At 38.2% G+C, this 66570-nt stretch overlaps 7 protein-coding genes, 1 long non-coding RNA gene, 2 other non-coding genes and 3 pseudogenes across 12 annotated transcripts; 6 read left to right on the forward strand and 7 right to left on the reverse strand.

Moving 5' to 3' along the window:
- Positions 1–21027: 21027 nt before the first annotated feature.
- LOC133734570 (uncharacterized) lies at positions 21028–22182 on the reverse strand. Its single transcript, XR_009858415.1, has 2 exons — positions 22059–22182; positions 21028–21613 (listed from the first exon to the last, which is right to left on the reverse strand). It is a non-coding gene; the product is annotated as an uncharacterized LOC133734570 (long non-coding RNA).
- A 3936-nt stretch (positions 22183–26118) lies between these two features.
- LOC133731785 (shewanella-like protein phosphatase 1) lies at positions 26119–29682 on the forward strand. Of its 2 annotated transcripts, none has more exons than XM_062159190.1 (9): positions 26119–26421; positions 27086–27186; positions 27274–27387; positions 27557–27769; positions 27858–27993; positions 28081–28256; positions 28406–28497; positions 28629–28698; positions 29190–29682. In XM_062159190.1, exons 1-9 carry the CDS (start codon positions 26169–26171, stop codon positions 29274–29276), a joined length of 1242 nt encoding a protein of 413 aa, XP_062015174.1. In that variant the 5' UTR covers positions 26119–26168; the 3' UTR covers positions 29277–29682. The 2 variants fall into 2 exon arrangements, with proteins under 2 accessions (XP_062015174.1, XP_062015175.1); XM_062159191.1 differs by having other exon boundaries at positions 26120–26421; positions 28409–28497.
- A 1059-nt stretch (positions 29683–30741) lies between these two features.
- On the forward strand, positions 30742–33562 carry LOC133731786 (uncharacterized). Its single transcript, XM_062159192.1, has 10 exons — positions 30742–31047; positions 31250–31335; positions 31450–31516; positions 31639–31781; positions 32138–32186; positions 32293–32430; positions 32535–32615; positions 32715–32891; positions 32978–33064; positions 33153–33562. The coding sequence occupies exons 1-10, from the start codon at positions 30781–30783 to the stop codon at positions 33213–33215; spliced, it is 1158 nt and encodes a 385-aa protein (XP_062015176.1). The 5' UTR covers positions 30742–30780; the 3' UTR covers positions 33216–33562.
- LOC133731787 (uncharacterized) lies at positions 33462–34309 on the reverse strand. The gene is made up of 2 exons (XM_062159193.1): positions 34226–34309; positions 33462–34131 (listed from the first exon to the last, which is right to left on the reverse strand). Exons 1-2 carry the CDS (start codon positions 34257–34259, stop codon positions 33644–33646), a joined length of 522 nt encoding a protein of 173 aa, XP_062015177.1. The 5' UTR covers positions 34260–34309; the 3' UTR covers positions 33462–33643.
- Positions 34310–34390: 81 nt separating this feature from the next.
- TRNAG-GCC (transfer RNA glycine (anticodon GCC)) lies at positions 34391–34461 on the reverse strand. Its single transcript has one exon. It is a non-coding gene; the product is annotated as a tRNA-Gly (tRNA).
- Positions 34462–36326: 1865 nt separating this feature from the next.
- Positions 36327–36397, reverse strand: TRNAG-GCC (transfer RNA glycine (anticodon GCC)). Its single transcript has one exon. It is a non-coding gene; the product is annotated as a tRNA-Gly (tRNA).
- A 93-nt stretch (positions 36398–36490) lies between these two features.
- Positions 36491–39176, forward strand: LOC133731929 (probable protein phosphatase 2C 26). 2 transcript variants are annotated; one of them, XR_009856853.1, is made up of 11 exons: positions 36491–36693; positions 36824–36875; positions 37028–37107; positions 37299–37380; positions 37473–37543; positions 37658–37737; positions 37832–37929; positions 38222–38345; positions 38440–38517; positions 38612–38660; positions 38924–38945. XR_009856853.1 is itself a non-coding variant. In XM_062159377.1 (11 exons), the coding sequence occupies exons 1-11, from the start codon at positions 36551–36553 to the stop codon at positions 38974–38976; spliced, it is 915 nt and encodes a 304-aa protein (XP_062015361.1). In that variant the 5' UTR covers positions 36491–36550; the 3' UTR covers positions 38977–39176. The 2 variants fall into 2 exon arrangements, 1 of the variants encoding a protein (XP_062015361.1); XM_062159377.1 differs by having other exon boundaries at positions 38435–38517; positions 38924–39176.
- A 485-nt stretch (positions 39177–39661) lies between these two features.
- Positions 39662–42207, reverse strand: LOC133731928 (uncharacterized). The gene is made up of 2 exons (XM_062159376.1): positions 41144–42207; positions 39662–40196 (listed from the first exon to the last, which is right to left on the reverse strand). Exons 1-2 carry the CDS (start codon positions 41927–41929, stop codon positions 39978–39980), a joined length of 1005 nt encoding a protein of 334 aa, XP_062015360.1. The 5' UTR covers positions 41930–42207; the 3' UTR covers positions 39662–39977.
- A 794-nt stretch (positions 42208–43001) lies between these two features.
- On the forward strand, positions 43002–45156 carry LOC133732102 (putative pentatricopeptide repeat-containing protein At1g12700, mitochondrial). Its single transcript, XM_062159571.1, has one exon. It carries the CDS (start codon positions 43143–43145, stop codon positions 44970–44972), a length of 1830 nt encoding a protein of 609 aa, XP_062015555.1. The 5' UTR covers positions 43002–43142; the 3' UTR covers positions 44973–45156.
- Positions 45157–47078: 1922 nt separating this feature from the next.
- Positions 47079–48979, forward strand: LOC133732584 (putative pentatricopeptide repeat-containing protein At1g12700, mitochondrial; annotated as a pseudogene).
- Positions 48980–52133: 3154 nt separating this feature from the next.
- LOC133731642 (UDP-glycosyltransferase 87A1-like) lies at positions 52134–54558 on the forward strand. The gene is made up of 2 exons (XM_062159026.1): positions 52134–52715; positions 53632–54558. The coding sequence occupies exons 1-2, from the start codon at positions 52223–52225 to the stop codon at positions 54492–54494; spliced, it is 1356 nt and encodes a 451-aa protein (XP_062015010.1). The 5' UTR covers positions 52134–52222; the 3' UTR covers positions 54495–54558.
- A 7398-nt stretch (positions 54559–61956) lies between these two features.
- Positions 61957–63779, reverse strand: LOC133733345 (UDP-glycosyltransferase 87A1-like; annotated as a pseudogene).
- Positions 63780–64104: 325 nt separating this feature from the next.
- On the reverse strand, positions 64105–65862 carry LOC133733346 (UDP-glycosyltransferase 87A1-like; annotated as a pseudogene).
- Positions 65863–66570: the final 708 nt, after the last annotated feature.

Genomic DNA, 66570 nt, shown 5'->3' on the forward strand with positions numbered 1-66570 from the left:
TCTATTTTTTCGAACACAAGTACCAAATTCAATGCCGGAGAGACTGCTCCCAGCCTATCTATTCCAGAAACAGTGCTGGCATGTAGTCATTCGAGAGCTTAATGAATTATAGATGATGTCTGAGAGGATCACTAGGAAGCGGAAGTCTCGAGTTGAGGTGGAGTTTACTATATTTCTGAAAAAGTTGAAGCTGAGTTTGGCAGTGGGGAAGAAGAACCTGAACGTGGAGCTTGAAAATATGGGCTTGGTTCCGGTGGTTCAAGCTAATGCAGGTGCAGATCCTGTCAAAAGGAAGAGAGGAAGACCGATGGACAACAAGAATAAGCTCTCATATGGTGACAAGAAGAAGACTCTGAAGCCTAATTGTGCAATTGAGAAGAAGAGGACAGTGAAGAAAAATCTATTGGCAAAGCTAGACAGTTCAGATGCTAGTACAAGGTCCAACTCTATGGGGAATGGAGCTAGTTATTAGGGCTGGCTTGAAATGCTGGACCTGCAAAAACCGGTCGAAAACAGGCTGAACCGCCCCTGTCAGCGTCGACAAAAATGGTAGCCGAAGGTCCGGTTCGGTTCTGCTGTACTGTATATACGTAATCGGCTCGGTAACAGTACATCAAATTATATGTATACGGTATTACCGAACTAGCCTTATATATATACTTTTATTATTTTTTATTTATTTTTAATACTAGGTATGTTTTAAGCCGTTGATTTCTAGCATGTGTGAATGACAGCCGTTGGATCTTAGTGGAGATTAGGGTAACCTAAGGGGGTCAGTCAGATTAGGTCATTTGTGCCCGCAGCCTCTCTCTCTCGACCCTCTCTTCCTCTTAGAACCCAACCCCAATTTCTTGAATCCAGCCCCAATTGTACGAAAACTTTGGCCAATCCAATCCCAAAAACACAATCTACGCAAGATGCTAACCTCACCAACATAAGTTTCAACCCCAATATCATTTGATTTTCCAAATCCCCAAATCATTCGACCCAACCCTAGATCAGCTGCTTGTTTGAACTTCGAAGTGGTTGCTCAGAGGCTTATATGGTGTTGAAGTGGTGGTTCAGAGCACAAAAAATTAGGTGAAATCTATCTCCTTTTAGTCTTGTACTCTTGTTACTCCTTTTAGTCTAATTTATATAAAAAAAATGTAATCTGTTGTTGATTTTTTTAATTGATTGTTTGCAATTGATCATGGTTATCTAATATATATGTTAATCTTTGTTTTGGTAGGAAAGTCCTTTGAAGCTTCAACGTATTGACCATGGATTTCAATTGAGAGTTTATTAGTTTATGCAGGGCCAGAGAGGTGATCGAGGTCTTTGATTAGGTAACTAAACTTGTGTGTGCTTCGATGGGTTTTGATTCTTTCATAATGCACTATCTGATTGTGACTTTGTGTATAAGTATCTGATTATGACTTTGTGTATAAGAAGTATGTGATTATGGGTGCTAAAATTTTACTTTGCATTCAAGCAACTCTTATTACTGTGACGTTCTGTGAAAAAGTGTGTATGAATTTGGTATTGAGTATTAATTTCTTTGTGAGAGTATATGTGAATATGTATTCATGTATTGTGACATTCTGAAAATAATGGAATTAAGTATGAACTGAACATGATTGCGAATAAGTATTGTGACTTAGTGAAAGTATGTGTAGCTAAGTATGAACTGAACATGATTGCAAAAAGTCAGAAAGTATGAAATGTATCTGTTGCTTTTAATTGTATGTTGCTATTTAATCTAGTTATCATCATAGAAAACAGAATAAATGTTCCTTACATAAAACTCATCAAAACTAAACAAATTTTTTTCATTGTAGACCATGGCTTCTACAAGTAGGTCAGGAAGTCATTGTTGCTCATCCCCTTCCATAACTTCTAAAATAGTTACTGCAAGTTGTCAATCAATAGGTGTTCCCCCAAATAATAACCAAAACACTATACCACCAGTAGACAACATTACCCCTAACTCAGTTCCCATTCCAACCCCAACTGAAACACCAAATCCAGATCCTGAATCGGTGGAAGCTACTGCGGGGTTGGGGAAAAGAAAAACACAAGATAAGACCACAAAGGGTAAGAAACAGAGTCGAGTGTGGGACTGTTTCACAAGGCCTTTTCTCCCTGATGGTAAGCCTGACCTTAATAATGCACAATGCAATTACTGTAAAGCAATAGTTCCTGCCTCCAGTTCAAAGAATGGAACCAGTTCTTGCTGGTCACATGGAAGAAATTGCAAGGTTAACCCTTTATTTGAGAAACCTATCGAGAAAGGGTAGACTATATTATCTAGGGATAACATATCCGGGGCTCCACAATATCACAGATTTAATCAGGGTAGGATAGATGAGAAGCTGTACAAGATGATCATAAGGGATGAACTTCCCTTTAGGCAGGTAGAGGGTTTTGGGTTTAAAGAATTTTTGTTTGAAGCTCAGCCACAGTGGGTTCAACCAAGTTGGAAGTTAGTGGCCAAGGGAGTGTGGGAATTGTACCAATCTGAGGAGGGAAAGATGAAGTCGATATTTGCTCAGCATGCAAAGAGAGTTAGTGTAACCACTGACACTTGGACATCAATTCAGAACATTAACTACATGGCATTTCATGGACAACAACTGGAAGTTGCACAAAAGGATTATTAACTTTTGTTCAATTACCAGTCACAAAGGGGAAGATATAGGGAGGGTTCTGGAGCAATATTTGAGGGAATGGGATATCAATAGGGTGTTCACTATCACAGTGGATAATGCTAGTGCATATGACCTAGTCGTTGTATACATGAAAAGAAGGCTGAGGAACATGAACACTTTGAGCTTCGATGGGGACTTTTTGCACCTTCGATGTGCATGTCACATCATCAATTTGATAGTCAAGTATGGAATCAAAGAATTAGAGAATGAGATTGATGCAATTTTGCATTTTGTCAAGTTTATTAGGTCAAGTTCAAGTCGATTAGACAAGTTTAGGCAGTTTTTTGTCCTTGAGCACTTGAATAAGAATGCTAATGTTCCCCTAGATGTGATCACTAGGTGGAATAGCACTTATTTAATGCTTGATGCAACATTAAAATATGAGAAAATGTTTGGTAAGATGGCTGATGAAGATCTGCAGTTTCAGCATTATTTTGAGGAAAAAGATAGCAAAGGTAGGAAGAGGACAGACCCCCAGTAGAGGAAGATTGGAGAAATGCTCAAGCATTTGTGCATTTTCTCAAAAAGTTTTACGAGGCAACACTCAAATTGAGTGCTTGGAAATCAGTTACTGCAAACTTGCAGTTCAAAGAGATGATCGGCCTTCAAACAGAGATTGATAAGAAGGCAAGAGATCCCTCTGATGAGATTTTGCAGAGGGTGGCAGTGGGGATGAAAGCCAAATTCGACAAATATGGGGGTAGCTATGAAACCATGAATCAAATCATGGTGATTGCAAATGTCCTAGACCCTCGCTGGAAGCTTCAATATAAAAAAAACATTTGCAAGGGTGGGAGTCAGACCTGCCAACATTGAAATCATTACTAGGGACTTGAAGAACATTATGTTGAGAATGTATGATGAGTACAGAGGCTGTGAGGCAGGTTTAAGCCAATCAAACCAATCAAATGGTGTTGCAACAATGGAGGGGGTTGAGCTTGATGATTTAGAACATGAACAAGCTGAGATACGTGCTGATCTTATGCAAGAAAGACTTGAAAATGAACATGAAATGATATCCAACGAGGTTGACAAGTACCTTGCAGATAGATATGTCAATCCTTTAGTAAAAGGCTTTGGTGTTTCACAATGGTGGAGGGTCAACGCAGCTGCCTATCTTATTCTTTCAAAGCTTGCAAAAGATATTTTTACAATTCCTTGTTCTACTGTGGTAGGTGAGAATGCATTTAGCTTGGGAAAAAGGGTAGTTGATCCCTTTAGGAATTCACTCACTCCTCAAATGGTTGAGGCACTAGTCTGCACTAGTGATTGGTTGAGAGCTGAGCAGCCTAATTTATATTCATAACCAGCAACAGATGAGCTGTCCTTGTATAAGGATCTAGAAGAACTGCAGAAAGGTATAATCTAAACTTGTATTAGCTTACTTGCATTTTTTTTATATATTTGCATCAACTTATTTCTACATTAACTTGGCTGTTTATATTCATTTTCTGTTTTTTACTTTGAAGCAACTACTGCGCTGCATTTGGGAGGTGCAAACTCTTCTACAACAACTGCTACTTGAAGATTTGGATGCTGCAAACTATTGGTGCTGAAGATATAGCTGTTTGTTTTTTGTCAAGTGATTGAAGTCATCAAATTAGTGAATCAAAGCAGATTTTTGTTTATTTGTAGTTTCTATTATGAAGTTATGTAATATTTAAGTAGGTTTAGACTTTAAAATCAGTCACGAACATAAGATTTCTAAACTTGTATTCTTGTAATGTGGAACTGGAAAAAGGCTAAAATAGAGAAACATCAAGTCTAGAACTCACATCTCTATAAGAATGTGAGAAATAGACTTGATGAGGATATATTACTGGTGCTGAGTTGAGTAATTGATATCCATTGAATATTTGATCTGAAAAAAAGGACCTGACACAGTTTGAATGAGTAACTGGGCTGAAAATTTTCAATTTTTGTTTGGCCCATTTATTCACTTCGGTTGGGCCTTAACCGAGCCATAAACGACCGGAAACTCAGTAACTGTACATTTCGGTTACCGGTTTTGGCCGGACGGTAGTGGTACAGATTTTTGAATTACCGCCTCAATCGATATGGTAGTCGACTCAGCCTAAAAAATTCGGTTACCGTACCAGGGCCAGCCCTACTAGTTATTGTTTAAGTTATTTTTCCTAGGGTGTTAAGCCTATGTGAGGGTGAACAACTTCTTTGAGTCTTCTAAGATGTTTTTAGTTTATTGTCGGTACTGCAATTGCGTTCCAGATATGTGAGGGCTAATTGAATAATTTTTTTTACTTAGAAAGCAAGATTTTGTCTTGCTTAGAAATTAAATGAACGTCTCTTAGAACTTAATGGTTTGCACATTACCTATATAGGTTATCTCGGATTTTCTTATTGGATTTCTTATATAAGTTTTTGTAGACTATAGTTTTATGTATTGATCTAATAATATCAATTTCCATTTAAAAAAAAAATATCATGATTATATTGATCTTCTTTACAAATAGATTGAGAGAGAGAGAGAGTAATGTAATCATGATACTTTCTGCACTTCCCGCCAATTCTACGGTACATATTCCTCTTCTATCTGTGGCTAAAAATCAACTTGCTTGAACCTATAGTCCTGGGCTCTTTGATTGCCTCTGAAACGTAGAGGAATCCCTAGCCCTAGCCTTAGCTTTTGAGGGTGACTGCGACCGATTCCTATTATTGACACACGTAAATGTAAAAATGATCCGGGGGAGGGGGCCGGTATCTATCGTTCATAGATCGATCAAATCATAGATCTGAATCTCTCAATCTCAATTCAAGCCATAATACTATAATAGACCATGCATGCTTGGGAACAAAGGTCCTTTAAATCTATACCTACTGACCCATCTCGATCTCTATCATCTCTATGAGGCTAATCAGGCTATCATCTCTATATTCGATGATTTATCACGTTCTGTGTGCTAGCTTCGACTAGACATCTTGGCAGCCTTCTTATTAAAGCCCCTCTTTTTCGCTCGACCTTTTTCCCAATTCAAGTGCTTGTTCCTACATGGCTACATGTTGGCTTCTCTCACAACATTCTAGCGCACTGCTACGTACCCGTGTTTAGAGCATAGCGTTCTCCACCTTTGTCCTCCGCCCCTTGTTTATAACTTAACATCGGAGCATAGCGCAAATCATCCGGTAATGTTTACTTTGACTCACCTAGAGAAATACAAACTTCTCTAATACATAATTCTTATTAAGTCCAAATCCTAATATATATCATGACCGGTTGCGGATCCAAGATGCGAATTTAGGGTGGGCTAACTAAGACATGCTTATAAATAATTTTTTTTTTTGTTGTCAATATTGTTTTCAAGAATTTTAAGACTATAAAATAGAAATTTATTTAAATAAATACTAATAGAAAATGTTGTAACTAAAGAAAAAAATGAAATTTTATTCGCACATTCCTAAATACTTAATACACACCTCTTACTTAATACACCATGTCACCACCCATTTGATTTATTATTCTATCATTTTATTAAATACACCACTCAAACTACCTAAATTATCCTCAAATCTCAAAATTCTATATAAAATCACTATATATAAATCAATATTAAAATCTTCATGCTAAACTTTATCATAATCACAACATTCTATATATATCATAATGAATTTAAATGCGTTTAATTATCAGAATCATCATAATAATTTTAATTTTCTTTCAATTATTATCATGAGACCTGTACAATCTTAACAATTTTGTTATTCAAAATTGCTGGTAGTCAAAATTGTTGAAAAATAATCAAGAACACATGAAGAGGATCCCAACTAGGTTTATAACTACATTGTTATTATTTTCTCTCCATTAGTTATCATGAAACAACATATACAATCATAAGGATTTTGTAATGCAAAATTGCTAGTAGTCAAGCTTGTAGAAGAAGATTCCAATTAGGGTTTATATATATCATACTAGGTTTTATTTTCTTTCTATTAATTACCAAGAAACAATATGAACGATCTTAAGAATTTTGTAATGCATAATTGCTAATAATCAAGCTTGTCATGAACTCATGACAAAGATTTCAACTTGAATTTATAACAATATTAAAAGCTATTAAACATATTCCAATTATAGTTTCTTTTCTAATATGAATGTCTTTTCAGTCATTTCATTTACCCATATAATCTGATTTTAAATGTAAAAAAATTAGAATGTGTATTAAGTATTTAGGGATGTGTTAATAAAATTTCTCTAAAAATGGAGAACAAAATGAGGAAAGAAAAAAAATATGCAAGATTTGCGTTTAAGGGAATAAATTTTTAAGAAATACTAATAGAAATATTGTAACAAAAGTAAAAGAAAAGGATAAATGAAAAGGAAGAAGAAAAAACAAGGGGAAAGAGCAAAGAGAAAAAAAAAAGAAAAAGGAACAAAAGAATTTAAAAAAAGGAAGAGAAAGGGGGGAGGGAGGGGTCCGAGTCATGAGTCTTTCTCTTGGCACAACACTGAACCAACTGAACCAACATAGGTCTCACAAAACATTAGCAACTAGACTATATATACTTTTTTTTTTTTTTCTTCTTCTTTAAAAAGAGGATCAAAGGGTTTCACTCCTACCCCCATGGTGACTCGAACCCATGACTTCGTACATAGGTAGTGGGTGCTCTAACCACTGAGCTAACACCACTTCGTCTAGACTATATATATCTGATATTGAGAGAATTTTGTGTTGGGCTACAGGCCTAATAACCCTTAAAGTAGATCCATCACTAATTGCGACAAATTATGTGGAAATCGCCCTCTACGTACCCTGTTTTTATTATTCTTTTGAATTGAACAAACTTAATTAAGAGCAATTAATTGTTTTGGTCATTTGTGATTTTAAGGTAGGACTAATGAGTGATGTGATAATAATCATAATATGTATGGAAACATCTAGCTTTATCACATTTTTGAGTTATAGAGTAATGCTAGCTATCACTCATATCTGCAGCTATGAATTTGATTCGATTGGCTAGTGGGTATAGTTGCATTGTGTTCTACTTCTACCCATGAATCCCATGATAATGTGAGTAACTATTAAATAAGGGTTATTATGTCATTCACTTTGAATTGGGATATATGTGCTGGTGTTTTGTCCATTGAAGAGTTTGATTCCCACTTATATCAGTGGTGCCCATGTTATTTCCAGTCACTGCATGTAACAAACAGTGTAAGTCATTGTAACTGGGATGATCTAGACATTACTAGTGAATGTCGCAATACCCAGGGCTTTCTGCTAAACGGCGACGCTTGTCCAATCGTGTCTAGCGCTAGTCTATGCCAGGTGAGGTTATTCTGGGTTTCGCTCTCAGTGCATGGAAAGCAATTGAGAACGTCGAGTTTGGATCCTTGATTTGGATCCGGCGAGTCTGGTAGCCTTTGATCCCGGTTTGGGCTTTTGAAGGCTTGGTATAGTTAACAAGCAGCGGGCAGTTTTGATCCGGTGGGCTGTGTGGGTGGGTCCAGTCGATGGTCAAGTCTTTCTGATCAACGGTGTCAGCTCGTGGGGTGTATAGGGTGCAGATCTCATCTATGGCTTACCGGAGGAGTTGGCCTCCGAAGGCAATTGCAGCGGCAGTAATGAGAACTAAGTCGGCGGTGGTGCGGGCGGCGATGGTGGCCTGGTCCGTGGTGGTATTGCAAAGGGTGGTGGTGACCTAGACTTGGAGTTGAGCTTGGGGATCTGAGCCTGAGTCTTAGTTTGGGCTGATTGAGCCTATTTCATAGGCTTTCAAGGAGAGTGTCTTGCCACCCTCACTTATTACTTATTGATTTGTTTGGCCTGACCCAAGAGTTTGGACTTTCTTAGGAATTTTGGGTCTATCTATAGTCTTTAAGAGCCAATCTACTTTGATCATGACTTCTATATATAGGAGTTGGTAACTATCGTGAATGTGACTGACGTATTTCAAGTGACTTATGAATAAAGAGTTGCTCCTATTTTTTTTTTTTGTTAGGAAGTGGTGTTCTGTTGGTACCACAGTTGCGTGCAGGCTAATGAGAGGCTAGTCAATTATTTTATTCCCTAGAAGACATGCAGTTGTACTTTGTTTGTAAGTTCGCAACAAAAGGAGCTCAAACAAACTTATCAGATTTTATTGCCAGTTATTTTGCTTAAAGTACATGTTAGACTATACCCATAGGCTATTAATTATAATGATATCAATTTTTATTTAAAAAAAAAAAACCACAACTTGAAAACTCTCTACAAACTTCGAAACTCACCATCCCCAAAGACGAATAGCAGCAACAAGAGTCGATCTTTAAGAGCTGAAAGAGATTGACCAATACTCGACATAGACTCATCGCAACGAAATTTGCTTTCTAAAAGCAATGAGAGAGAAGAAATTTGGCTCATCTTAATATTAAAAGTGATTTTTTTATCTCTTTTCCTTGTGACATCACTCTTCGGTTATTTTTAATGGTAGAACATTATTACCGCTTTTAAATATGTTTTTTGGACTCATGTATTTTTTTCGATTGTTAAACATATTTAAAGTTAAAAAAGGTTAGGTTAAGTAACAAATTAATTAAAAAAAGTTATGGAGAAGAGAAAGTGTGTTACAGATTGGAAGAGGGTGAAAACCTGGGCAGTATGCCAATTCTTTTTATTTTTTTTTAGGAAAATTGGATGCATGGCCTGATGGGCATAATCAATAAAAATAAAAATAAAAAACCTTGTGGCCTAAAATAAAGAACTCAGTGTTGCTTCTTGGGTTTTGAATGAAACGCAACTCGTACATGTGGAACACAACTGGGCCGAACTCAATTTAACAGTTTAATCTTCTACTTTACTTCCGGCTTCCCGTTAAACTCGATGAGAGTTTCTATTGGAATCTCCAAATCTGCTCACTTGACCTCACTCTATTATGAATTATTAAATGACATATATAACCTACTATAAAATGACTATTAAGGACAATAATTATACCAAAAAAATATTATATTTATTTTATGTAGACTTTCCAATTCAATAATATTGGATTGTATTCCTTATTATTTTCCTTATGTTTAAGGAAAACTGAAAGTGGGAGAGAATTGAGTCGTGTTTTCATTGATAATGGGGGCCTCTTTATATAGAGGATTACAAGACATAGAATCAGAGTTGTACAAGGAAAGATAATCGTACAATTAATCGGATATCTATGAATATCTCCGAGAATATCTCTAATTCAAAACCCTATTACAACTAGGTCAAGTAACCTAAAGTAAGGGCCAAACACATATTTCGGATTTACTTGAACACTCCCCCTTGTGTCGCCCAAACGTGGTGCTCCTCTCGTTGCCTCATTAAAAACCTTGTCGAGTAACAAAAACCCAGTGGGGCAAAAATAACCTCGGTTGAATGGAAAAAAGAGCACAACATACCCTTCACGTTTCAAGACCATACATGTAGACATCTCCACCTGATGTCTGCATCTCCCCCTGATGACTACGGTCATGGGAGTTCGGATAACTTCCGCAAACGATGCTATCAACATGTTTCTCGAAAGTGGAATTTAAGCAATGACTTAGATAGCAAGTCTGCCACACTGTCTTCAGATCGAACCAAGTTCACTTTAATCTTGAGGAGAGTCTGTTGTTGCTGATTATGCTCGGTGTTGTCGCTTTTGATGTAGCCTTGTTTCATTTGTTCAAAACAAGCAGCATTATCCTAAATGCTCGTAGGCTCATCTGTGGTAGACTTCAAACCACAATTGTTCGAACATGCGTAATTATGGATCCAATCCATATACATTCACGAACCACATCGTGAGGAGCAATAATCTTTGCATTGTTCGAAGATATAGCGACTAGAGTTTATTCTGTAAACTTCCAAGATATCACGGTCTTTACTCATGGTGAACACTTAACTAGTTTGGGAATGACCTTTGTGTGGGTCAAAGAGATACCCAATATCAGCAAAACCTGGTGTGTGACGGGTCCGAAGTCATCATCTCTCTATAGGGATAAAGCATGCCCATATCAGTCGTACATCTCTAGTATCGAAAGATATCTTTTACACCAATCCAATGACGTCGCGTTAGCGCAGAGCTATAACTAGCTAACAAGTTCACAACATATGAGATGTCCGGTCTTGTGCATTGAGCTAAGTACAATAATGCGCTTATTGTACTTAAGTAAGACACTTCTGCTTCTAGCACATCTTCGTTATCATCCTTTGGACGAAGATGATCCTTTTTAAGATCAAGACTATGGACGATCATGGAGGTGCTTGAAGGCTTGACCTTGTCAAAATGTCTAAGCATCTATCAACACGATGCTCAAGTTTCAAACCGAGACATAATCGTGTTCTCCCAAAATCTTTCATCTCAAACTCGGATTTCAAGTGTTCAGCGGTTTCCCTTAACTCTTTAAGGGCTTCCAATGAAGATCATGTCCAACATGAACTATGATGGAATCTGAAACTTGTTATGGAAACGAGTGGGTATATCCCTTCCCAATCAAGTAGTCACTTTAGTGAGCGTTTCAACCTCTTTGTAAAACACGCTCCGTGGTCTAGAGCCACTTGACTTGGGTAAATGAAGTTCGCCATGAACCTTCATGTACATCCTTCATCTAGATCCCTATAGAGATACGTAGTGACCACATTTGTAAGTTGCATGTTCAGTTATTCGGAAACTACCAAACTGACAGGGTAGTAGAGTGCAATGACATCATACTCATTTTGGATGAGCCTATGTGAAGAAAAACTAAACCAATGACATTTACTACAAAGTATATGGCAATTGCCTATTACATCTCTTGGAAAAATAAAGACTGAAATAGAATTGACGATCGATTGATCCCAGCCAGATTTGTAGTCTTCAACCCTTCATTCTAGATCATCTTCTTGATCTTCTTGGTCCATATAGTGAGCTTCTCTTGCTTCACAATATGCTTTGTAGGCGGTGACAATTTCTTCACGAGTTCTACTAATGTGTGCCCAATGACCGGATACTCCACATCGAGAACATACATCTCTTTGCTCAGACTCCATTGATTGAGGCACTTTGAAAATGTCATTTAGATGGCTCTTAGTGTTGGTGGCGCCACTAACATGGCCAGGGGCGTTGCCTCCCTCTCTCTTTCCACGTTGACATCTTCGGTTCTGTGTTCACCTATTTTGGCGGTTACCTTCCCTAATAGAGCGATTATATGGTCCAGAACGTCCAGAAGTATCCCTAAGATTAGGGTTTCACTCTTGGCGCCCTCTCTTAGGGGCGTGACTATAATTGGATTCCGGAATATGCTCTGTTTCCACGGATCTCGAATTATAGTTCTTCACAAGGATGTTGTCATGTTTTTCAACGACATTCATAGCTCCAATAAGCTCATGAAATCTTGTGATCTGTCCTGCAGTAATATCGATTCGATAGTTCTTAGCAACCATCAATGCAGAGATGGGGAAGGTAGAGCGAGTCTTCTCAATCAACATCGCATCTGTGGTCTCTTTACCACAATTCCATTAAGGATTTAATGCGAAGTGCTTCCGAGTTGTAGTCAAGAACTGACTTGAAATCACAGAAGCGGAGGCTATGCCATCTCACTTCTAGGTCAGGAAGCAGGGAGTTACGGACGTTGCCAAATCGTTATTCGAGTGAGACCCACAGCCTTCTGGGGTCTTCTTCATTCATACACTCATATTGGAGCGAATCATCTATATGACGAGTCATTAGGATGATGACTTTCGCCTTATTTGCCTCTAAGGCTACTCTATTTGCTTCCAATGTTTGAGCTTGCTCAATAGTTAGCACATCTTGGCTAGGCTTGAGAATCGTATCCAGGATTTCATCGGCCTTGAGATGCTGGCGGACATCATGAACCCACCTGTGATATCCAGAGCCAGTTGTTCCTAAAGGAGCAAAGTCCAATTTGTTCAGGTTACTCATCCTGAAAGAGAACAAGAAAAAGGGTTAGTTTCGGAGCGGAAAAAGCTACCACGAAAACATATAAAATTTCTGAGCGTAATCGCTCCTAAGAAATTAGGAATTTCTGAGCGTAATCGCTTCCAAGAAATTCAATTCCAAGAGGTATTGGATTAGATTGAAACAATGACGTAAGTGGTCGATCATAAATTCTCTACAAACTCTAAGTTTGGAGATCTCAACAAGCTCCAAACTTGGAGTGAGCACGAACCCACACAGTTCGGCTTAATTAGGTCTCCCCTATGATGAAGAAAGGGGGGTAGAAGAAGGGAGTTTGCAAGTCCCCTAGAAAAAGAAGAGAAATTGAATAAAAACTTCAACTTTTAGTAAAAAATACATTGAAATAGGTTGCCGGAAAATTTGGCCGGAAAAAGTTGTCGGAAAAGTCGTCGGTGGTGACGTGGCACCGAACTGCTGACGTGGTCAAATCTGCTGACGTGGCTGTGGGCCCCTATGCTGACGTGGTAGTGGGCTGCTTCTATGGGCCTACGTCAGTGAGCCTCTGGGCTTGGTCTTAGGCTTCTGGGCTGCCTTCTTTTCCTTTCCCTTTTTTTTGTTTTTTCTTCTCTTTTCTGCAGGAAATTCAGTCGACCGGTTCAGTATCTTTTATGCCTGGCTTTTGAGATTTTCTTCCGGTTCCTGAATCCTGAGATCGAGATGCTACTGGTGGCAAAATTTGGTAGCAATTGGAGGTTCGGAAGGTGGTGAACTGGTGGAATATTTGCTACGGGTTGTTTGGAGCTTCCGGTGGCCGGTTCGGTAGGTTTCAGGCCGGTTTTGGTGGTTCTGCCGCCGGTTCTGGATTCCTGGGGTCGAGGGCTTCAAGTTGTGTGGCGGAGGCAGAAAAAGGTTGTATTCGGATATAAGGTTTTAGCTTCTAGAATCAGGGTTTGACTATTTGTTTCAGGGTTAGGGCTTCGTGCTGATAACGTGTTTAAGGAAAACCGAAAGTAGGAGAGAATTGAGTCGTGCTTTCATTGATAATAGGGCTCTCTTTATATAGAGGATTACAAGACATAGAATCAGAGTTGTACAAGGAAAGATAATCGTACAATTAATCGGATATCTATGAATATCTCCGAGAATATCTCTAATTCAAAACCCTATTACAACTAGGTCAAGTAACCTAAAGTTTGGACTAGACATATATTCTGGATTTACTTGAACACCTTATCTATTTTCATTTTCCAATTTCACTACATACTCATTAAAGCATTCATATATAATTAATAAGAATTAAAAATATGATTAAGATCATGTGACATGAAAATGTATGATATATATGTTGAACGCATATTGGTGAGGGAAAATAAAATAAATTCTCTTATGATTTATGACCTAAATCTAAGTCAATCCATTATATTTGCAAAAAAAACAAAAATATTTAAATAATTAATCATGTGCGAGTACAAAAAATACAGAAAAAAAATAAACATTAAAAAATGAATGATTTTTTTTTTTTTGAGAATAAAAACAAATGATTTTTTTTTTTTTGCACAGCTAAAATAGATAAAAAAAAACATAATAGTTCATGGCATTTTCTTATTGATTAGACATTAATTTTTGAAACTCAAGTTTGATTAAGAAATGTATATTTAGTTAAGATTTATAGAGTGATTAAATCATTGAAATGACTAAATTTTTTATTTTAAAGATAATACTTTGTTTGCAAATTATATGAGTGAGATTATTTGAGGAAGTTTAGTGAGGTTTAGTGAGTAAATTTAGTATTTGAAAATTTGATAAGAGGTGTAAAAAGCATAGAGGTCAAGTGAGTAAATTTGGAGGTTCCAATAGAAAAACTCAAACCCGATACTCAAATTTCTTCTTGCAAATTTCAAACTCTTAGGATACTCAAATAACATGGAGATTCATTCTAAGTTGTATATAATGAAGTTAGAAGACATTTATCTTCTTTAACTTGATTGTTTATGTGATTTTTTGTTTAGATTATTTGAGTTAGCATTTAAATTGATTATCAATCCTTAGTTGGAATGACCTCGTACTTGCACACTATACTAACGACGATTCGTGCGCTTGAGAGTTTTAATTAAAATTTTACAACAGTTCTTGAATAATTAGTTTTGAGGAGCATTCTGGAATTTAATTGTGCTTATGATTTATGATCGTGACTAATGCGAAGCTTTCTGAAAGATTTTTATGAAAGGGAAAATTTCGCAAACAGTACACCAAGTAAAGGCCACTAATAATTCTTATACACAAAGTTTCAAACCAAACATTTCGGTACACGAAATCTGAAACTCGACCCACTATCAGTACACGACGTCAATTTTTGACACCAAAATGTCCATTATGCCCTCAGTTCTTTTTTTTTTTAATAATTTTTTTTTTTCTGTTATTTTTTTTCCCTTCGTTTTTATCTCTTTCTTCTTCCTTCTTCCGGGCTCACTCCCTCACTCGATCTTTCGCCGTCGGGGATGTCTCTGTTCCCGGCAAGGCCTTCGGCTCCGGGACCTCAATCTGGCTGAGCGGGGCCCATGAGCTTCAGTTCAACAACTGCGAGAGAGCCAAAGAGGCCCAAATCCACGGGATCGAGGCCTTGATCTGCATCCCAACTTCCGACGGTGTTCTTGAAATAGGTTCCTCCGGTTTGATAAGAGAGAACTGGGGGTTGATCCAGCAAGCCAAGTCGTTGTTCGGGTCGGATCAGCCCGACCCGGAAACAAGACCGCTCGAGTTTATCAACCGGAACTTCTCCATTTTTGACATCGGCATCATTGCCGGCATGCAGGAAGAGGATCAAAGCTCGTACAATGACGACAAGAAACATGTTTTTGGTTCTAGCAAGAAGAAGAACGGAGCTCCGAACCCAAACCCGGACTTCACAGATTCCGACTGCCAGATGAAAAGAGCGCCGAAGAATGGGGCCGGAAACCCGGCCTGGGCCGAGACACGCCGCTCAACCACGTGGAGGCGGAGCTGCAGCGGCGGGAGAAGCTCACCTCGCAAGGGCGGCGTTGGAAGCGAGGGAGTGAGCGTGGAGGTGAGGAAGGTGGCGTTGGAAGCGAGGGAGTGAGCGTGGAGGTGAGGAAGAAGAAAGAGATAAAAACGAAGGAAAAAAAAATAATAGAAAAAAAAAGAATTATTAAAAATAAAAGAATTGAGGGCATAATGGACATTTTGGTGTCAAAAATTGACGTCGTGTACTGATAGTGGGTCAAGTTTTAGATTTCGTGTATCGAAATATTTGGTTTGAAACTTTGTGTATAAGAATTATTAGTGGTCTTTACTTGGTGTACTGTTTGCGAAATTTTCCCTTTACGAAAATAGGATTTTCATTGGAAATTATAATTTTCTTTAAATCTCGCAAGTTATTCTCGATTATGATTTCCTTTATGGATTGTTAAATCGCATTAGTTGATTGTGATTATTGAACAATATCTTTCGGAGATTTTCCGAGTACGATTTGGAACCGTACTCATGTTTCTCTCTCTCTTTGCGATTAATTATTATTTATTTATGCGAGTTTTTTTTGGAAGGTGTTTTACTTAACCATACTTGGGTTGTAATATTTTACTGCTAGCTAGCTCATTTCTCCTCCTCACAATATCTTGTGAGTTGTAATTGAGCATTTAGCTTGGGAGGCTATTATAAAAGCCTAGGATCGAGGCTCCAACCCAAGCTTGGGAGTCTCTTTATTGTACGGTGACCCTGCCTTCCCCATGTTCTACCTTTCTACTTAACCAACCGGGTTGGTTTGATTTTACGAGTTTTCTTCAAGAAATGTTTTATAAATGTTTGCATGCATCGATGACTTTTAAAGGAAAAAATGTGAGAAAGTATTAAAGTTTTCTTTCGATTTCATTTACTCGAATGTATGTTTTTTGTCCACTCATGCTAACGTGTTTTTCAAATACCTTTTCCTGAGCCCTTTGGTTTCAAATGCCCAGTTTGTAGACTCAATTAGTTGTGGTCGGGTGTATTTGGAGTCGAGGCATAGTCATCATAGCAGCTTCAGCATAATTGCCTTATTTTTACTTCTTATATACCTTGTGGATTAGATTTTCCCTAATTACCAATCTCATGTATAATATTGATTGTTTGAGAAGATTCAGTTATTTCCTTGTTTCTGGATGTGGAGTTGGTTGTCACTGTGGAGACCAGGTGGGCTCCTGGAGTTGTGGTTGGTCATGAACTCTTAGAAGTGTAAATTTCGTTATTCCATAGGTTCTGGGTATTCCTTTATGAGTAATTCTGTCGAATTTTCGGTAGAGTTATTCCTAAAGTGGGTCTTACAAGGCCATCTTGAATTTCAAGATGAAATCCGGGGCGAGTCCTGTTAATCACTGAACACTACAATGCCGCAGCCTGCTTCACCAAAAATTGGTCACAACCCTCAGAGTCATGGTTCATCCACAAGTCTTGCATAATCATTTTACCTTCTCATAATGAAACTCAACCTCCACTGTCACTGCAGAGGAAAAATAGAAGGACCGCGTGGCCCATAGCAGCCGCCGCACGTCCTTTGCAACCCTAAATCACTACTCACCATGTCCTCTTTGTAATTCTAACTGGTCTGCTCTCAAATAGCGACCTTCGAGGCTCCTAACAGCATCAAGGATCCCTCTATCTTCAACCATTGGCAGCAACCTCCTCACCACCACCCAGGTTAGGAAATGTAGCGGTACCGCCACTATCTCCCTTAATCCATCGTACTCTCCCAGCAACACCATTCGATCATTATAATGTCAAGGTCCACCGTGAAGAATACGGTTGCAATCTTCCCTCCATTTGAAATTGAACAAAAAACATCCATCTTTATGGGAGATGATTGACACTCTATCCTTCAGCCCCCAAACTACCGCAAGCATTCCAGGATGTCCCTTATCATCAACAGCCTTTCGGGTCAAAACCCTCCCCACCAAGTAGAAGAAAGATTTAGTGATGGACACCGAACCCATTTCCCATTTCATTAGTTAGAGCCAGCATCGCAGACAACCTCGCAGCCATCTCCTCAACAATTTATAGTTGATCGAAACGTATTAGATAAACCCTAGTCATTCCCAACCCTTAGCGAACATGCAAATGTGCAAATTGATTTTATTTGTTGTATACACAATCTTTGACTCATATTTCTTTACAGATTTTGTGAAATTTTCAAAGTGGTCGATATCTAAAGTCTAAACTCACTTCGCTAAATCGTTTTTGGATTTTTCTTTGATGACAATTCCCGTATCTAAGTCTAGGTACGGCACTTAGACCGTAGTTTTCCTTAAGACCCCGTTTGGATGGCAGAAAATCATGGTATGGAATGTGAATTAATTTTATTTTCCATTCAGATGTACCCTTCGGTTGTAATTAGAGATTGGAAAGAATATAAAAAATGAGATCTGACTGAAAATTGACTCTCTCATAAAGCCTGAATAGAATTACCTAGTCAGGGGTGATATTCTATTTCCATTTCCTACTGTCAAAGGAAAAATTACATTAATTATCCATCAAAAAAATTTATATTCCTCCACCAAAATTCCTTATAAGTTTATATCATATCTGTACTTTATTTAGTAAAAGGCGTTATTGAAAATTATAATTTTATATTTCATTCTTATGACTTACCTAACACTACATTAGGAATGGAAAATTAATTTTAGAATTTAATTTATAGTAATGTTCCAAATACCCACATGGAAATAGCAAAACATATTCCATTCCATATCAATCTGGAAAGGAAAATAAATCATTTTCCTATTTTGACATTCCTGCTAACCAAACGGGACCTAAGTGTATGATTCTCTCTAGGTACGGCAAATGTCGTATATCCTAGCATGCAGTCTATCAAAGTACGACATAAATTTAACACATAGGACTCATTACGTACTAGAAAACAAGGGAATCATGCAAACCATTACTTCAGGTACGACAATAATGTAATTTACAATTCTTAATCACAAGAAGCTAATTTGAATTATATTGCAGGTACCCCTCAAATTCATCTTCTAATTACTAGATGCAAAGCCCTAAGGTGATCAATTAAAGAACTTAACATAAAGCATAAATTCAAATAGAAATTAAGCATTTATCATATAGAAACTATAAATCCATCAATCAATCATCAACTTACATAAACAATCATGATAGGGCATCATCCTAACCCTAGAAAAAGGTTTAGCAAAAGATAACTAAGTAAAACATAGCAAAAACATAAAAAGAATGGAAAGGATAAAGAAGGAGAAGATGGATGAGTCGTCTCTGCTCCTTAGGCATCTTCAATGTGCTCCCGAGATGTCTTTCTATGTGAATTTCGTTCTCCAATTTATAGGGAAGATTCTTACTCATCTTTGGCTTCAAGTTTCCTTGTCAGACTTGGGATCAGATTCATTTCTTCATTTGGAATGGGAAAACCTTGAAATATCTTCAGTAAAAGTAGGAATAAGTTCATCATTGAATCCTTATCTGAATAAAATTCCTTGAAACATTAGGATTGACGATCTTGTGCCACGAAACTTGTGTTCTCCACGAATGTTTGTAAATTCCTGAGCAGGTTTCTTGTCTGACCTATCTTCACTCAAACAATCATAATTTTCTCTAGAAGTATTGAAATCAAGATCCATAAAATTCTATAGAAAGTAGACACCCGTAGCTTTCTAATGATATAAGGTCATTGTCTGATTCAATCTGGTAATTTCTCAGTAATTCGGAGATGTTGAATGTTCTGCACAGGCAGATTCCCAATCTCAGATTGCACATTGCCTTTCAATCCCACTTAGCTCATTTTAGCTTCTTTTCTTCTTTCTATGGAACAAACCTATAAAAACACTAAAATAACGTAAGTAAATCATAAATAAAGTGAACTAAACATAAATGTCAAGATTAAGAGGCATAGAAATATAGGAAAATATGAGCACATTAAGAACCTAAGTCGATCATGGCCGCAATCAAAATCAAAATTATTTATCGAAAACCATATTTCATGACTAAATTCACAATTTCAACTCTGAGCATGGAAATTCACTAAAGTAATTTATAAAACCAAAATATCTTATCGGAAAAACAAACCAAGGCATCAATCATAAATCAATTTCCGAAACTAAATTTCAACATGCTAAAGGAAAATGAAATAATCGTTCATAAAAGAATTGCATGCATAGTATTAAAAACAAAAGTCCACACATAGCATAAGACTAAGTCTGTCATTGAACCGAACTCTCCTCGTCTAGGGGCTACTTACGTCTTGTACAAAACAATGCTCATGAACATAAATCCAAAGTTCGGAATTAAAATTACGTAAATAGAAAACCAAACTTAACGTCATCTCCCTCAAAAAATTAAATTCTCCAGTTCTCCTTGGATTCAATCCAAACTTCACTAACCTTATCATTTCATCAATTCTAGCGTTCTAGAATGAAAACGAAGAAAATCTAACGTTCGGATTTCCATAAATCAACACCCGGAACTCCGAAATTTAGAAATTTTTAATCGATATCAAACCTTTACTAATTTAACCAAAATCATATCCACAAGTTTCATATATTAAGCTCTACTTAGTGGGCTAAACCAGAAAGCCAGAAGAGGCGGTACGCTCCCCCACATAAGGGAGGAAGGGGCGGCGCGTAGGCCTGACGTGCCACCAATCTGACCTGTGATTTGGGCTGCGAAACCTACATCAAAATCTTCCTCTCAACAATCTCATCCATTCCTAGAACTACAACAAACATTGAATCAAAGCCAAATGGCTGGAATTTACCTCGATTTGAAAAAGGAGCCGAATTCTTTCAAAGCTCTATTTTCCTTCATTTTTTTTGAATCGCACCAAGCCGTTTGGAGGGATTGATCAGTGTGAGGAGAGCTCCAAAACCCAGGTTGTCTTGTCGTCTTTGGTCACTAAAGGAGAAAGTTCCAGCCAGGTCGAGTGCGTGTCCTGCTGAAGCACCAATTACTTTGATTCTTTCTCTTTCTAGTGCAAATCAGAGCTAATGGTGGCCAAATGCTTGATTGTCGTAGAGAGGTGCGCTGAATGCAATGGTCCAATGGTCTGGGTTGGCTTAACGGCGAAGAAAGCCTTGGGTCTTTAGGTCAAGTCGGGTCTGGAATTCAGGTCACATGGGTGAGTTCGGTTTGATTCGGTTTGGTTTTAGGCCAAAACCGAGAACAGAACCGAACTAGACTTCGGTTCAGTTCGGTTCGGTTTTATATTTTTCAAACTTCAACACCGAAAATCGAACCGGACCGTTCGGTTCGGTCCGGTCCAGTTAGGTTTTTTTTTTAAAAATAAAAAATTATTTAATCAAACGGTCCGATTCGGTTTTTTTTTTAAAATAAAAACTATTTAATCAAATTTTTTTTTAAGGCCTGTTTGATGTTCCCTTCCCTTTCAATTTTAGCTAGCATTTTAGGATCCTTGCTCACCAATATACTTACAAAAATTACATTGGAAACTAGGAAATTAGAAATCAATTAGAAATCAAGGCCATTGGAGCCTTCTCAATATGGCCATTGGAGCCTTTTCAATATGGAACAAATCAAGGCCATTGGAGCCATTTCAATATGGAAAGAAAAAAGAAAAAAAAGCTAAAAACATTATCTAGAAATATATCCTCTAAACAGCTAGAAAATTTTGATAATTGGTTGTTGTTGCCTGCAAAGTGAAACGAAAATGCTTCAGCCCAAATACATTAGACGAAAAAGAAGATACTGACTTGCTTTAAGAGCTATAACAGTTTCGTACAAGATGGCTTATGAAGATTAAACAAAAAGGGCAACTCTTTCTACGTTTCTATCAAAACCCAGAACTTACTTTTTAAAAATAAAATAAAATAAGGTGAAGCAAAGTCAAGGTAGCAACTTTAATAGCAGACCAGATGCACATTGTCAACAGTTACTCTGATTAATGCCCCTCTCAGTCACAAAAACAACTCAAACCCAACAATATGAACACAAATCTGCTCCCCAGAAGGTCTGTTTTATTTTTTATTAATTGTGTGAACATGCAAGAACATACCTCTAAAGCAAACACAACATCAAAACTCCTATGCAGCTCTGCTCCTCTACTAGTTTTTCTTTGCATGATAAAAAAACACAAGGCTTGAGTTTAAGAAAAGAAAAAGTACCGGAACTAGGAATACTTACTAAATGATAGCAATCATAAATACAATTACTAACTCAGGTTTAAAAGACAATAACCTGGAAAAAAAAATGTGATTGCATTTTACATACTAGCTCTTAGTAATTAGACAAATTTATTAATATAATATGAAGTATGCTCCCGCATCATGAAGTAATTGCAGAAGCAAACCACTCATATTATTACTTAATGTGGATCAAGATGTCCAGGACATAGGGGTTGGCAATGAACTTATGGTGATGGCAAAAAGACGAGTATGCACAATCAAATAGCAAAACTACACGCCAATTCCAAATATATACAAGAAAGCCAAAACAATGTAAAATATCTGAAAAACTTCACTCTGCCCCCACAAAAACCAGTGTGTTTAACTTACTTACATGTGGTCAAAGACAAGCAACATGAGATCAGAGCTCGTGAAGAATGCCTTAAAAGTTTTGATAATACGGTACAACAATCTCATTCTCTTACTGGGTACAGAAATTGATCTCTTTTGCACATGAACTCCACAGGCTGAAAAGCATCATAAATGAATTCTCAATCTGAACAAGAATAATAAAACAAATAGTCGATTAATCCTATACCACAATAGAGCTGACCTTCAAGTGAGCAAGTGAGTGAAAATATTACCTTGAAGTTCAATTGTTTTAGAAAAATCCCACTGCAATATGAACTCTTAACCTCCTCCTCAAAACCAAACAAACATGTACAATATCTAGATTCATTGGTTTGCATGGAGTAGATATATTCTACTGGAGTACTGGGCATCAAGACTTAAATATAAAACAAAAGAAAATGAATCATTTTGAACATAAGCTCAGAGTCACAGAAGAAAAACCCCAAAATTATCAGATTCAGTATACTAGACTGTGGATCTGTTAATCAACATAAATGAACACTCATCACAGAAAATAAAATCAAACCGAGCCACTGAACATTGTGCAAGGTCCCAGGCTTCGTAACTCAAATACCATGACATCACCCATCGATTTCATTTCCTCTAATCACATCAAACATACAAAAACAATCAGTGACGAATAAACCCAAAGCAGATCTAAACATTGAATGATCAGAACCGAGATTGAAAAGATGAAAAGATGGAAAGAATCTGAGATAAGGAGTAAGACGTACAGATCGGTACTTCGGCAAGCAGTAGGAACAGACGGGCTGAAGCGAGGTCATGACGTCGTAGAGATCGGAGCAACGCAGCGGTGGCCATGGCTGCTTAGAACGGTAAAGAGAACGATGGAAGAGAGAACGACAAGAATGAGATGTTGATCGCTGTGCGAGAGATCTGATAGGTGTGCGAGTCATGTGAGAAAGAAAGAGGCTGAAGAAGTGAAGAGACCCGAGCTAAAGAGAAGTTCTCGGGAGAGACAGACTGAAGACTAGACCGAGGGAATGAGGGATTGAGTGAGTATTTATACGGCGACCATTAGGGTTTCAGAATTATAACCAAAACGACGTCGTTTTTGCTTAGTTCGGTTCGGTTCGGTTTTGAACGGTTTTTGACCCCTAAAAACGAAAACCGAACTGAACCGGTTCGGTTCAGTTCGGTTTTTTTCATTTCGGTGCTGTTTTTTAGGCTTCGGTTCGGCTTTCGGCTCGGTTTTTTTAGGTTTTCGGTTTCGCGAACCCACCCCTAATTAGAACTTGAGAATTAGGGTTTCGATTGAAATGGAAACTTACCAAAATGGAAAGTTGAAAATGTTATTTATAGTAGGTTTCCCGAAATAGTAACATGAGATTTTTAGATCATAACTTTGTCGTACGAATTTCGATTATAGTATGTCGCGTGTCCACGAACTTGGATAAACATCCTCTACAACTTTCGTGAAGGAAGTTCTTTCAAGAAGAATGAAATAAAAATTCAGCTTTTGGGTCCACTAAAAGTTTGAAACAAAGGTAAAAGTAACGATAGTTGTCGTTTACTGTCCAAATGACTAGTAAACCAGTAAATTAAGGTATGAGACGTAACAGTGATGCTAGCACCGATGTTAAGTACGGGGAATCGGGTGGGCCGTGTTGCTGGTGAGACGAATGTAGTCTAGTCATGGGTGACATCTAGGGTTTCTAACCCTAGGGAGGTTGGGTCGGCGGTGGTCCATGGAGAGATGGTGGCAGAGTTGCTTTAGCAACCCAAACGAATTTGTTGCAAATGATGGGTTTTTTGACAACTAATATGTAGGCTATTCAGGGTTGGGGTGCTGAGGCGGGACCAATGCAGGTAGAGGCGCTTCCATCTGCTTTGTTGTCTCAAATTCTTTGGATGCGTTGGGACTTTCCAGTGAAATTAGTTAGGTTAGGGAAGAGACCTATGTTTGTGGAGGTTATGGTGATTGTTGCTCTATTGGATGTGGAGGAAGACTTTGTATTCCAAATACTAAAGGTGTGGTGCATCTGTCTCCTGCAAAGAAGAAGAAAGGTTGGTCTAAAGGTGAAGAACAAAGCTAAAGTTAATGAGAATGGGCCTAGACCAAAAAAAGAAGAGGTTTCCTTAGAAGCTTAAACTTAGTGGAGATGCAGAGGTGGTGGAGGCTGTGGTAGAGGCTATGGTGGAGGAAATGGCAATGGTTTGAACTCCATTGGAGGTAGCTGGGGAGGTAGGTGTATGTCTTCTTTTGGACATGACACCTAGTTCTGCTCAAGATTGAGAATCTCGCCAACAACACCCGCATATCCAGTGCCTTTTGATTTTTTTTTTTCTGCGGACTATGTATGATAGTTTTGGATGTGCTTTATTATTTATAAAAATGTTGAATCGCTTAAGTAATAACTGTTTTGTCAATTTCATTGTGGTGGGTCATTATGTATAATATTTTTAGGGAAAAATTCATGAATAGTACTCGAAGTATGACCCACTATTAATTTCAGTACACCAAGTTCCAAAACATAAACCTTAGTACATGAGATTTCAAAATCGACCCATTATACATACACGACGTCAATGACGCTGTTAGTATCATGCCAGCTGTCATATTTCAAAGGGTAAAACGGTGTCTTCAAATTTTTTGCTCTGAGCACCCATCTATCTCTCTTATCTTATTCTGGGCACCCAACTCTCTCTCTCTCTCTCCCCATAAACCCGCCCTGGAACACGACTAGTCTACTGCTATCTAGCCTCACAGTAATGGTGACCTCCATCTCCTCAATTCTGAACCAATCTCGCCTTCATCTCTAGAAGCCATGTCATTTCGCTCTCAGGTTCCTTGATTGGAAATCGGAAGCAGCTTCCGGAATTCGATGCTACCATCAGCAGCGGACCACTACTCTGCTACAAAGGAGGAGTTGTGGCTCTAGAAGCTTCTTTCACTCTAGCTCTTCTCTTCCGAACCACTTCAACGACAGCAGCCTCTGCCACTTCGTCGCCTAGATCGCCGCTATCACTACCTCTGAAGCCGGAGAGTCGGATCAGGTCGGTGTTGAGCTTGGTCCGGAGGAAGAACTGGAGCGAAAGGGCAGACGTCGGACGGGTGAGATTTCGGGTCGTGGACCAGAAAGACAGTCCCCATGTCTCCCTTGCCGAGGACTATGATGGCTTTGAGGTTGTCGAGGTTCAGCTCCGGTGAAAAATCCGACTGTGATGGGGGGTAGGATTGAGGATAGGGGCTGTAATCGGAGGTGGTGAAAAGCGGTGTAGAAGCGTGGTGATCAGTGGTGGTGATCGGTGACAACGAAAAGAATAAGGAAAACAGATCCAGGCAGTGATGGATATGAGAGTGGCTATGAAGGAGATAAGAGGAGGAAGAAGCGAAGTCACAAAAGGCCAGGGGGTCATGATTCTAGACCAGAATCTAGTGCTTCTGATTCTTCAAGTGATGAGAAAAGACATAGGCCTCTTGAACCCATACATCTCGTCGTCAACGGTGGCGGACACGGGGGAGGAGTCGTCGGAGGCCATTGTTAGAGACTTAGAGTTTGGGGTAGCAGAGTCGGTGAGCAAGGTTGAGAGAGAGAGAGAGAGAACCCATTAACAAATGAAAAAACCAATTTTGCCCTTCATTATGTGCATAATGGCATGCGGACTGACGAAGTTATTGACGTCGTGTACCTATATTGGGTCAGGCTTCATATTTGATGTACCAAAGTTTATGTTTTGGAACTTAATGTACTGAAATTAATAGTGAGCCATACTTCGGGTACTATTTATGAATTTTTCCCATATTTTTAAATGAATTCATGTGTTATCACGAGACGATTAAACCATTATAATGATTAGGCATCCCTCGTAAAAACTCCTTGGTCTCTAGACATTTAGCATTAGAAGGCAAAAACTAGGGAAGGTGTACCACGTTGGTTTGGACACCTCGAGTGCCCAACTGCCTATTATTTTGACCGTTTGCCCACACAAGAGCAAAAAGGACCAACTAAAAATCAAATAAAAGGGAAAGAAGATATACCAACCAAACACTTGGCTGAGGAGTTTAAAGAAAAAGAAAAATCGTTTCTTTTTAAAGAAAACAGTATTTAACAAAGCAATAAGAATATGAATGGTCACTGATTCATATTCAGTAAGTAGTGCTCTGAGTCCAGCCAAGCCAACAATGGCTTCGCTTTGTCTCAACTCGTTGCCTCTGCCTCCACCTTCTCAGCCTCGCAAGCTCTTAGAGACTCCTCCTTCTTTTTCTTCTTCTACTCCTTCTTCACTGAACAGTTATGGCAAAACAGAGGCCTCCAAGCCCATAGTCGTCAGTGGAAACCCACCCACTTTTGTTTCTGCTCCCGGTCGCCGAATTGTCGCCGGTTAGTGTTCTTTGAAATCTTTGCATTTTCTTTGTGTGTTTTTTGATAGAAATGTTTTTACGTTTCTCAAAGAGAGGGTAACATTTTATTCACCGGTAAAAGAAAGCTTTGACATTTTAATGCTCAAATTTGCTACAAGTGTAGAATGCATTTGAACTTTTAAAACTGGATTCATGCCAATAATGAAGGGAGGTTTTGTCACTTTGCACATGATCAGTCCAGTATACTTAAATATTACTTCCTTATTACAACTTACGTGGTGTTTCATTCCACTCAAATGTTGCTACGTATTAAATATTCTATAAATATAAATCTAAAATCATTACATAGCTACTTCAAAGACAAAATCTTGTCATTACATGTTTTATTATTATAAGAGACAACATTTGAGTGCAAGGATAGTGTATTGGACATACAAATCAATTACTCCTTGTTTGTGCTGAAAACACCTTAGAAATGACTGTTACTTGGTATACTTGAATTGTCATTTGCTTATGCAAATGTAGCCAATCATTGAAAAGCTGAGAAATTGTTAGAATTGAATATCTAAAATGGTGAAGACATCCATGGGTGGTATGAGTGATCAACATTGTCTCTAGTATATGTTCTTCTCAGCTCATGGTTTATAGAATATTTATCCCTTTCTGTGCTTGTATACATATAGTTGGGGATCTGCATGGAGACCTTGATCAAACAAGATGTGCACTTGAGATGGCTGGTGTGTTGAGTTCTGATGGTGAAGACTTGTGGACAGGCGGGGAAACGGTAAAGTTAGAGCCTTTAATTTGGTTTTTTTTTTCTGTTATAAAGCCACCAAGTTTTGGAGAACATGAGGTTTCCCTTGCAACTTAGGTATTAGTTCAGCTTGGAGATATACTTGATCGAGGTGAGGATGAAATTGCCATTTTGTCATTGCTGCGATCCTTGGATATCCAGGCAAAAGCTGAAGGTGGAGCAGTTTTTCAGGTTTGTACAGAAAAATTGGAACTTCTGCACTGCTGGACTATTTATTAGATGCTTGAAATGTTCTAGCAAAACACCAATTTCATATTGTTCAGAGTACAGTAATTTTAAGAATTCTCTTTTCAATGAAATTCAAGGATTGAATGGTGTTCTACTCCTTGTAATTGTTTAGGTCAATGGAAATCATGAAAGCATGAATGTGGAGGGGGATTTTCGATTTGTGGACGCTGGAGGATTTGATGAGTGTATTGATTTCTTGGAATACTTGGATGACTGTAGAGATGACTGGGAAGAAGCTTTTGTTGACTGGATTGGTGTCTCTCAAAAGTTGAAAGAAGATAGGAAAATGCCCCAAAGTTATTGGGATCCATGGAATCTAGTGAGGGTACTGAAGTCCTCTACTTCAACTTTTATCCTTATGCAGCTACTATTTTAATGTTGATTTTGATGAGGTTTTTTAAATATTAGGACAGAGGCAAAAGGGTGTGATTGCCAGATCAATCCTTCTAAGACCAGGCGGTCCATTGGCGTGTGAGTTAGCGCGACATGCTGTTGTTCTTAAGGTCAATGACTGGCTCTTCTGTCATGGTGGTCTTGTTCCTCACCACGGTAAAAAATAGTACTACTGTTTGATCTAAATGTTATCTTTTGTTTCATAGAAGAAGTATTATTTATTTCTTGTTTGGATATCTGCAGTTGCATATGGCATAGAGAGAATGAATAAGGAAGTATCTCATTGGATGAGAGGACTCAGTGAGAGTGAGGACGATCCTGACATCCCTTTCATAGCCACAAGGGGATATGACAGTGTAGTTTGGAATCGTTTGTACTCGAGAGATAACTCAGATTTCGATGACTACCAGAGTAACCAGGCAAGTAATAACAGTGCTTTAATTTCCTTCCCTTGGAAATGGGAGAATTAGGACTAGTTTCTGAATGAGTTTTTCAGCTATAGTGCTGGTTCTTTCATTGACTCGTATCTTTTATCTGACTCGGTTGGCTTTGAAATCAAATTTTCTCTCAGATACACTCTATTCTTGAAAAGACACTACAAGCAGCTGGTGCTAAGGCAATGGTGGTAGGGCATACTCCTCAAACTGTAGGAGTAAACTGGTATTGGCCTATAGTCTATATTTTCTGTAGCCATATCTCTTGTTTTGTGTCAAATAGAAGTGAAGTAGATGGGAAGGGGTTTTCTCATCTTTTGTAGACTCAATTCCTATGCTTATGCATTCTCCTTGCAGTAAATACAATTGTAGCATATGGCGGATTGACGTTGGGATGTCAAGTGGAGTTCTTAATTCAAGACCAGAGGTAAGCTATGTAGATGGAGGAGATATAGAAAGTGAGCATGCGTGATTCATAAGATCATATAGTAACATCAGTATGAATCTGTTTATATTCTCTTAGTATCTCGAACTGGCCAATGAATGGAATTAGATGAGATCTCACCTATATATTAACCAGTCTAAACCATAAGGCCTCTAGAGCTCAAGCTCAATTTCTCGTTGCCTTGTAGTTTGTGTCTTTGTGACATTACAGTTCAGTTTTGTGTGTATATTTTGACTTTGTTTTCCAGGTTCTTTTAGTAAGCAGGGACAATAAATTCTCTTAGAGGATAATAAGTTTTAGTGGCTATTTTATTGAAAGATCTAATGGAATTAGACAAGATCTTTGACTTACAGTAACCAGTCGAAAGGCTAGTATTTGATCTAGAGTTTAAGGAAATTAATTTCTCATCGCCTTATAATACGAGGCATTGCAGTTGAGTTCTTTACTCTACACTTTGACCATTTGTTTTACAGGTTCTAGAAATAAGAGGCGATAAAGCAAGAGTTATCAGAAGTGAGAGGGATAGCTTCAGTGAACTCAATGTTGTTGATTATATATAGAAACAAACAGACAAGATGTTTCCATGGCTCAAATTGTTTATACAACAGAAGATTAACATTGATGACGATGAAGATTTAGCACCATTTTTGACAATCTTGGGAGCAGAAACAGAAGAGCAGAGAAGCAAAACCAGCTGTTGTATCATATCGTGTATATATATACCCGAAAGTACAAATTGTGTGCTTGTTTCAATGAAACTGACCAATTGGATTTTACAGTGATTCAATTTGATTAGCTGTTATCTGGTCTTCATCATGGAGATGTATTAGTTGTTTTCATTGTTAATACGTACGTACCTCTACTTTCAGCCTAGCTTGAAGATCATGTAACTTGATTTATTATATACACTACATAATCATTGATTATAGTTGTAAGTTATATTGCAATGACAGTTTGTTGTCTTTATAGAGTGATTTTGAATTTTTGATAGCGCTTTAAGGTTTTTAAATATTAAAACAATGGTTTCTTCTGTAGTAGGTTGCATAAACAACGAAATTGGAGATTGACATTTTTTATTTTTTTATTTTTAAATTTTTTTTTTGCCCATTGAAGAAATTTTTTAAATGAAAAAGGATAGCAGAGGGACATGAAATCAAAACCCCTTAGAAGAAATAACAAAATCAAAAGGCAACCAAAACATAAGTAAAATTAAGCAGAGTTGATGAATCAAAGATCAAGACGCATAGCGAGCGTCCAATTGTGGGTAGGGTAAGGGTCACTTGAATCTCTTTTAGACTTCAATTTTTTATTTTGTGAGTTAACGAAAGACTTGAGAAGATTCTCATCTTCCAGAGTTGCTTCACCTTTGTCAAACCATGAAGACATAAGACTTATCTCAGCATGAGCATATGTATGATGACCAAGTGGTTCTTCATTTTCTAAATACCCCAACAGAACTTAGCTTGATGAACACTAGATTCAACCAAAGTAGAATTCATATTATTAGTGCCAACAAAAGTGTTAATGCGCTCTCCATTTGTCTCTCGCTCATCTGCAACAATGCTCTCACCTTGCTGCATTTGAGCAAGAATCTCAAAACTATTACAAGTGGAAATATTGATATTGGAGATTGACATTCTTACACTACTCTGATAATTTTCAAAAGGTGTTGCCAAGTATGCAAGAAACACCCTAACTCAAAGTAGCATGAAGAAACCATTGTTTAATATTTAAGGTCAACCATTCCAACATATCCGTCCTCAAACAAATGTTATTGCTCATAATTTAACGTACTAATGCTAGTTCTAGATTTTTAATTATGGGATCCTCCTAATTTTTCATTTATTAGTACAATGCTTGTCTTAGAAAAAAAAAAAATTAGGAACGACTATAATAAATTAGAGTGACCGAAGCATAGACGCAAAATCTAAAAAAGCAGTTGGCCGGTGTACCTTGATTTTGATCCCAAAAATCTCCAACGTCTCCCTCCCACCTTTGTAAACTCCGCTATCCTGAACAACCCCCCCACCCCCGCGTATTATATCTTCCTCCCTCCCCTCTCATATGCGCACCCTTCTTAACCTGCACCACCACCCTCTTATCCTGCGCACCTCACTCGCCTCCATGTCCGCCGCCTCGCTCGCCGTCTCCCCCATTTCTCTCAACTTCTCGGGGCTCCGAAATGGCACCGCCCGCCCCGTCCTCCGGGTCCGGAACCTCGGCCGATCTAGGGTTTCCATGAGCGTCTCCGTCGGATCATCGCCGGCTGTAATCGACGACGCCTTGTTCGCCGATTACAAGCCCACCAATGCTTTCCTCTTCCCCGGCCAAGTAAGCTCCTTGCTCTACAATGTCATTGCTTTAATGCTCTGAGGATAGTTCAATTCTGAATTGCTTCCTGAAAATCTCAGTTTGATATGGAAATGTGTAATTTGGGGTATAATTGAGTAGTGCAATTTTGCTTAGCCGAAATTAGTAACTACTGCTTGGTTGTGGATTGAGCTTTGTTGTGTTTGTGTTCTGGTTAATTTAGGGTGCACAAGCACTTGGAATGGGAAAGGAAGCTCAGAGTGTACCGGCAGCTGCAGAGTTGTACAAGAAAGCAAATGATATTTTAGGGTAGGATTCGAATAGTGTTTTTGTTGATTTTTCGGCAGCCAATGTGTATTATTTTCTTTTCGGTGTTCGGAAGATAGTTTTCGGTGTTGATTTTGTGTTTCTGTTTGTTTGAAGGTTTGATCTTTTAGATCTTTGTATCAATGGACCGAAAGAGAAGCTTGATTCTACTGTTATAAGCCAGGTATGTGCTCAATTCATTGTTTGCTTCATAGGTACTGCTACATAATAGAAGTTTATGTCAAATGTTGAAGGGTAAGATTTTGTTATGATAAACATTCATTAGTGTCTACTACTAATTTGCAGCCAGCTCTTTATGTCACAAGTCTAGCTGCTGTTGAGTTGCTTCGTGCACGTGATGGAGGTCAGCAGATCATTGATTCTGTTGATGTTACATGTGGTCTAAGTTTGGGAGAATATACTGCTCTGGCATTTGCTGGTTCATTTAGGTGAGTCATTGAATCGAGCAAGATATGCTATAGTGGAAACTGTATAGAAGGCTTCCGTAAACCAAAAATGTGTATCGAATTATGTATAAGAAACTTTTCTTTAGTTCATTAACTTAATCACCTCATTTGTGCGATTCTGCACAAGAGATTAGGCATGATTTCAGTTTCTCAGATGCTGCCTTTCCATAATTATTATATAGGGAAGATGCTACCTAGGGCCTCGTTTAGGGTAGGAGACTAATGCACTAGCTGTATATATATATAGAGCAGATTTATCTGCATTTCTAAGGTCTTCTGTAGTTGTAATCTTCTCGTATTAATGTTTCCTTTGTTGTTGGTTGTGTTCCCATTGTAAGCTTCGAGGATGGGCTCAAGCTGGTTAAACTGAGGGGAGAAGCTATGCAGGTAACTTTTTAGTTGTAAAATATGCTTGTATTAGCTTAAGCTGGTTTTGATTCAAAATCCTGAAAGGATAGATTTTTACCATGCTATCTTATTTAACTTACTCCAGGAAGCTTCTGATGCTGCCAAAGGTGCCATGGTCAGTGTCATAGGGTTAGATTCAGACAAGGTTCAACAGTTGTGTGATGCAGCCAATGAAGAAGTTGATGACAAAGACAAAGTTCAAATTGCAAATTACCTATGTACTGTAAGGATTTTAAATCCTACTTAGTAAGCTTCACCAGGCAATTGATTCTTCATTGACTTTAACAACAATCTTGGCCATGACACCGCATGATTCTACTGTGTTAGGGAAACTATGCTGTATCTGGAGGTGTGAAAGGAGTGGAAGCACTAGAAGCCAAGGCAAAGTCATTCAAGGCCCGAATGACGGTATTATTTGTTATCTATTATTCAATTTAAACTCCAATGCAATTTTGTACTTGCAATAATAGAAATGACAAACCCCTGCCTACTTCCTGCTACACTCAGGTGCGTCTAGCTGTTGCTGGTGCTTTCCACACTATATTTATGGACCCAGCTGTATCAAGATTGGAAGCAAAATTGGCTGCAACACAGATTAGAACTCCAAGAATACCAGTAATCTCCAACGTTGATGCACAGCCACATTCGGACCCTGAAGTGATTAAGAAAATATTGGCTCGCCAGGTAAGCTAGTCGGAACTTTGCTCTTTCCATCACTTAAGGCTTCACGATAAAGAATATTAATTTGGACTCTCAACACCAACTTACAGGTGACTTCCCCTGTTCAATGGGAAACAACAGTCAAGACTCTCCTTTCCAAGGGGCTGAAGAAGAGTTATGAATTGGGACCTGGAAAGGTCAGAAACACTAGTACCAAAGACATGTACAATTTTAGTACACATTAAATCTCTCTATTCTCAAGTTTATATTTGGGTCATGTATCAGGTCATTGCTGGCATTGTGAAGAGAATGGATAGAGGTGCCGAAATTGAGAACATTGGAGCTTGAAAAGGCGACCCAGATGCAGATTCTTCTCCAGTTGGTATCCAATTACCATATGATACGAGTTGCTAGTGGCTAAAGTTGAGAGTATGGGCAGAAGAAGTAGCTTGTTCAGCCAACCCAAAGTTACAACATGATCTTGAGTTTTCCGGGAAGTTATATATACCATTTAGAGTTTTGTTTGGGGTTTACAGATGCTATTATCACAATGCAATAAGAGCAGAGTTCTTCTTAAATTTGTGAGCTTTGTGATTCAGTGTAGAATAGTGAAATGCATTAAAGCTTTTGTTTGTCATTTAACACTTTGAATTGCTGAAAATCTGAAATGATATTACTTTCATTGATCAACATCAGGAATCTTACGTGCAAATGCAGCAATTTGACAAGCAATTTGACAAGCAATTCAAATTGAGAAAACATGAACAAACAATGTCTTAACTCTGGGGTGACTGTCGGAGCCGGCGAAGCCGATCAATCCAGTTTTCTTCAGGGATCCGATCAGCCCAATCCGGAGCCACTCCGGCGAACGAAATCCCTCTCATCGCCTCCATAACCCTCGTCGCATTCTCCGGCGTCAACGGCGCGTGCCGGCGACTCTCGTCTTCTCTGATCGCCCTCGTGACCGCCGAATCAGAACCCCCTCCAATCACATCTTCTTCTTCTTCTTCTTCTTCGCTGCTACTGCCATTATCACCCTCGACGTCGTCGTTTAATCTCAGCGACGACACTCCCCTCTGCGCCTGGTTCACAATCACGCCGTTGGGGAGCAGCTGCGAGTGGGAAACAACGGCGTCGTTTTGGAGATGGTGATTCTCCTCGTCGTCTTCGGAATCGACGGCGGAGACTGGCTGGTAGTACTCGGCGGCGGCATCGTCGTCGTCGATGTTGGTGTCGGAATCGCTTCCGCTGTGATTCTCTACGGCTGCATAACACATGTCATCCAATCTAAATCAAAAATGAACACAGAAAGGAAATGGAGAAAACGAGAGAGAGTTTTGATGATTAAGAAGTGAGACCTTCCATGAAATCGTTAGGAGAGGTAGCGTTCATGGTTGTCAGTCTCTTTCAGAGAACCAAGTCTCAGTGTTTGGTGAAAACGTTGAAGAATAGGTTTGGAAAGCTGAGAATTTGGGATCGACGATATAAATGGAGGAAGATAAAAAAAAAGTTGAAAAAAATTATGCACCAGCCGGGAATCGAACCCGGGTCTGTACCGTGGCAGGGTACTATTCTACCACTAGACCACTGGTGCTTCTTGTGGATAAAATGGAACAAGAATCAATTGACACCAGTCCTTTTCGTGATATGTGTGTAATTTTTTTTAAAAAGGGTATTTCTTATGTTATGAATAAAATAGAGAATATTTATGTTATTAAGATTTATTATTAAGTGTACTTCTTATGTTATGCTTTGTCAGGCTTTCGCCGCAATGTCGGTGCAGGTGTCCTGGCGCTGGGATACCACTGCATGGGTGTGTGAGTTACTAACAACTAACCCGATCAAAAAAAAAAAAAAGTGTACTTATTGTTGTTTCCACCAATTGAATGATAAAGCAGCTACTAAAAATATGTACATTTAGAGCAGCTGTATTCAAAATTTACTCATTTATGAGTCAATTAAAATTTTGTAAATTTCATATACAAAATGATGGGTTTCCTAATCAAACTTTAGAAATATAAGAGAAAGTCATTTTTTTTTTTAAAGAGAGAAAAAAAGAAATTTCATTCAATCACAAAAAGCATACATTTAAGGGAGGAGAGGGGAGAGGGGAGAGGGGAGAGGGGGCACATAGACCAAAACCCCAAAGAGAAGGTAGTTACGTGTACCATGAGCTAATAGGAACCGCAATATGCCCATTTCCAAGGCTATTTATACCAGATATACCAGAGATTCTCAGTAAAATCCCATAATTAATAGCATCAGAGACAATGTCCTCTTCTACACCGTGTCTCAAAAATACTAAGACTACGTGCATGGATCGCATGTCTACATGTTGAGAACAAGAGTAAAATGAACATAAATCTAATCGTCCACGCAAATGACACCATAATCATGGCTCCACAACATGACCGAGATCGCACCGCACAAATTTCACTTTTTTCTTTAATATTTTCCTTAATTCCAAAACTTTCAAAATTATTAAAATTACCTCGGCTGTCTGAAAAATAACCACGAACTCGTCGTGTCACATACTTTCTTATTGGACCCTTAGATTGAAGATTCTGCCTGGTAAAAATTTTCAAAAAATAATTTTGAGCATCTTGATAACTATCAAGATCATAAATTAAATCTCTAATATTTTTATTTTTATTCCTTAAATATTTTTGGGGCTCACAAAAACAAACTATTCAAAAAATTTAGAAATAAAAGTAGAATATATAACTTGACGTTGCTTATGTTAGTTGGTGTAATCATATAAGTAACGAGGCTGAATGATGGATTTCTTATTTAATGACTTTAGAAATATAAGTAGAAGTCATAACTTGACACTGCATACGCTAGTTGTTGCAATTATACGAGCTAATCAAACAAAAAGAGTTGAAACCTATTCAAAAACTTCAGAAATATAAGTAGAAGCCATATAACTTGACACTACGCTAGTTGGTGCAATTATACAAGCAACCAACGAGGAGCCAAGCAACGAGACATAGTTATGAGTTTCTTATTCAATGACTTTAAAAATTGAAATATAGATGGAAACCATATATAACTTGACGTTGCATACGCTAGTTGGTACAATTATACGAGCAATGAGCTTATCAAATAAAAAGAGTTGAAAACAACCTATTCAAAAACTTTAGAAATAGAAGTAGAATATAGAATTTGATGTTGCATACGTTAATTGGTGCGAATGACAAGCAACGAGGATGAATGATGGATTTCTTATTTAATGATTTTAGACATATAAGTAGAAGCCATGACTTGATGCTGCAAATGCTAGTTGATGCAATTATACGAGTTAATCAAATAAAAAGAGTTGAAAACAATCTATTCAAAAACTTCAGAAATATAGAAAATATAAGTTGACATTACGCTAGTTGGTACGATTATATGAATAAAAACAATTATAGAGGAGCTAGCTAAATAAAAAAAAAAAAAAAAAAACTTAAAAATAAATGCACCAGCCGGGAATCGAACCCGGGTCTGTACCGTGGCAGGGTACTATTCTACCACTAGACCACTGGTGCTACTTGTAAGTGAAGCGCTAAAATCAAGATAATGAAGTCTCCAACTAAATACAGATTGTCAGGCTACTTTGAACCACTCATTTGGGCTGTGCACGCTTGCCTAGAGCTACTAGGCTGCTAGAGAGAGGGAGAGAAGGAGTGGAAGCGGGAAAAATGGCAGTTCCCATTTTCAGGGCGTCAGTTCCCAAGTCTCACCCACTCATTCACTCCCTTTTTTCTACTTCATTTACTGATGAAACTTCAAAGAAGAGAAGGATGTTAGTCTCTTGTGCTCCATCAGCAACCAAGCCAGTTCGGTGAGCCAATCTTCAATCCTCATTCCTCAAGCCCATGTCTTTGTTTCCATTCATTATATTATTGTTGTCAAAGTCTTGTAACTTAACCATTTGAGCTTGGAATTAATAAAATTGTGTGGCGTATTTGTAGGGAAGAGCTGTCTTTCTGTGTTGGAACCCATCTTATTCCACACCCCAGCAAGGTAGTTCACAGTTGCAAAGCTTCATTCTTTATATGCCCACCATGTATATTTGTTCCCTATTTGTGTTGGGGGCTTGAGTTTTTTTTTTTTTGTTAGAGTTTCTAGTCTTTATTAAGGCTTTTGTGTATTTACAAGAGTTGGTATTTGGAAAGGTTGAAAAAGGAGGAGAAGATGCTTTCTTTGTGAGCACCTACAATGGGGGAGTTATTGCTGTTGCTGATGGTGTCTCTGGGTATGAATTTCAGGTTCTCAATTTGAAAAAGAACGAAAATGAATGATATGTACATTTTTGGTTGATGACTTGCAAGAAATGAAATGGAAATTGGGTTGGTTTATGAATTAGTAATAGAAGAATTATATGCATAGGTCAGTGGTTAAGTTCCAAAGTTTGTGATTTCTCCTTTTTTTTTTTGGGTTTGCCAGTTGGGCTGAACAGAATGTGGATCCTTCATTGTTTCCTAAAGAATTGATGGCCTATGCTTCATCTTTTGTGGAAGATGTGGAGGTGAAAATTGGCATGTTTTTCTCAGTATATTCTTGAGTTTATGCATATATAGTGTTGTATATGGAACCCATGACATCTCACCCATGTAGCAGGTGAACGATAATCCTCAGGTTCTGATAGGAAAAGCACATGCTGCTACCTCCTCTATAGGTTCTGCTACCATGTAAGTTGATCACTCTGTGCAAGATATCCTCGCTGTAATAGTCAGTTCTGTGAAGCCTCGAACACATTTTTCCGGCACACATGTATTTACTTTCGCTTTACTTCATATGACTAGGATTGTTGCCATGCTCGAGAGGAATGGAATTCTGAAGATTGCCAATGTCGGGGATTGTGGGCTTAGGGTTATTCGTGAAGGTAATAACACAATGGTTTTGATTTGTGCAAAGTTTTGAACTCTTCCTTGTCTTTTCTTCTGAATTCTTAAATGACGTCATCACTGAACTTGCAGGTAAAGTATATTTTTCTACATCACCACAGGAACATTATTTTGATTGTCCCTTCCAACTTAGCTCACAAGCTTTCGGCCAAACTTACCGTGATGCAGTGGTATAATCCTTTATCTTACACTGTGATTGCCATCTACATCCTAGTCACTGTTAATTTTTCTTAATGCGCTTTTATGAATCAACTTCAGACAATTCATGCTTCATATCTCTTCTAACTGCTTAATCACTCTGAAGGGAAAACAAAAAATGAAAAATCCAAAACATTATGAGAGGTCTTCTAAGAATTTATTATTGCTGTTTGAGAAAAACTTGCAATTATATAGTTATGTAGAGCAGGGAAATCTCTTATAATTTTAGTTTATATAATTCTGGATACTCCTTTCCAATTGCAGGTTAGCAGTGTTGAGTTGATAGAAGGAGACACCATAGTAATGGGTTCGGATGGACTTTTTGATAATGTTTTCGACCATGAAATTGTTTCGACACTGATAGGATACAGAGATGTTGCAGAGGCTGGTAGATGTTTCTAAAATTAACAAATGTTATGAGGATAAGAAACTATTGCACATTATGTTCTACCTAACTGAAATTAATTTTAATGCTAGCAAAGGCATTAGCTAATTTGGCAAGCAATCATTCGCTGGATTCGAAGTTTGATTCTCCCTTCATCATTGAGGCCAGAGCCAGAGTAATATAACTTTATCTGACTTTACTAACTTCTGAAATCATAACAGTTAAAGAAACTCAAGTATATATGACTACTTTGCTCTTTCATCTTTCAGGGTTTTGAAGCTCCTTTTTGGAAGAAAATACTTGGAATGAAGCTTACAGGTAATGTCTACCTAGTTTAATGTTACAAGGCTATTGCACACTTCATCACATTGCAGCCATTTTTCTAAAATTTCAAGTTCCATTTGAAAAATGTAACACTTATTGGGCAAAAACAAAAAGTAACATTTCTTCTCATCTCAGCTCAAGTGTTTTGGCAAGATTGATTTTTTCTTTGCAAGACCAAAATTGTCATCACCAATGCCTCAACTTGTACTTTGGAGGGTACAAAGTGTAAAGTTGATGTAACTACTGACTTTTTGCAGGTGGAAAGCCAGATGATATCACTGTGGTAGTTGGTCAGGTTGTGAGCTTATGAAGCATTCTGGTCATCTCCAAGGGATTCAAATTTAGGGTAGCTGCACCATACGGTTTCACTGCAGCTGTTTTTAACAGTCTTGCAACTTTGATAATATTACAGCTACCGGATATTTTTGGTAATGGAATTACCACCTTGAAAAATGGTGGATAACTTAATGCATAAAGCAAAAGCAAAGCATTGCTAAATACTTCAAAATACTGAAATGTACATTCATATGATCCATTGTTTATACATTGGAAACTCTAGCCCCAGTTCGTGCTACAAAATGCGTTAAGTACGAATTTGAGTTGGAGGAAAGATGAAGCTTCATTAATATCAAAACAACCTTGAAGTAACAAAAAGGGGAAATTGTTACGCAATTTTGTTTCCTTTAGACCGAACTTCAACCAACTGCTAGATATACTGATATACAACCAAATTTTAGCCTTATAAATTCAAAAATTGAAATTTCTTAGCACAGTTATTAGCAAATTTGCACATCTCACACTCTCACAGCATTTTCTAAGAGGATGGGAATATCAAACAATCCTATAACAATATAAATGCATCCAAGAAATTAAAGCTACCAAGGACATCTCAGAAAATTCCTGAACCGGAGAAATAGCAGGACCATAATCATGAAGCAGTAAACATCTGTGAACAGTGTGTATTTGTGAGAGCTAATACACCAAAACTTTATGAATCAATAACAAAACACTTATTTCTTTTTTCCTTCCCATAAAAAATAAACAAAAAAATTTCTCTTAAATTTTTAGGACAAACACCGGGCAGGAGAAAAAAAATACTACTGAAACAGACAACAAATGGGTACAATACAAACAACTTAACCTGCACCAGTGAATTTGACTTGCTGACTAATCCTGTGTATTAAATAGATTGCCAGTGAAGCCTGAAAATTTCCTAAGGACTTGCTTACTCAAGCATCGTGTGAAGCAAACTCTGACTGTAAATCATACAGATATATCGGTAATGCAACGGCAAAATCTCCTTTGTCTTATTCAGGTTACAGTGCCACTGTTACTACTACCACCGTTGAGTTCTTGGAAGAAGGTCTTCGAGGCTTCATATGTTGACCAGCAGATAGCAGCAGCAGGGGCATGGAATAGCATTCTCGGAGCCCATCCTCTCACAAGCCCTCTGTATCCATCCTTTCTCAGTATTGTTCGAACCACGTCTCCAATCGAACCACTTTTAAATCTATCACACCCGCAAATACCCTGTACAGTCAACAGATATATCCAAAAAGTCATTGGCATCGTTTAGCAAGGCACATGTCTTAACTATCACTGGTTTCAATTCTCAATATATTGTCCAATCAAGCTTATAAAAATTGAGTAGAATATGCAAGGAAGTTTTCAGGAGAGCACAAGCAAATGACTAGACAAATAAGGGAAAGAACCAAATAACAGTGTCTGGATGACTCTGAAAAGTTAAGCAGAAAACTTCAATGAAAACAATGTTTTCACATGAATTATCAGTTACATGAAACATCAAACCGATAATCAAGGAAACAGACTTTAGGTATGAAGCTTATGATCAACTCGTTTTCAATAGGATTCTACAGAACTTCTTTGCTCCACCATTATCAGTTACAATCTAAAACCTATGGCATTTGACAGATTATTTCTGTGTCTTCTCTTCCATACTTCTCTACCAAAAGAAAAGAATAGCATATCAATTATAAATACTGCTACCCACATCCTAGAAAGAAAAATGGTTGGAGATAATGGACATGAAGCATCAGTGAATCCAAAAGATAGCTAATTAGATCATCGATTTTGGTGATTAAAGGTTATCAATTGAATGAGTATAATATCTTAAGCAATTTGCTTCAATTGAAGTTTGCTATGCACAGAGTTTGATCCTTAATCTCCTCAGTACATAAAAAGCTGGAGCTATGGGCATGACTAGTAGCACAAGTGAATCCAAAAGATGGCTATGTATAAATTCTAGATTTTGCTATTAAAGGTTATCAATTGCATGAGCTAGTTTGGTATTCTTATCTTTTGCTTTCAGTCACTCTCAGTTGAACTCAACACTAAAAGATTTGGGTCCGAATTGCACAGTCAAACTTCAAACTAAGCTAACATCAATATACAAACGCCTAAAACATTTCCGAAACAACATCAATATAGGTGAACTAAACTAAAGACAAAGACCATACCTGACACTGTAATTGAGTTTTGACCACATCAAGCGGCGTAGTGACCACCGAGGCCAATCCTCCAGCTGCGGCACCAGCAGTAGCATGAACAATCAGCCTCTCCTCATCGGCATGCTCCGGTGAAATCTCCATCAACCCCTTCTTCACCGCCTCATACGTGGCGAAATGCACCGCCGTGAACGGCGCATTCATAAACACAGTAGTCCTATAACTAGCGTAGAATGCTCTGATCCCATCTTCCCTAAACACCTTCTTCACACAATCCCACACACCCTTGTAGGGGCTATTCCCCAGCTGCAGCCTCTGCTTCACCATATCCATCGGCGTCAAAACGGTGTCGCTCGCAACCGTCGCGAACACTCCGGAAACGGCGTGGGCGGCGGAGTTGTTGGGATTCCCGCCGGAAAAATACTTCTTGGAGATTTCGTACACCGAGAAGTAGACGGCGTGGGCCGGGCCGGCGCCGAGGCCCATGGCGGCAATGCCGCGGTAGAGCCCGGCGGGGCCCTCGATCTTCATAATGGATCCGAGGGCCTGCCGGATTCCGACCGACTTAATCGGGCAGGACCCGAGAGCTTGCATATGGGTTTTGACGGTGTCGACGGGGAACATGGCCATGTGCTCGACCATGCCGGCGATTGAGCCGGCGATCATGAACTGCCAGAAGTGTAGGCCGTCGTGGGAGGAGGCGGCGGCGGCGAGGTCCGGTGGGCCGTAGTCGGTGGGCTGCTGCGGAATCGGGCGGAAGTCCGGGTTTTGGAACTTGGGCTTTGCGTCTGTGGCCATTTGGGGATTTTAGGGTTGAATTTGGGGATTTTAGGGTTTGGGGTTTCTCCATAAACGGGTGGATCAGCAAGCAGAGGATTGGAGTTGCAGCATCTTTATTGTAATTGAGAGAGAGGGTTTATGTTTGACGAGTCAAACAAGAAAGTTGGAGAAGAAGAAGAAAGATTGGATTTTTTTTGTTTTTGTTAAGTTAGGGTTCCTCCAAGATTTCCGGAATTAGGGTTTTTCATTCGGGAGAAAATGGTTTTGTGGCGGTGATAGGTATATTCTATATTGCTTTATTTGTTTTTCTGGACAGAACACATCTGAGAATAGCAACATTGTGAGGCCCAATGTAAATGACATATGGGCTGTTCTTCTGTCAGCTGTCTCTTCTCTTTGTCTATTGGATTTCGCGTATAGGTGAGATAACGAATTATCTATATAGGCTCGGAGGACCATAGCACATGCAATGATCCAATAGGAATTTATTTATATGAGATGTATTTATTTTTGATTGGTTCTTTTAAATTTTTTTTTTATTCTTTTAATCATCTTTATTAAATTTGAGTGATGTTATTCCCCCGAATCGCTACATGATAGTACCGTGTGATAACCCGAGACTATAAAATAATTACTCTGAAGTGAAAGCTATGATTTCTTTCTCTACCTACATGAGTCTAGTAGGGAAAATGCGTAATATTATGTCCAATGTACATAAAAAAATTGAGAATATGATCAAAAGTTAATCACTTTGACGGTAAATAATTTGATAATTGAATAAAATTTAATGATTTGAACCTTTATTAAGTTTTTTTACACTTATTGGATTATTAACTAAGACAACAAAATATAGGATTATTATAGATTGATATCATAAAAATAATTTGTTTTAGAAAGGTCATAAAATAAAAATTTTGATAAAGATTTTTTTTTTTTTAAATTTTTTTCTTAAGAAGTTTTATTTACACATTCTTAATTGAGGAATGTGCATTAAGTAATTGAGGGGGTGTATTTAAAATTTCTTTTCTTTTGTAAAAATGAGAGATTAGTTTACACCAAAAAAAAAAATAGAGGTTTGGTCAACCGACTAAATAGAAACCTAAACAGAGTTCTTTTTTTTTTTTTCTTCAAGTTTTGGCGAAGCTCAAAGGCTCACAGCAACCAATTTTTTTCAGTTGTGAAACTGAGAGGATACAGAGTTGTGAAGTTGAAAGACTTGATCTTTTTGAAAATGATTCGCAAAACTTGTCCTTGTTACTGGAGCAGCACAAGAGGTATGCCATTTCTTCACTCTCCCACTCTTGTTGTTTTCATCAACAATTACATGAGCACAAGAAGCAGAGGGCTTCATTCTCAACCCTCAACCCCAGCTAAATCTAGAGAAACCCATCGAGGGAAGCTTTTGAGAGACAACTACCCTAAACCCTCTGTGCCCAAAGTCTGTAACCCCGAACATGCCTTGAAGGTGTTCGATGAAATGCTTCAAAGGCGTCCTTTGCCTTCGATTGTCCGTTTCACTCAGATTTTGGGCCAACTTGTCAAATTGAAACACTATTCTCAAGTCATCGCTTTGAATAGACGAATGGGTCTGATCGGAATCGCTTCTGATGTTTATACTCTAACCATTATCATTAATTGCTTTTGCCATTTGAATCAAATGGGGTTTAGCTTATCTGTCTTGGGGCAATACTTCAAATTGGGTCTTCAACCAGATGTCACCACCTACACTACTCTAATCAACGGCTTTGTTCTCGAGAATAGAATGGCAGAAGCAGCAGGGATTTTCAGCAAAATGCTGCAGGCAGGTCACTGTGTGCCCAATGTGGTTACTTTCAACACACTAATAAAAGGACTTTGCATGAGGGGTGACAACACTGCAGCTATTCAATTGCTCAGGAAGATGGAAGAAAGAGGTCGTAAGCCTGACATATTTACCTATAGCACCATCATTGACAGTCTTTGCAAGGATACACTAGTGGTTGATGCACTGAACCTCTTCTCAGAAATGATTAGTAGGGGCGTTGCTCCAGACGTTGTTACTTACACCTCTTTGATTCAAGGAGTTTGCAACGTAGGTAAGTGGAAAGAAGCTACAAGGTTGTTGAATGAAATGGTTAGTAGAAATATCCTTCCGGATGTAGTCACCTTCAATGTCTTGGTTGATGGACTTTGTAAGGAGGGGATGGTTGTGGAAGCCAAAAGTGTGGTTGAAATGATGATCCCAAGAGATATTGAGCCTAATGCGATTACTTACAATTCACTAATGGATGGTTACTGTTTGCGAGGTGAAATGGATGAAGCAAGAAAAGTCTTTGATCTAATGCTTAGCAAGGCCTGCATGGTTAATGTTCGTAGTTGTAGTATATTGATAAATGGATACTGTAAACATAAAAAGATTGATGAGGCCAACAAGGTTTTTCAGGAAATGCTTTGTATGGAACTTGTTCCAGATACCATTACTTACAATACTCTTATTGACGGTTTTTGTAAAGCAGGAAGAATACGGGTAGCAGAGAAGTTGTTTTCTCAGATGCAAGGTTGTGGTCAACTTCCAGATGTTCAAACTTACGCCATTCTAATGAATGGCCTATGTGGAAACAAGCAACTTTCAACGGCAGTGGAACTGCTTAGAGAGATGGAAGATAACAAGTTGGAAGTAAGTATCATAATTTACACCATCATCATTGAAGGTTTGTGCAAAGCTGGAAAACTTGAATCTGCAACAGATTTCTTCTCTAGTTTGTCTTCAAAAAGAGTTCAGCCTGATGTGAAGGCATATACTGTGATGATTAATGGACTCTGTGATGGAGGCCTATTGGTTGAAGCAGAAAAGTTGCTTAGAGAAATGGTAGAGAGAGGCTGTTCTCCAAATTATTGTACATATAACACCATCATCCGAGGGTTTATCAATAACAATGAGACATCAAGGGCTGTGGGAATAATTCAAGAAATGGTGGAGATGGGGTTCTCTGCAGATGCATCAACTGCAGAATTGATAATTGATTTGTTGTCTAAAGATAAAGTAGATTCAGCTTTGTTGTCATTGTTAAAGAAGTCATGATTAAGCTAATTGAAGATTTGAAATAAAACCTTATTAGCATGGACAAGGAAATTTTAGAATTCTGCATCTTTAACCACTTTGGATGTATTATATATGGTATTTATTCTTTGAAAACACACGTCATTTTCAAGCTGTCAACTAATTGTGCTATCATTATCTATTTAGCTTGGAAGTTCCATCGCTATTGATGATTACTAGCTAGATTTGTAAGCTGCTAGATATATGGTTCTGTATTCAGTATGATAATGAATATGCAGATTAGAGCTATTTTGAAATGAGCTAATTGATTGCTGCACATTGTGTTTTTGGAGATCTTTGTCTCGGTAGAATGGTAATAGGCAAAGTTGAGCAGAAACGTACTACCACAGTAATCAACTAGAAATTTAGAATAATATGATGTATTTCCAGATTTTCATTTTTATCGAAAGAATGTAACTTTTGGAATTCTATCGGGCTTTGGTATTTCACTCGGATATGTACAGAAAAACAGTTCAAATGTCCTGATGTCACTATGGAAGGTCACGCAGTTAAGTACTTAAGTTTTGATCACCGTTCTCCAGGCTATAAAAACAAAATTTGATTAGCAGTGAAGACATAATTTTCCTTAGATAATCTGATAGTTCGCAAACTCGCCGGCTAGTGGTCTTTGCTTGTCAGTAGACGCAAAGAAAAGAGATTTGATAGAACTGATTCTCAGCCACGAAGTGTTACCCCATAATAGCTGCCAGTCTGCTACAGGGAAAACAGTTTCAACACGATTTCTGGTGGTTTAACTACATTTGGACGGTCATTCTTTTTATGGAAGAAACTTGGGAGGGGCTCTGGTGGTTTGAAAGAAGTATTCACTCAATGTAACCAAACAAAAAGTATTTACTCAATAAATAACCAAACCTTGAAAAACTTTCATTAGTTTTTTCTAAATTTTTGTTTTTGAATAAGAAGATATCAAGTAAATGATAAAGCTAAAACGACACATACATTACATTTCCAAACTCGATCTATGTATCTGAGAAACAAGCAAACATGATAATTACTCATCGCTAAACACATTTAAGCTCACTTATTCAAGCAAGCCTCCTAACATTGAAACAAATCCAACGCCCTAATACCTAACTACATGTTAACCAAAAGTCTAGGCACTCAATTGTGGTGCAATTAGAAAACATAGAATCAAGAATTTAACGATCTCCCTCAATACTAGAAAGATGAAAATAGAACTACTAAAATAAAGTTTTATTTTTGCCCTTGTAACTAGGGCAGGTTGAACCATCTTCAATCAAGGAAATTCAAAGACATTGAAAATGATGCGCAAAACGTCTTCCTCTTCTACATATTTGTATTGTAGCAGCAGCAGCAGCAGTGAGAGACCAACCCTCAACCTCAAAGCCCAAATTCAGTAATTTTGAGGTTGCCTTGAAGTTGTTCAATGAAATGCTCCAAAGGCGCCATCTGCCTTCGGTTGTCCATTTCTACCACAAACCTACAACCCCGCTAAAACCTTCTTATGTGTAGATGCAAATGTTACAAATAGTAAATAATCATTTGTTCAAGGAAGGAAAGAAATGAATAAGAGAAAAAATAGCAAACAGTTTTGCATTATTCATTTAACTTTGGTAATTAACTAAAACAATAATAGATTGATATCATAATATATAATTTTTTACGGAGAATTGAATTTTTTTTATTTTATTGAAAATGGGAGGTTCGGTTGCTTCAATCAACTCATTGAGTGATTGAGTGAATGGTAGCATTTCGGTTTGTGGGTTTTTTTTTTTTTTTTTCAAATATAAAAAGTAAAATTACAAAGAATTACCTCTATTACAACTAAAGCCTAAAATATCAAAACTAAAGACATGAATAGCAGAAAGTGGAAGAGAGTTTCTCAAGCCTGAAATACTACAAGAATGTGATTTTTTTTTTTTTTTTTTTTTTTGAGGGGGTGTAATTTCAAAAAACAAAAAAACAGTATAATTGTCAAAAGGAAAAAGAAAAAAAAAATGTATTTACTCGATAAATAACGAAGCAATAGTAAAACGACATTGAGTGATCAGGATACTCAGGCACCGACTCTCCGAGTGATAAACTCTTTTGAGTTTTGGCGAAATTGAGGATACGCAGACTTGAAGTTGAAGATTTGATCTTTTGTGAATATGATGCTCAAAATGTCTTCTTCTTGTTCTTCTAGTTGCAGCAGCAGCACAAGAGGTAACCCAGTTCTGCACTTTACCACTCTTGATGTTCCCATCAACAACTACATGAGCACAAGAAGAAGAGGCTTTCATTCTAAAAACCCAAAACCTGCAAAATCTAGAGAAATCCATCGAGGGAAGCTTGTGAGAGACAACCCTCAACCCTCTGTGCCCAAAGTCAGAAGTCTTGAACATGCGTTGAAGGTGTTCGGTGAAATGCTTCAAAGGCGGCCTCTGCCTTCGATTGTCTGTTTCACTCAAATCTTGACTCAAGTTTCCAAATTGAGTCAATATTCGGCGGTCATTTCTATGAATAAACAGATGGTTCAGTGCGGAATTGGTCCTAATCACTATACTCTATCTATTATCATGAATTGCTTTTGCCATTTAAATCAAATGGGGTTTAGCTTATCTGTCTTGGCACACTTCTTCAAATTGGGTCTTCAACCAACTGTCACCACCTACACTACTCTAATCAACGGCTTTGTTCTCAAGAATAGAATGCCTGAGGCAGCAGGGATTTTCAGCAAAATGCTGCAGGCAGGTCATTGTGTGCCCGATGTGGTTGCTTTCAACACACTAATAAAGGGACTTTGCATGAGGGGTGACAACAGTGCAGCTATTCAATTGCTCAGGAAGATGGAAGAAAGAGGTTGTAAGCCTAACGTAGTCGTCTACAGCACGATCATTGACAGTCTTTGCAAGGATACGCTAGTTGTTGATGCACTGAACCTCTTCTCAGAAATGATTAGTAGGGGCATTGCTCCAAACGTTGTTACTTACACCTCTTTGATTCAAGGAGTTTGCAACATAGGTCAGTGGAAAGAAGCTACAAGGTTGTTGAATGAAATGGCGAGTAGAAATATCTTTCCGGATGTAGTCACCTTCAATGTCTTGGTTGATGGACTTTGTAAGGAGGGGATGGTTGTGGAAGCCAAAAGTGTAGTTGAAATGATGATCCAAAGAGATATTGAGCCTAATGTGATTACCTGCAATTCACTAATGGATGGTTACTGTTTGCGAGGTGAAATGGATGAAGCAAGAAAAGTCTTCGATCTAATGCTTAGCAAGGTCTGCATGGTTAATGTTCGTAGTTGTAGTATATTGATAAATGGATATTGTAAACATAAAAAGATTGATGAGGCCAACAAGGTTTTTCAGGAAATGCTTTGTATGGAACTTGTTCCCAATACCATTACTTACAATACTCTTATTGACGGTTTTTGTAAAGCAGGAAGAATACAGGTAGCAGAGAAGTTGTTCTCTCAGATGCAAGGTAGTGGCCAACTTCCAGATGTTCAAACGTACACCATTCTAATGGATGGCCTATGTGGAAACAAGCAACTTTGTACGGCAATGGAACTGCTTAGAGAGGTGGAAGACAAGCAGCTGGAACTAGATATTGTAATTTAAACTGTTATCATTGAAGGTTTGTTCAAAGCTGGAAAACTTGAATCTGCTGCAGATGTTTTCTCTAGTTTGTCTGCAAAAAGAGTTCAGCCTAATGTGAGGACATATACTGTGATGATTAATGGACTCTGTAATGGATGCCTATTGGTTGAAGCAGAAAAGTTGCTTAGAGAAATGGGAGAGAAAGGCTGTTCTCCAAATGAGTGTACATATAACACCATCATCCGAGGGTTTATCAATAACAATGAGACATCAAGAGCTGTGGGACTAATTCAAGAAATGGTGGAGATGGGGTTCTCTGCAGATGCATCAACTACAGAATTGATAATTGATTTGTTGTCTAAAGATAAAGTAGATCCAGCTTTGTTGTCATATTTAAAAAGTTCATTATGAAGAAAAACTTGTGGATTTTGTAGTCATCTAGAAATTTAGAATGGTAAGAGTGTATGTTCATTTTCTTTTTCTCTCTAGCTCATGAATTTAATGTACATATTTTCTCTGGCTATGAATTAATAAAGTAGGCCCTCTTGGCCACCCGCGACCTTGGCTTTTTAGAGAATCCCGCTCCTGCATGGATATGTACAGTATAGTTTGCAGTTTGATATACTAGTCAGTCAATGTCATGTGCATTAGCCATGGCTGTTCACATAATCAAAGATTAACATACTTATGCTCAGAATGATTAGTTTCATATCAGATGAGGAACTATCGAACATTTGATACCTTGGCTACATAGGCTATCAAGGAAATTTATCTTTCAATACCTGGTATGGTGCCATTTTTATCTCAGAACGCATTGTATGTTTACTATTTTGTCATATGCTGGTCTCGTTGATTTCAGCACTATGGAATAAGGGTTTCTTAAAATTTACTCTGCCTTGCTGATTCCCCTTGCAGATAACACAAAAAAATGCATATTTTAACTTCATAGTCAAGAAGTATATGAGAAGCAATACTTCATTGAATTGCTCAGAAAAACACAAACCGGCAGTGTAATTATTCTTCCTTTCTAGTCCTATATTTCTGATGTCCTGAGGGAAATAGTTGCTTCAACTAGTGCGAATTCTGAGCTAATTCAGTTCTATTGACAGCCCTTGTTGCCAAGGTGCACCGTCTAGTGCTTCTTCAGAAGGATGTTATAGAATGTATTATCCAGAGCATGATAAGTAATCAGTGTCTTTATATCAGAGCAGCTTGTGCATTAGGTTATGTTGATGCTAGATTATGATTAAGTGGGATTTTATTCACACTATAGCTGATCTCTTCGTTTAGCCTTTTACTTAATAGTCAATCCTGCTGGAATTTAGTGAAACAAACCGCAGCAATGAAAGCTGCATATGTTAAAGTGCCTAGTATGAACAAGAAAAGCACTTCTGCTCATGGTTCTTGACTATTCCTTTATTTCTTGAAAAAGTGGAATTGTAAGAGCAAAGTTATCAGTATGAGGAGTCACTCTGATGTAAATCTTTTGTTAGATTTTCGCTTTGTGCTTGCTTTGGCTGAACTGTTTACTGAAACCTTGGTTAAAACTATCGAGGGACAAAGCCCCTCCTGATCTTCTAAGTTGTCACACAAGCATTCCTGACCAAGTCACCAAGGAAGTATAGTATAGTTCCACGATGTGCATTGAGCCATTGACTTATTTAGCTCTCTGTTGTAACTAGTAATTCCATCACTTCTTGTGATTGAATTATTATTTTGATTTGTTGGTAAATTTGAAGGTCATTTAAAGAATCTTTTGCCTGAGTTTAGCATATGGAAAGTTTAAGGTCTACTCTCCTTAAGTGGTGGACCTGAGGGATTTTGTTTGTTCAAGGGAAGGACCTCATTCAAAACCGTATTCTTTCTCCAGTTCTCTTACACACGATGAGAGAATGATATTTTTTTGTCTTCTGTATCTGTAAGATTTTCTGTGACTAAATGCATCATAAATATCGAGGTGGTTGAGGAGAAGTGGGTTGCCGCCCGTGTTGGGTCATGAGGTGGGTGCTGAGATGTTGAGCTTTGTTGGAAATGGAAAATGAGACTTCTCATTTTTGCAAGGCAGCACTTTTCCCTCTCTGCATCGGAACTTCCATAACATGTTGAAGTTAAAATCATAGCTACGGCGCGCTTTAATTGATCATCATTGTTCATTTACATTCAATTAATAGAGAATGTTTCTCAATTTCTCTCTCTAATTGGGGAAGACAGCAATCTGCATAGTTGGAAGGAGTAATCTGCATAGGTTCTGTGGGGTTGTGGAATCCAAAGCTCTGTGTCATTAACTGCAAAAACTTGGGAAAGCCAGGCCACAGGAGCAAACCATGACTTATTTGATGTCTTGATGTTGTATTTCAAGTACGTCAAAAGACATCTAATACCGGTTTTCTTCGTTCAGTGGTGCAATTTTACGTGATCGACTATGACCTAAAAATGAATCATTTAAACTAGTTCTGGTTTTGATGTTTATAGTTGATGTTTGATGAATGTATTTGCTGAAAGCATCTGATTCTTTTATCTTTTATGTTTTCACAGTGAAGGTGAATGTATATCAGTCATTGGGGATTTGTCCAAGCTCCTCACGTCCTTGCAGAAATATTAGCGACACAGAGAGAACAAAAGAGTGTGAGACAATTTTAGACTCTTAACTCCTTGTGGCAGTGAGAGCTACAGTGGAAAATGCATTGTAGTGCAAGCATGCAAAACCATTTCTCAGACGGTAAAAGATGGCCTTAGTCAAGTTGAAGATATTAATGAATGTCTCGTTGCACAGGTACTACAAACTAACTGTACCGAGTTTCCCTATCCTGATCTACTAATTAGAACCAGCGGTGAGCTCTGAGACTCATCACCTTCTATTACTTCGTCCCAGCTCCCTGGCCTGATTTTGGGAAAGCCGAGTCTGCAGATGCCTTGTTTTCATTTCAGCAAAGAAGAGTTGTTGATGGACATGATTAGAAGTTATCTCTCTATTAACGGTATAATGTTTTCGGTGGTTTTTTAGATCTTTTTTCAAAACAATTGTCGGTGGTTGCTTTACTCATTTCAAGAAAAATTGTCGGTAAATGTAGGTGGCTTATAATTTGTCCACCGAAAGTTATGAAAAATAGTAAATTGCAGTTTTGAGGCCCCAAAAGATTCTGAAAGCCCGTCGTAGCTAAGCTATAGGTTCTGTTCCTTGCTTTGTTCCCTTCCCGAAAAGCTATAGTAATCACAATTCTGACACCGAATGCCAAATTTGCAGCAAACCGAATTTTTCCTTGACACAATCAAGCTACTCTTTGATCATTGTTGTTATCCGTTTTACATCAATTATCCATAAATATCCATTATACCATCTATTTACATCAAATATATTTCAATTTTACAATAAAAAAAATTAATAAAAATTTCAATGAACAGTAACTGACCGGTCAAGAAACAGAACGGGTGGAAACACATGTCCAGTAAACAGTGACCCAGTGACCTTGACATTTTCACCCAATGGGTGAACTTGCTCTAACCCTTCCATTATCTAGAAAATTAAGGGGCATTATGGTCATTTCAGGGATGGGTGGAGGTATATATGGCATTTTTTTTTTTTGGTCTGATGAGGTATACAAAATAAGGCCCCCACTGCACGTTCGTTCTCTATTAAATCTCTGTCCGATTTCATCAAACAATTCCGACATGGATTCCGGCCGCAAACAACCAACCACCGTCTGCCACGTAGTGGCCATGCCCTATCCCGGCCGGGGCCACGTCAACCCCATGATGAACCTCTGCAAGTTGCTAGCTTTACAAAACAGCAACGTTCTCATCACCTTCGTCGTCACAGAAGAGTGGCTCGGTTTCATCGGTTCGGAACCAAAGCCGGACAACGTTGTCTTCGCCACAATCCCCAACGTTATCCCATCGGAGCTGGTCCGCTCAGCCCACATGGTTGACTTCTTCGAAGCTCTCATGACCAAAATGGAAGCTCCGTTTGATCTGCTCGTGGATCGGCTGGAGCCGCCGCCGAGTTTGATACTGGGTGACACTTACCTGCCTTGGGCAGTTCGTGTCGGCAACCGGAGGAGGATCCCGGCGGCGTCGTTTTGGCCGATGTCGGCGTCCGTTTTCTCGGTGTTCCAACATTTTCATCTTCTTAAGGAAAATGGTCATTTCCCTATTGACTTGTCGGGTCAGTGCTCAACTGCTCATCTTCCACTCGTTTTTGTTTCCTTTTTAAATTTTTTTTTTTGAAACGTATTTTTTAATGACCATGGAATTTGGCACCACTTGTTTGTTTTCTTTGGCACCCTTCAAGTATAGGTATTATACGTATTATGCGTGAACATAAGTTTCGATATTCAATTATTCATATGTTCATGGGAAGGATTCAAAACAGCGATGCACACTTATATTATTATGAATCGACAATTAGATTACATTAAATACACTTTTTGTTTATTAAAAATAAGTTGAGTATAAATATCAAGAGTTAAGATCATCTTATAAGTATTGAATCACTTGCACTGTCGATATATAAAAAAATTTCTAAAATTCACTAGCTCTATGTAATAATAGTAGTAAACTAGCTTTCTATTGTAAACAATGCCATCAGGGCCCGGCCTTGGGCCTAGGCGGCCTAGAGGCCTCCAATTTAAGGGGCCTTATATTTTTAAAATCTTAAATATAATATTTCGTGTCAATGTTTGTAAATTTGATGGTTCTATCGTAGTGGTAAGTGGTTGGTGTGGCTTTATAAATACCTAGGTTCAATTCCCTGACTTTGGAAATACCTGGTAGAGTAAAGATGCATTGAAGACTGTTCCTTAAGGGTTTCAGTTTATTCTTAGAGCAAATAATACTGCTTTATTTGCCGAGAGTTTTAATCATGAGATTAAAAAAACAGCAATTTATAAATGATCATGGTTTGTAACCTTGTATTGAAGTAAAATGTTACTTTCCGATACTTGAGAGTTGAAATTAAGACTTTCAAGAACCGGAGAAAGACCTTGTGCTTGGAGCAAGCAACATGTGATTAGCATTTCCTGTTCACTCATGGTTTCTTTGTCTTAGTTAGTTAAAGTTAAAGTTTGCTACTTTGTTAACAGAAAAGGGCAATGACCGTGTGGATTACATCCCTGGAGTTTCTTCTACACCAATCCAAGACTTTCCCCCTTTGATGCATGGAAAAAACCCAACTATACTCCGTGTCGTTCTTGAAGCATTTTCCTGGGTACCTAAAGCACAATACCTCTTATTCTCATCCATCTATGAGCTTGAAACCGAAGTCATTGACGTTTTAAGATCAGAATTCTCACTACCAATTTACACAGTTGGCCCATTAATACCTTACTTCAAAGCTAATGACCACCTGAGTAATGTTGACCATTCACAATGGCTAGATTCTCAACCTTGTAGCTCGGTCTTGTACATCTCCATGGGAAGCTTTTTGTCAGTTTCTAGTGCCCAAATGGATGAGATTGCAGCTGGTTTGCACAAAAGCAGTGTCCGGTTCTTCTGGGTGGCTCGTGCTGAAACCGATAGGTTACGAGATGTTTGTGGTTGTAAGGGGTTAGTAGTGCCGTGGTGTGACCAATTGAGTGTATTGAACCATTCTTCCATAGGGGGTTTCTTGACACATTGTGGGTGGAACTCAGTTAAAGAAGGTGTTTCCGCTGGTGTTCCTTTTCTTACCTTTCCATTAAATATAGATCAAGGTATGAATAGTAAGGCGATTGTGGAGGATTGGAAGATTGGGTGGAGGGTGAAGAGTACTGAGGCTAAAATAGATCATTTGGTGACGAGCGAGGAAATTGCAGGGTTGGTGAAGAAATTTATGGATTTGGAGGATGGGGAAGGGAAAGACATGAGGAGAAGAGCCAGAGAGTTTCAGCAGATATGTCATGGTGCAATTGCAGAGGGTGGATCATCTGAAAGTAACATTAGCGCCTTCATTAGTGACATTTGTTAAGGCCATGAGCATTAATAAAACTACTTTCCTGTTTAATGTGATAAGAGTAAAAGCTTGTATTTCACTGTTGTCTAAGCTCAAGAAAAACATTCATAACCAAAAAAAAAAAAAAAACTCAAGAAAAACACAATGTTGCAATTTGCCTAGTATTGGAAACTATGGAAGTATAATGCTATCCCATACGTGTTATATAGTGTTTCCACGAGTTGCACGTAAACACAGCTTCACTACAGACCAAAATGGAGACAACTTGGTCAGTATATTAGTTTTTAACCGGGGCTTATTATCGATTCTTTTACAACTTTACTTTAGTACACCATTAACAACATCGATAACTCTACAGTGCACCTCATGTATTGATGCTTTATGTTACATGACACCATTTTAGTTATTAGTGTCATTTACTCTGTTAATTACGCTTTAATTAGTAATTTATAATGTTAAAAATAAAACTGCTTTTTATTTTCAAGTTAAAACAATTAAAATTAAAACTATAGACTAACACTATACCCCATAACTCTTTGTTGAATGAGTTTTGGAGTATACACCTGATATTATTCAGGGCGTTCTTGTTGAGGAGGCTGTAATGTAACACTAGCTTTAGGTTCTCTGTCTCCCTCGTTGTACTCACAAATATTATCTAATAATATTATCGGTAGAGGGCTCAATGCTTCTACTTAACTGGAACCTTTGCTTGTCTTAACACACACACACGCACACATATGCAGTGTGTGTGTGTTAAGACAAGCATTAACAAAATGGAGACAACTTGGTCAGTATATTAGTTTTTAACCGGGGCTTATTATCGATTCTTTTACAACTTTACTTTAGTACACCATTAACAACATCGATAACTCTACAGTGCACCTCATGTATTGATGCTTTATGTTACATGACACCATTTTAGTTATTAGTGTCATTTACTCTGTTAATTACGCTTTAATTAGTAATTTATAATGTTAAAAATAAAACTGCTTTTTATTTTCAAGTTAAAACAATTAAAATTAAAACTATAGACTAACACTATACCCCATAACTCTTTGTTGAATGAGTTTTGGAGTATACACCTGATATTATTCAGGGCGTTCTTGTTGAGGAGGCTGTAATGTAACACTAGCTTTAGGTTCTCTGTCTCCCTCGTTGTACTCACAAATATTATCTAATAATATTATCGGTAGAGGGCTCAATGCTTCTACTTAACTGGAACCTTTGCTTGTCTTAACACACACACACGCACACGTATGCACGCGCGCGCGCGCGCGTACGTGTGCGTGTGTGTGTGTGATCTATCCAAAACTGTGGACATAACAGACGATTTGGCAAAAAATTGCATCTTCTTATTTTCTCACCAAAATTTTTCCACCCTCAAATAAATTTTTTTGAACACCTATGGAACTAATGAAACTCAAAAATCATAGCGCATTTATTTTCTACGATTTTTCAAAGTAAAACAAACAATAAAATTCATTAAAAAAATTTCATTCAAGGTTTCGGTGTTTCGTCAAATGGAACACATTCTAAAGATAATATTTTAAGAATGACTAGCTAATTTTTTTTTTTGAATCAAATAATTATCTTTATTGAAAGAAGCCTTAAGTCGGCTGATTACAATCTGATTGTAAAACGTCCAGAATGCATTCTGGAACCTTATCAATCCAAACTGATGTAAAGTTTTCATCAAAAGCTATGCTAGCTAGCCTATGAGCTACTGCATTACAAGTTCTAGGAGCAAAACAAATCTGCACTCCTGGGAAGGACGCCAGAGTCATCCTTATATCATCAATAATTGCAGAATAATCAATCAGATCGTACCTTTGGTTTCCTATGTCCAAAGTAGCTTCCAGGCAATCAGACTCTATCACCACAGATTGCACCTTCAAAGATTGTAACAGTTGCAAGCCTTCTTTGATTGCTAGGAGCTCTACCTGTTTGGCACTATCCACATGTTGTACTGGCTGTGTAAATGCAGCTTTGAAACCACCATCCCCATCACGCAAGACTCCTCCTAGACCACCTTTCATTTGGTTTGGTAAGAAACTACCATCAACATTTAGTTTCCATCGCTTTTCTGGATCAGGCTTCCATGGTTTCTTTTGCATTTTAACTGTCATGTCGTGCCTTTCTAAACTCATCCAACCAAGAGAAGGAGCTGAACACAATATCAGTAGATGTTTGTGCACAACCATCCCAGAGTTTAGTGTTTCTGTTCTTCCACAATGCCCACAATATCATAAGCAACTTCTCGAAAGTGTCTTGCTTTAGGTTCATAGCTTGCTCTAGCATCCACTCAATGAAGTTTAGATGTGGCAACAGACTAGCATGCAGATTGAAAGGAGGAGATGATAAGATTATTTGGGCTGTAGGACACTTACAAAAAATGTGCGCTCTATCCTCAAATCTTGCAGGACATAATAGGCAATCAGTGTCCCCCGTATAACCCTTCTGGAGTAATTTTTCTTTTGTAGGAAGAAGATTTTGGCATGCACGCCAGATACAAATTTGTACCTTTCCTGGAACATGTGCTCGCCAAATTCTTTTCCACAAAACATGATACGGGTTTCCCTGAGAAGAGGATGTAAGCACATTTCCTAACACCTTCTCTTGTGCAATCCAATAAGCAGACTTAACAGAGAAGAAACCTTTGCGTTCAGGTCTCCAAAAGAAAGTATCCTTAATGTTTCTTCTACTCAACGGAATACAGAGTATTTTTTCAGCAATATCATAAGGGAAAGTACCTCGAATTTTCACTGTGTCCCAAACCCGCGCTCTAGCATCAATAAGATCTGCTACAACTTCCAGATTGGTGTTGGGTGGCTTTTGAATGCGATACTGTGGGCAGTTTGGAATCCATTTATTACACCAAATATTAATGTTATTTCCATCCCCAACATGCCACTGAATTCCCGCTTTTAGCACTGGTCTGCCTTGTAAAATGCTTCTCCATGAGAAGGATGGAGCGTCACCAAGTTCAGCTTCCCAAAAGGAACCAGATGGAAAGTATCTGGCCTTGAATAATCTAGCAATAAGAGAGTCAGGATTGGAGAGAATTCTCCATCCTTGTTTTGCCAGCATGGCTAAATTATACGCATATATATTTTTGAATCCCATACCTCCTTCATTCTTTGTGAGACAAAGCATTTCCCAGCTTCTCCAGTGAATCTTCTTTTTTCCTTCAGTGTCACCCCAAAAGAAAGAAGCACAAAGCTGGTGAATATCATCAGAGAGACCCTTCGGTAATAAATAACAGTTCATGGCATAAAGAGGCATTGTTTGGGCTACTGCTTTGATCAAAATTTCTTTTCCTGCTGAACTTAGAATTTTTGACTTCCAACTGATAAGCTTTTTTGTCAACTTTTCTTTTATGTAAGCAAACTGTTCTGTTTTTGATCTTCCAACTCGAAGGGGCAACCCCAAGTATCTATCATGCTCTTTGACGCATTTCACTTCAAGAAGAGATGCCAATTTCAGTTGCTCTTCCTGCTTAACATTATTGCTGAATACGACACTGCTTTTTTGAAAATTCACCTTCTGTCCTGACGCTTTTTCATAAGTATCTAATACTCTTCTAAACTGAATGCACTCATGTTCAGTTGCAGTGCCAAACATAAAACTATCATCTGCAAAAAATAGATGATGAAGCGTAGGAGCTTGGGGACACATGGTGAGACCAGCTATGTTATCTGTCACCACTGCCTTGGAAATTAATGCTGATAAACCTTCAGCACATAATATGAAGAGGTATGGGGACAAGGGATCTCCCTGTCTGATGCCTCGAGTAGGAAAAATCTGAGCGGACACGTCTCCCTGAATCAGAATTGCATAATGAACTGAAGTAACACAATTCATAATCATTTGTATCCACTTTAATTCAAAACCCAACTTGGTTAGCATTGCATGTAGAAAATTCCATTCTAATCGATCATATGCTTTGCTAATGTCCAGCTTAAGAGAGAAGAAACCTGTTTCTTGATTTCGAAGCTGATGCATAAAGTGTGCTGCTTCCGTGGCTACAAGTGTATTATCAGATATTAACCTGCCAGGTACATATGCACTTTGTAGAGGAGATATTATCTCAGGCAACCATTGCTTCAGTCTGTTAGCAACCACTTTTGAACTAATTCTGCAAATAACATTGCACAATGCAATAGGTCTAAAATGCGTAGCATCTTTAGGATCCTTTATTTTTGGAATCAAGGACAGATGAGTGAAACTAGATTCATTCCAAACCTCACCATTTGTAAGCAGATTACTAACAGCAGTGCATACATCAAAGCTAACTACATCCCAATATTTTTGATGGAAGAAAGGAGTCATACCATTTGGACCCGGACTTTTGGATGGATGCATTTGGAAAAGAGCCTTTTTGATTTCTTCATCTGTATACTGCTTGGTTAGGTCAGCATTCATTTCTTCAGTAACCTTGACTAGAGTTGAAGCCATTACTTCTCTAATTGCTTCACCGTCTGTACCTTCAGTAGTGAATACGTCCATGAAGTAATGCATGAGGAGATTATGGATTTCAGAGGGCTCAGTTTGCCATACTCCATTTTCATCAACAAGTCCCTTGATTGTATTGCGACTCCTCCTGTTACTCGCACGTCTATGGAAGAAAGCAGAGTTTCTATCTCCATCACGCAGCCATAACGCTCGTGATCGTTGACGCCAATACTTCTCCTGTAGTGCAAGTAAATTGCTATATCTAACATGCAAACCACGTTGCTCTTCATATTGTTCAGGAGAGTAAGGCATCTTCATAAGATCATTTAACTTTTCCTGTACTACTCTCATCTCCACTTTCTGTTTATCAAAATCTGTATGATGCCATTGCATTAACTTCATTCCAGCTTGTTTAGTTTTCTGACCTAATTGCCTGAGAGCATTTCCCGTTGTAGGTACTGCCCATTCTTTCCTGATTATGGCGTTACACTCTTCATTCCCATACCAAATCTCTTCAAAACGAAATCTTCTTGAACCCCTCTTATTTCGAATTCGATCAGTACTGATTTCCACAAGTAATGGACTATGGTCAGATTCATTGGGATGCAATGTTAGAACTCTACTAAATGGGAAGCGACTTCTCCACTGTGCAGATTGGAAACTCCTATCCAGATGCTCCTTTGTGAATTTGTTTGCCCAAGTAAACCGGCTTCCCACAAACCCCATGTCAATCAAACCAGCGTTTGACATAGTATAGCGAAACTTTGCCATGGCAGCTGCTGCCCTAGGAGGGCCTCCTGACTTGTCATTCGGTGACATAACTTCATTAAAGTCACCCGCCATAAGCCATGGCAGATGACAGCCTTCCGCTGCAAGATCGTCAATCAAGGCCCAGGTACGATCTCTGCTTCTTCTAGCTGCAAAGCCATATATACCAGTAAAATGCCACATTGCTTCTCCTGGCCTATTGATTTCTGCATCAATATGATGCGCAGAGTGTGTTCGTAGGTTCACATGAATATCATCATTCCATAGGATCGCTAGCCCCTGTGAATCCTCTTCGTGATCAACACAGAAACTTCCCTTAAATCCCAAATGGTCGGTGAGTGAGTCAATGAAACCCTTGCAGGCTAGGGTTTCTGAAAGAAAGATGAGGCAAGGTTTCTGAAAGAAAGATGAGGCAAGGTTTCTTTGCTTGAATGAGATCGATGAGAGCTCTTTGTGTTTCTGTGTTTACAATTCCTCGACAGTTCCAAACGAGTACACTGCCCTGTAGCATGATCGAAAGAGGATAGTGCCACCACAAGGAGCGGTGGTTTACGGCGTTGCACAATATGAAGCTTCTGACAACGCTTAGGGTTTAGATTATTGGAGTAAAATCTTATGTGGATTATATTTCAATTCTATTGGTTTAGACCACCACATAACAATGTCACATAATACTTCAAGACCATAGAATAATGACTCCAAGAATGACTAGCTAATGGTATAGGAGAATTTTAAGGAAAAAAAAAACAGTGTTAATAAAGTTTAATATCTTTCAGTATGCCATAAGTGCCCACATGATATCTCCCAACATTTATAACCATGCAAAAGCCCTTTTTTATTCAAATTGTCAATTTCTTTAACTCTTTATTGGTAAAGCATGATCTTTACAATGTGTTTCAATTGATAAGAATACCGAAATCTCTAATGAGATATTTTTTGATTTTTTAGAGGGTAAAAACTCCAAATGGTACCTGAACTATTGCGAAAAATATTTTTTGGTACCTACGAATTTTTTTTACCCCAAATGGTACCTGGAGTATTACCAAATATAGTATCTCCGTTAACTTTTCTGTTAAAGTTGCCTACATGGATGTATTTTTTAAATAAAAACTTCAAATGGTATCCGAACTATTGCAAAATGTAATTTTTGATACCTATAATTTTTTTTTTTTACCCCAAATGGTACCTCAAGTATTGCCTCAAATTTTTTTAGCTAAAAATAAATAGTTAATTTGATGAAATAATAGATTTTTTTATACCAAAACTTGTATTGTTTCAGCCTATTTGTAACACTTTTTCCGATAAATGAATTTCAAATTATGATGAAAAAAAAAAAATAGTAAAGGCGCAATACTTGAGGTACTGTTTGGGGTTAAAAAAAAAATTTACAGGTACCATAAAATACATTTTGCAATAGTTTGGGTACCATTTATATTTTTTATCTAAAAAAGTACATGCCACGTAGACGATTTTAACGGAAAAGTTAACGGATGTACTATATTTGGTAACAGCGCAATACTAAAAAAATTCATATGTATCAAAAAGTACCTTTCACAATAGTTTATTTACCATTTGGAATTTTTACTCTTTTTTAAAATAGAAAAGTAAGAAATTTTTTATACAAAAAAAAACGTTCGATATTCAAGCATATAGATTTTTATTTTGATTAAACAATCATTAATTACATGTCATAATCTAAATATATAATGTATATTGTATTATTATTTAACCATTTACTTGTTTATCCATTATTATTTAATTTACTTTTAAATTAAAGTTAAAGGTACATGTGCAAGATAGCATAAAATTTAATGCATGGATGCACCTAAAATACTAAGGCCTTGTTTGATTCGTAGAAAGGAAAGTAGTTCCTTCATCTTTCCCATGGAAAGGGAAATGAAATTTCCAAAAAACTTTCCATTCCGATGTTTGGTAAAATAAGGAAAGTTATTTGAAAAGTTGTTAAAAAGTTTGTAATTAATATAATAAAATAATGTCTTGTGAGTAATAAATACAAAGAAAAAAAGGGGGAAAGTGATTTCTTTGGAGTATGGAAGAAACCATTTTCCCCTCTATTTTCCTTTGCTTTAGGAAAAAATTTCCTTTCATATTTCATCCCAAACGCAGGAAATGAACAACTTTCCTTTCCTGATGCTTACTTTCCGCAAACCAAACGTGGTCTAAAGTCGTTCTCCAACATGGCTTCATTAGAAAGAAAATTGCATACATTTTATTTATGTACTGCAGAATTTCAACCAAAACAGGTGAAGAATCATCGCTGAAAATGTAGGGTTTAAACTCCTTACCACAACATCTAACAATTAGAGATACTGATTCAGTTTGCTTGATGTGCATGGCGTTGCAAGAAATCTCTGATGAAGGCACCGAAGTTGGTTTTAAAGGATCCACCTTCTTCAATGGCACCCTTCCATGTATGCTGTAATTCTCTTACTCTACTCCTCGTCTCTTTCCCTTCACCATCCTCCAAATCCATGAATTTCTTCACCAACCCTGCAATTTCCTCTCTTGTAACCACCTGGTCGATTTTCGCCTCAGGTCTCTTCACTTTCCATCCAATCTTCCAATCCTCCACAACCATCTTACTGTTCAGGCCTTGATCGAAAATCATGGGGAAAGTAAGAAAAGGAACACCAGAGAAAACACCTTCGCTAACTGAGTTCCACCCACAAGGAGTCAAAAACCCCCCCAATACAAGGATGACATAACACTCGCAATTGGTCACACCAGGGGCACTACTAACCCCTTATCACCACAAACCTCTCGTAACCTACCGGTTTCACCACGAGCTACCCAAAAGAATCGAACACCACTCTTGCACAAACCGGCTGCAATCTCATCCATTTGGGCATAAGAGACTGAAAGAAAGCTTCCCATTGAGATGTACAAGACAGAGCTAAAAGTTTGAGAATCTAGCCATTCTAGATAGTCCAAACCACTACTAGGAGGGTCATTAGCTTTGAAGTGAGGTATCAATGGACCAATTGTATAAACAGGCAATGTCAATGACTGTAGTTTCAAGCTCATAGATAGAAGCAAGCAAGAGATATTGTGCTTTGGGGACCCAAGAAAAATCTTCAATGATGTTTCCCAGCATATATGGTTTGCTTCCATCGATGAAATTAGTAAGGTCTACTAATCTTGTACAAGGAACTCCTGGGATGTATGTAGTCCACACATTCATTGCCCTCATCTATTCACCAAAGCTAGAATTAAATAGCGAAAAAGAAACCTAAGAGCAACTCCAACAGTTTCCCCATATTTTGATTTTTCTCTACTTTAGAGAAAAATGAGTCTCTTTTGCTCCAACAGATTCCCTATAATTATCCTTATTTTAGAGAAAGTGAGGAAAGAGAAAACTAAATTCCCTATATTTACAGCAATCTCTAAAATTTAAGGAAGAATATAGAGATTTTAGAGATTGCTGTAAAATAGAGAATCTGTTGGAGTTGGAAAAGAAAAAGATGCTAAAGCTTTGACTTTTGCTTCTCTATTATACAGAAATTATAGAGAAGCTGTTTGAGTTGCTCTAAATGAAAAGAAACTGGTGACTTACCTATCAAGTCAACTAGGAAGTGCCCATTTTGGGCAAAAAGATGAAAATATTGGAAAACAGAGAAAATGGATGCAGACATCGGCCAAAACGATGCTACTTCGATTTCCAACACTGACTACCCAAGGCAGGAAAGTGTCAGCCACTATCAAAGTAGGCAGTGGCTTGAGCTAATCCAAGAGCTGGTCAAATGGGATTTCCATTCTGGTTAAGGCAGCTTCAATGAAGGCATTCATGTCGGCAGCACGGACCAGCTCTGATGGGAGAACATTGGGAATTGTGACAAATCGAATGTTGTCCGGCTTGTCTTCAGAGCCTATAAAGCCTTTCTCTTCCGTGAGGACTAAGGTGATGAGAATGTCAGTTTCTTGTGAAGCTAGTAACTTGCAGAGGTACATCATGGGGTTTATGTGACCCCGACCTGGATAGGGCATGGCCACCACGTGACAGATACTGGCCGGTTGTCCACTGATGAAGTCCATGTCCGAATTCTATGATGATCAGATAGCAGGTTGGCCGGCCACAGTATATGCAGGGGATTATGCATGAAGTAGAAGACTCTCCCCTTAAAGTGACCCTATTGGCTTTTGGTGTTTAGGAATAAATTGATTTATTATGCCAGAAAGAAAGCTCCAAAGGTAATATAATATGTAATAGAACAAATGAAATGAGAGACACGCTCGTATAGGGAAGTAGGGAGTTTTTATGCTTTAAAATTACTGAAATCGGATACTAACAAATGCTAAAACATAAGTTAGCCAAATTTGTATTCTCCAGCAACAAGAAAAGAACTCAATTATTGTTATTTACTGTACGTCTGTACCAGAGCAACTGACAAATATATAGAAAGTACTGTGATGCTTCATGATAGCCAAAAAGGAAATAAGATTATGCAAAGTTTTACTATTATCATTAAGCAGTTATTTAGATTTCAAAACATATACTGAACCTATAAGACCATGCACATACCATTGTTATCATGTTTATGGTATCTACATACACCTATTCAGACATAAAGGCTAATTTGAATATATAGAAGTATAGATCCTACAAGGCCATGCACATACCATTGTCATCATGCTATGGGTAAGAGGTTTTATCAGATAGCTGCAGCTTTGGCTATGTCCATGATAAAATCATCAAGGTTCTTATCAGATGAACCACCTTTTGCAGTTGCTCCGTGACACAAAGCGCTGAGTTCCTTCACTCTTTTTCTCATCTCCTTTCCATCACTGCTTTCAAGATCCATGAAACTCTGCACAATGTCAGCAATATCTTCCCTTGTCATCGAGTCTTGATCAGCTTCTACCTCTTAACCCCCTGGCGGCCAATCTTCCACTCTTCAACAATTCGCCAACTGTTAGGAAATTGATCAAAAGCCAAAGGGGAAGTAAGCATTGGAACACCAGCAAACACAGCTTCCAGAGTCGAGTTCCACCCACAATGAGTCCAAAAACCACCAACAGAAGTATGACACAACACCTTCAATTGATCACACCATGGCACCACTAACCCCATATCACCACAGCTCTCTTTCAGCCTAGCACTCTCTCCCCTAGCAACCCATAAGAACCGAATCCCACTCTTTCGAAGCCCAGCAGCAAATTCGTCCATTTGGGTGCTCGAAACCGAAAGATAACTCCCCAACGAAATGTACAAGACAGAGTCTTTAGGTTGGGAATCTAGCCATTTCAGATAGTCAAGGCCATTGTCACATTCAAGCTCTAAATAAGGTATTGCCGGACCAATTGGGTACACAGGGAAAGTGCATTCTGTTCGTAAAGTGTCTGCAACTGTGGATTCAAGCTCATACACTGAACTCAATAGTAGGTAATTCGCTTTCGAAACCATTGCAATGCACTCCATAGCGAGCTTGATTACTCTTGGGTCCTCTAGCTCTCCAAGCTCACCTGTTTGGTCCAATTTCAGCTCTCCATCTTCTATCACAAAAAACCAGACAAACTCGGTTGCCTAATCAATTTAAACTCTTTCTTTCTTTCTACAAAACATTCATAGACAATGTACTTGCACCAAAGACTAAAACTTTCATCACATACCTAACAAATCCATCTTCAACTCTTCACATTTGGTTGCAAAGACTGACGCCGACGCTGTCCAGAGCGACGCCACCGGAATATTCCTCCTGTGAGCGGCGGGAATGGCCCAAAGAAGTTCGGTGTCGGCTATAATCACCGTCACCGGAGGCTGAATTCGGCCCATTAACTCTTCAAATGGAGCTTCCATTTTTGTCATCACTGCTTCGTAAAATTCAGGGTAGTTTTTACTGCGAACTAGCTCAGATGGAAGAACGTTTGGGATGCTAGCGAAGCTGATTTGGTGAGGCTTGGGATCAGAGGCTATGAAGCCAAGCCACTCCTCTGTGACGACAATGGTGATTCGAATGTGGTCTTTCTTTGAAGCTAGTAGTTTGCAGAGGTTGATCATGGGGTTGACGTGGCCTCTGCCGGGATATGGCACTGCCACCACGTGGCAGACGGTGGGGGTTGTACTCATGCGTCTCCGATAAAGGGATGGGAAGCTGGGGGTTCTGAGGTGACGGTTTTGTTAGTATGGAAAATGCGCACCCTGTTTGTGAAAATTGAAGAGATTGGTGTCTGGGGGTATTATAGGGAGGAAATTTTTATTTTTTTTGTCACTCTCACTCTCTCTTCTTGTACAGTTGTGCCTATCAAAAAACATGTTGAATGTAAAGCGAATAGAGTAGCCAGAGATGCACTCTTCGCTAATCGGTGCATGTTAGAATACATACTTTTTGTAGAGACTCTCGTTATTATCTCGGGATGTTCTCCCTATGCTTCCTGTAATTTGGGGTTCAGGTTTCATGTCCCCCCCATGTATTCTGCGGTTTCATTAGTGATCAAGGCTTAAGGGCGGCCGTCTTGGCCCTCTTTCAAAAAAAAAAAAAAAAACATGTTGAATGTAAGTATTTAAGATTTTTTTTAATCCGGATTAAGATTTAAGATTGAAATAAAACTTTTTACGAAAATTAATAATAGTAACATGGAAGTTTGGGTAAACTTGCCTGATGAATGTTGAATGTTGAAGCTCAAGTATAATAACACATAATCATAAATCACATAAATTGAAGATCGAAAAACGCAAAATTCAACCATAAAATCTTAGATTATAAAGAGAAACACAAGTCTAGTAGAACAAATCGAGGGATTAGCGATTGAAGGATAGAAAATTGTGAGAAATCAAGGTCGTCCCTATCGTGTTGTTGTGGCTTTTGAGATTTCAAAGTTATGCTTCTTTAGGCGGAACTCAGAAATAAATTTT

Source organism: Rosa rugosa, chromosome 2 (genome assembly GCF_958449725.1).
Source record: "Rosa rugosa chromosome 2, drRosRugo1.1, whole genome shotgun sequence".
NCBI lineage: Eukaryota > Viridiplantae > Streptophyta > Magnoliopsida > Rosales > Rosaceae > Rosa > Rosa rugosa.

Excerpts from the sequence above, each read along its gene's own strand:
- LOC133731929 (XM_062159377.1), top strand. The coding sequence starts at position 36,551 with ATGGCAGTTCCCATTTTCAGGGCGTCAGTTCCCAAGTCTCACCCACTC. Across the intron at positions 37,108-37,298 it reads GTTGCTGATGGTGTCTCTGG|TTGGGCTGAACAGAATGTGG; the intron begins GTATGAATTTCA and ends TGGGTTTGCCAG. Across the intron at positions 38,518-38,611 it reads TCATTGAGGCCAGAGCCAGA|GGTTTTGAAGCTCCTTTTTG; the intron begins GTAATATAACTT and ends TTCATCTTTCAG.
- LOC133731787 (XM_062159193.1), bottom strand. The coding sequence starts at position 34,259 with ATGAACGCTACCTCTCCTAACGATTTCATGGAAG. Across the intron at positions 34,132-34,225 it reads TCCTAACGATTTCATGGAAG|CCGTAGAGAATCACAGCGGA; the intron begins GTCTCACTTCTT and ends TGTGTTATGCAG.
- LOC133731928 (XM_062159376.1), bottom strand. The coding sequence starts at position 41,929 with ATGGCCACAGACGCAAAGCCCAAGTTCCAAAACCCGGACTTCCGCCCG. Across the intron at positions 40,197-41,143 it reads AAACTCAATTACAGTGTCAG|GGTATTTGCGGGTGTGATAG; the intron begins GTATGGTCTTTG and ends TTGACTGTACAG.
- LOC133731786 (XM_062159192.1), top strand. The coding sequence starts at position 30,781 with ATGCGCACCCTTCTTAACCTGCACCACCACCCTCTTATCCTGCGCACC. Across the intron at positions 31,782-32,137 it reads GCATTTGCTGGTTCATTTAG|CTTCGAGGATGGGCTCAAGC; the intron begins GTGAGTCATTGA and ends TCCCATTGTAAG. Across the intron at positions 33,065-33,152 it reads ATGAATTGGGACCTGGAAAG|GTCATTGCTGGCATTGTGAA; the intron begins GTCAGAAACACT and ends GTCATGTATCAG.
- LOC133731785 (XM_062159190.1), top strand. The coding sequence starts at position 26,169 with ATGGTCACTGATTCATATTCAGTAAGTAGTGCTCTGAGTCCAGCCAAG. Across the intron at positions 27,770-27,857 it reads ATCCATGGAATCTAGTGAGG|AGGCAAAAGGGTGTGATTGC; the intron begins GTACTGAAGTCC and ends ATATTAGGACAG. Across the intron at positions 28,699-29,189 it reads TTCTTAATTCAAGACCAGAG|GTTCTAGAAATAAGAGGCGA; the intron begins GTAAGCTATGTA and ends TTTGTTTTACAG.
- LOC133732102 (XM_062159571.1), top strand. The coding sequence starts at position 43,143 with ATGATTCGCAAAACTTGTCCTTGTTACTGGAGCAGCACAAGAGGTATG.
- LOC133731642 (XM_062159026.1), top strand. The coding sequence starts at position 52,223 with ATGGATTCCGGCCGCAAACAACCAACCACCGTCTGCCACGTAGTGGCC. Across the intron at positions 52,716-53,631 it reads TTTCCCTATTGACTTGTCGG|AAAAGGGCAATGACCGTGTG; the intron begins GTCAGTGCTCAA and ends CTTTGTTAACAG.